Source organism: Catharus ustulatus, chromosome 40, assembly GCF_009819885.2.
Source record: "Catharus ustulatus isolate bCatUst1 chromosome 40, bCatUst1.pri.v2, whole genome shotgun sequence".
Lineage (NCBI taxonomy): Eukaryota > Metazoa > Chordata > Aves > Passeriformes > Turdidae > Catharus > Catharus ustulatus.
Genome location: NC_046260.1, coordinates 831,027 through 900,484, shown reverse-complemented (window position 1 = coordinate 900,484; position 69,458 = coordinate 831,027). Strand labels below are relative to the sequence as shown.

The window sequence follows — 69,458 nt, the reverse complement described above, 5'->3', positions numbered from 1 at the left end:
GGCGGCTGCGGGGGGGGGGAGGGGCGGGGTCAGCGCGGGGTGGGGGAGGGGCGGGGGGGAGCGGATCGCCCCTCCCCCACCTCAGAAAAAGCAGAAATGGGCTCAGGGTGGGGGAGGGGCGCTCACCGAACAGCGGCTGCGGCGGCTCCGGGGGTGGGGGAGGGGCGAAGGCGGCGGGGGGGGGTGGGGGAGGGGCGGGGGGCGCGGCCCCTCCCCCCCCCACCAGCGCTGCCGTGGGGGAGGGGTGGAGCCGGGGGCTGCCCGGGAGCAGCGGGGCGAACACGGGCTGGGGGGAGGGGCGGGGGAGGGTGGGGGGAGGGGCCAGGGCTGCAGAGCCCCTCCCCCACCCCTTCCCCATTTATTTACCCCCTCCCCCACTCATTGGAGCCCCTCCCCCACCCTATTTTTAGCTCCTCCCCCATTTGTTTCAAGCCCCGCCCCCACTCCTGACCCCTCCCCCATTCTCAGCCCCTCCCCCACCCTTTTAAAGCCCCTCCCCCACCCTCTAAACCCCTCCCCCACCCAATTTTTAGCCCCTCCCCCATTCATTTTAAGCCCCTCCCCCACTCATTTTAGGCCCCTCCCCCACCTCATTTAAGCCCCTCCCCCACTCCACTTTTAGCCCCTCCCCCATCCCCGCCCCTCCCCCACCCCATTTCTGCCCCTCCCCCCCCGTTTCCGGTACCTGCTGTCCGTAGTGGGGGAGGGGCGGCACCAGCGGGGGAGGGGGCGGAGCCTGCGCGGCCGCCCCGCCCCCCCCGAAGCCCTGCGGGGGTGGGGGAGGGGGAGGGGGAGGGGCGGGGTAGGGCAGGAAGGAGGAGAAGGGAGGGGGAGGGGCGGCGGCCACCAGGGGGGGAGGGGCGGGGGGAGGGGCGGGGGGAGGGGCGGAGCCGGGGGGGGGGGAGGGGGTCGGGCCTGGGGGGGGGCGTGGTGGGGGAGGGGCGAGCCTGGAAATAAAAAAAATTTTTAAAAATTTTTAAAAAGGTGAGGGAGGGGTTGAGAGGTGGGGGAGGGGCTGAGGGGTGGGGGAGGGGCTCAGGGGGTGGGGGAGGGGCCCGGACAGGGTGGGGGAGGGGCCCGGACTCACCTTTGGCCCCCCGGAATTTTCCGGAACCGGAAACGGGGAAAGGAAAAATCTGCGGGGCCTGGAGGGGGTGGGGGAGGGGCAGAGTGGTCAGAGCCGCCCCTCCCCCACCCCTCCCCCATCCCGCCCCTCCCCCCCCTCACCTGCACGTGCAGCTGGGGGATGTAGGAGATGTAGGGTGGGGGAGGGGCAGGGAACAGCCCCGCCCCCCCGGCCCCGCCCCCTCCTCCCGCCCCTGCCCCTCCCCCCGCCGGGAGCACCCCCAGGGTGGGGGAGGGGCGGGGGGTGGGGGAGGGGGCGGCGCTGGGCGGGGCCTTGGCCTGGGAAGGGGAAAAAAAATTTTAAAAATTAAAAAAAAAATTAAAAATAAAAAATTGGGGTGGGGGAGGGGCGGAGGAGGGGGAGGGGGTGCCCAAAAATTCGTGGCCACGCCCCCAAGTTGATAAACCCCTCCCCCACCCCCTCAGCCCCTCCCCCACTATTAAAATAAAATTTTTAAAATAAGAAAAATTAAAAAAATTTAAAAAACAGAAATACAAAAAATACTTTAAAATAAAATTTTAAAAAAGGAAAAATAATCTCAACCCCTCCCCCACACCTCAGCCCCTCCCCCATTATAAAAAAAAAAATTAAAAATAAAAATAATTTTTAAAATGTTTTAAAAAAGGAAAAAATTATTTTGGCCCCTCCCCCACCCCTCAGCCCCTCCCCCACTATTAAAAAATTTTTTTAAAAAACGAAAAACAAAATTTTAAAAATTTTACAAAATAAAAAATAATCGGGGTCCCTCCCCTATTATTTAAAATTTTTTTTAAAAAAGAAAATATTTTAATTAAGAAAAAATTATTTCAGCCCCTCCCTCACTACTAAAAAAATTTCTAAAAGAAGGAAAAATAAAATTAAGTAAAATTTAAAAAAACCAAAATAATCTCAGCCCCTCCTCCATTATTTAAAAAAAATTTTAAAAAATAAAAAATTTTAAATTAAGAAAAAATCATCTCAGCCCCTCCCCCACCCTTTAGCCCCTCCCCCACTACTAATAAAAATTTTTTAGAAAAGAAAAATAAAATTTAAAAAAAAATTTTAAAATGGAAAAATAATCTCGGCCCTTCCCCAATTATTTTAAAAATTTAAAAAATTAAAATTAAAAATTTTAATGAAGAAAAAATCATCTCAGCCCCTCCCCCAGTGTTAAAAAATTTAAAAAAAAAAGAAAAAATTTTTAAAGTTAAAATATGGAAAAATAACCTTGGGCCCTCCCCCACCTTTAAGCCCCTCCCCCATTATAAAAAAAATTTTTAAAAAATAAAAAAATTAAAAACAAAATTAAAATATTGACAAATAATCTCAGCCCCTCCCCCACCCCTGGGCCCCTCCCCATTATTAAAAAAAAATTCTAAAGAAAATTTTAAAAAAATTAAAAAAAAACAAAAAAAAAATCCCGGCCCCTCCCCCACCCCCTCAGCCCCTCCCCCATTATAAAAAAAATTAAAAAAAAAAAAGAAAAAATTAAAAACAAAAAATTAAAATATTGAAAAATAACCTCGGTCCCTCCCCCACCCCTGGGCCCCTCCCCCATTATTAAAAAAAAAATTCTAAAAAAATTAAAAAAAAAATAAAAAAAACAAAAAAAAAATTCCAGGCCCCTCCCCCACCCCCTTCAGCCCCTCCCCCACCCTGGGCCCCTCCCCCCGCCCCTCCCCCCTCACCAGGGGCCGCCCGGGGCTGAATTCCTTGGCGTGGGGGTTCAGGGTGGAGCGTTTCACCTGCCTGGGGTGGGGGAGGGGCGGGGAGGGGGAGGGGGAGGGGTCAGCGCGGGGGGGAGGGGCGGGGCGGGGCCGAGGCCACGCCCACAACAATCCCCAATTTTGGCGGGAAATTTTTTAGGGGATTTTTTTTTTTTTTTTTTGTGGCCCCTCCCCCACCCCCCGCCCCTCCCCCCGCCCCTCCCCCACCCCGCCCCTCCCCCACTCACTCGGCCAGCGGCTTCTCCTCCTTCCCCTCCCCCACCCCTGGGGGGGTCCCCGGGGGGGTCTCGGCTCCGGCCCCGCCCCCTCCCGGCCCCTCCCCCACCCCCGATCGGCTCTGGGGGGGCGGGGGGAGGGGCGGGGGCGGAGTCGGGGGGGAGGGGAGCTGGGGGGGGAGGGGAGGAAGAACAAAAAAAATTGGGAAAAAATAAAAAAATTTTAAAAAATTAATAAAGGATTTCAAAATTAGAGAAAATTATAAAAAATGTAGAAAATTGTAAAAAATCCCGAAAATGACCCAAAATGAACAAAAATTACTGAAAATAAACCAAATTTACCCAAATTTACCGAAATCCACCCAAAACGACCCAAAATAAACCAGAATCAGCCAAAATTACCCCAAAATAAACCAGAAATGACCCAGAAAAACTGAAAATCTTGAAATTACCCAAAATCACCCAAAATAAATCAAAATTGGTCAAAATTAGCTAAAACAACCCAAAACTACCCAAAACCACCCAAAAAATTGCAGAAGTGACCCAAAATAAACAAAAATCACCCCAAATTACCCCAAATCAGCCAAAATAGCCCAAAATAAACCAGAAATGACCCAAATCCACCAAATATGACCCAAAATGAGGCAAAACTGACCAAAAATGACCCAAAATGACCTAAAATGACCCAAAATGACCCAAAAATCATCCAAAATTACCCCAAAAATAAACCACAAATGACCCAAAATAACTGAAAAACTTAAAATGACCCAAACCCACCCAAAATGACCCAAAATAAACCAAAAATGACCCAAATCCACCCAAAAATAAACCAAAACCCACCCAGAATCACCCAAAATCACCCCAAATCCACTCAAAATTATCCAAAACAAACTAAAAATGACCCAGAAATCCTCACTCAAAGTCTTAAAATTACCCAAATCCACCCAAAACGACCCAAAATGACCCAAAATCACCCCAAAATAAAGCAGAAATGACCCAAAAACCACCCAAATTGACCCAAAACCGACCAAAATTACCCAAAAAATGTCCCCAAATTAACCAAAATAAACCAGAAATTACCCAAATCCACCCAAAACCGACCCAAAATTGATCGAAAATAAACAAAAACCACCCAAAATCAGCCAAAATCACCCCCAAAATAAACCAGAAATGACCCAGAATAACACAAAACCTTAAAATCACCCAAACCGACCCAAAATGACCCAAAACCACCCAAAATAAAGCAGAAATCACTCAAAACCACCCAAAAATAAACCAAACTCAACCAAAAATGACCCAAAAATAAACCAAAAATTACCCAGAAAACTCAAAATATTAAAATCACCCAAACCGACCCAAATCAAAATGACCCAAAATTACCCAAATCCACCCCAAACTAAAGCAGAAATTAACCAAAAAACACCAAAATTGACCCAAAATAAACAAAAACCACCCAAAATCAACCAAAAACACTAAAGAAATCCCCAAAAATGACCCAAAAAAATTTTAAAACTTTAAAATCAGCCAAAACCACCCAAATTGACCCAAAATCCACCAAAATAAACCAGAAATGACCCAAAATCACCAAAATTGACCCAAAATTTAACAAAAATCACCCAAAATCCCCCAGAAATGACCCAAAATTACCCAAAAAATTAAAAAATTTTCCAAAAATGACCCAAAACCCCCAAAAAAAACGACCCAAAATTACCCGAAAATTAAAAAACTACCCAAAAATCCCCCAAAATCCCCCCAAAATTTCACCCTGCCCCTCCCCCACCTTTCCGGGCTCTCGGCTTCGGGCTCCTCCTGTGGGGGAGGGGCGGGGTCAGACCTGGATGGGGGGAGGGGCAGCCCCGGCCCCTCCCCCTCCCCCCCCGCCCCTCCCCCCCCCATTTTTTACCTTTCCGGGGGGTCCCGGGCGGCTCCGGGGTGGGGGAGGGGCTGCCCAGGGGTGGGGGAGGGGCCTGGGGCGGCTCCTTGGGGCTCCTGGAGGCTGAGGGGGTGGGGGAGGGGCAGGGGGGGCTCGGCCCCTCCCCCCCCACCAGCGCTGGGTTCCGGTTTGGGGGAGGGGCGGGGCTGGAATTGGCCCCTCCCCCCCCGCAGGGGACGCTGGGACTTGGGGGACATCCGGGGGGGGCCTGGTGGGGGAGGGGGGGAGGGGCGGGGTCAGGAGACCCCTCCCCCACCATCAAACCCCCTCCCCCCACCCCTGAGCCCCTCCCCCACCCTGAAATCCCAAAAATCCCCTCCCCCACATTTTTAGCCCCTCCCCTTTTCCTTTTGCCCCTCCCCCACCTCTTTAGCCCCTCCCACTCTTTAAACCCCTCCCCCTTCCTTTAAGCCCCTCCCCCACACTTTTAGCCCCTCCCCCACCATCTCAGCCCCTCCCCCATGCTTTTAGCCCCTCCCCCTTTTCTTTAGCTCCTCCCCTCATTTAAGCCCCTCCCCCACAGTTTAAGCCCCTCCCCCAGTTTAAGCCCCTCCCCCACCTTTTTAGCCCCTCCCCCAAATTTTAAGCCACTCCCCCTTTTTCCTTTAGCCCCCCTCATTTTAAGCCCCTCCCCCACACTTTTAGCCCCTCCCCCACTCTTTAAACCCCTCCCCCTTTTCTTTAGCCCCTCCCCCACCCTTTAGGCCCCTCCCCCACCTTTTAGCCCCTCCCCCACTCTTTAAGCTCCCCCCTTTTCTTTAGCCCCTCCCCCCCACTTTTAAGCCCCTCCCACTTTTTATTTAGCCCCTCCCCCACCCTTTTAGCCCCTCCCCTAATTTTTAACCCCACCCCCTTTTCTTTAGCCCCTCCCCCACCATTTTAGCCCCTCCCCCACTCTTCCAGCCCCTCCCCCTTTCCTTTAGCCCCTCCCCACCCTTTAAGCCCCTCCCCCACCATTATACCCCTCCCCCACTCTTCCAGCCCCTCCCCCACCTTTTTAGCCCCTCCCCCAAATTTTAAGCCACTCCCCCTTTTCCCTTTAGCCCCTCCCCCTCATTTAAGCCCCTCCCCACCCTTTTAGCCCCTCCCCCACATTTCCAAGCCCCTCCCCACTCTTTAAGCCCCTCCCCCACCCTCTCAGCCCCTCCCCCACCGTTCCCAGCCCCTCCCCCATGTTTTTAGCCCCTCCCCCACCCTTTTAGCCCCTCCCCTTTTCTTTAGCCCCTCCCCCTCATTTTTAGCCCCTCCCCCACATTTTCAGCCCCTCCCCCTTTTATTTACCCCTCCCCACCCTCTCAGCCCCTCCCCCACTCTTTAAGCCCCTCCCCTTTTCCTTTAACCCCTCCCCCACCTTTTTAGCCACGCCTCCACAATTTTTAGCCCCTCCCCCACCCTTTTTAAACCCCTCCCCCACCGTTCCCAGCCCCTCCCCCACCCTTTAAGCCCGTCCCCCTTTTCTTCAGCCCCTCCCCCTTTTCTTCAGCCCCTCCCCCTTTTCTTTAGCCCCTCCCCCCCTCTCAGCCCCTCCTCCCCCCTTTTTTTTTTTGCCCCTCCCCCTCTCACCTCCGTCCAGGCCGGGCTCGGGGTGGGGGAGGGGCGGGGTCCCCCGGGCAGGGGGCGGGGCCAGTCCCGCCCCTCCCCCCCCTCTGGGCCCCCCCGCCCCTCCCCCACCCCGGGGGCAGCGCGGGGACCCCCCCAGGCCCCGCCCCCGCTGGGGGGGGAGGGGCGGCGGCTTCTCCCTGCGGGGGAGGGGAGAGGGGAGGTCGGGGGGGGAGGGGAAATTGGGGAAATTTGGGGAAATTTTGAATAAATTTTGGGTGAATTTTGGGTGAATTTTGGACAAACTTTATGTAAATTTTATGTAAATTTTATGTAAATTTTATGTAAATTTTGCGTAATTTTTATTTAAATTTTAGGTAAATTTTGGCTCAAGTTTGTGTCAATTTTGGCTGAATTTTATCTCAATTTTGTGTAAATTTTGGGAAATTTTTTGGTGAATTTTGTGTTGATTTTGTGTAAATTTTCCCTGAATTTTGTATAACTTTTGTGTTAACTTTGTGCAAATTTTGTGTAAATTCTTCGCAAACTTTATGTAAATATTGTGTAAATTTTGTGCAAATTTTGTAAAAATTTTGTGCAAACTTTAAATAAATTTTGTGAAAGTTTTGTGTCAATTTTTAGTAAGCTTTGTCTAAATTTTGTGAAAATCTTGTGTAAATTTTGTACAAATTTTATAGAAATTTTGTATAAATTTTGTGTCAAATTTGTATAAATTCTGTGTAAATTTTATGTAAGTTTTGGTCGAATTTTGTGTCAATTCTATGTAAGTTTTATGCAAATTTCATGCAAATTTTGTGTAAATTTTGTGTAAATTTTGCCTCAATCGTGTGTAAATTTTCTTTAAATCTTGTATAAATTTTGTGCACATTTGGGATGAATTTTAGAGAATTTTTTTTCAATTTTGTGTAAACTTTGCATAAATTTTTAGTACATTTTGTGTAAACTTTGTGAATATTTAGTTAAATTTTTGTATAAATTTCCTGTAAATTTTTAATAAATTTTGTGTAAATTCTACATAAATTTTAAATAAATTCTGTGTAAATTAGGTGTAAATTTTGTGTAATTTTTGTATAAATTTTATATATATTTTTAATAAATTTTGTGTAAATTTTCTGTAAATCTTCTGTAAATTTTTAATAAATTTTCTGTAAATTTTTAACAAATTTTGTGTAAATTTTGTGTAAATTTTATGTAAATTTTCTGTAAATTTTTAACAAATTTTCTGTAAATTTTTAATAAATTGTGTGTAAATTTTCTGTAAATTTTCTGTAAATTTTCTGTAAATTTTTAACAAATTTTCTGTAAATTTTTAATAAATTTTGTGTAAATTTTCTGTAAATTTTCTGTCAATTTTGTGTCAATTTTTTATAAATTTTATATAAATTTTAAATAAATTTTGTGTAAATTTTTGGCCTTCCCCGCCCCTCCCCCACCTGCTCGCCGCCGGGCTCTCCCCGCCCGAGGGGGCGTGGCCGGAAGGGGCGTGGCCGGAAGGGGCGTGTCCATTCCCGGAAGGGGCGTGTCCCGGGCTGGGCGTGGTCTCGGTGGGCGTGTCCAGCTCGGGGGGCGTGGCCAGCGCCGGCCCCTCCCCCTCGTGCTCCTCCAGCGCCGCCCGCAGGCGATGGCCGGGAAGGGCCTCGATCTCCCGCGCCAGAGCGGCCGCGCGCGCCAGGCGCTGACGCCACGAGGCCGAGTCCTCCCTGGTGAGAGGGACCCTGAAATAACCAAAATTTCATTAATTTAACCCAAAAAAATGCATTAAAATAATACAAAAAACCCTGGAAAAATCCGCTCGAAAAACGACCCAAAAATCGCTAAAAAATCCCAAAAAAATCCCAAAAAATCCCCAAAAAATAAAAACAAACCAGACCAAAAAATCACAAAATACCCACCCAGAAACAGCCAAAAATTCCTTTATTTAACCCAAAAATCCCCATTGAAATACTGAAAAAATTACTGGAAATAAACGTCAAAAATCAGCTGCAATAAACCCAAAATCAGCCAAAAAAATGCCCAAAAAACCAAAAAAAACCCACCCAGAAACAGCCAAAATCAGCCCCAAAAAAACCTGAAAAAATGGAGTAAAGAACCAGTAACAAACACCCAAAACCCCGTTAATTCAACCCAAAAAGCCCCAAAGAAATAGTGAAAAAAAAAATGGAAAAATCCGCTTGAAAAACGACCCAAAAATCCCAAAAAATCCCTAAAAAAACCTCAAAAATCCCCAAAAATCCCCAAACTCAGCAGGGTCCTGAGTCCTCCCGGGTCAGGGGGACACTGGAATAACCAAAATTTCATTAATTTAGCCCAAAAATCCCCAGAGAAATAACATAAAAAATAACGGAAAAATCCGCTTGAAAAACGACCCAAAAATAGCTAAAAAATCCCAAAAATCCTCAAAAAATAATAAAAAAAACCAACCCAAAAAAAATCACAAAATACCCACCCAGAAACAGCCAAAAATTCCTTAATTGAACCCAAAAATTCCCATAGAAATAGTGAAAAAAATACTGGAAATAGAGATCAAAAAATAGCCCCAAAAATGCCCAAAATTAGCCAAAAAAATTCCCAAAAACCCAAAAAAAACCCACCCAGAAACAGCCAAAATCAACCCCAAAAAAACCTGAAAAAATGGAGTAAAGAACCAGTAACAAACACCCAAAACCCCGTTAATTCAACCCAAAAAGCCCCAAAGAAATAGTGAAAAAAATACCGGAAATAGAGGTCAAAAAACAACCCAAAAATCCTAAGAAATGACCCAAAAATCCCCAAAAACTGCTCCAGGCGCTGCCACCACGAGGCCGAGTCCTCCCGGGTCAGGGGGACACTGAAATAACCAAAAAATCGTTAATTTAACCCAAAAATCCGCATAGAAATAGTGAAAAAAAATCCGGAAAAAAAGCTCCAAAAGCAACCCAAAAATCCCCAAAATCAGCCAAAAAAATCCCCAAAAACCAGAAAAAAATCCCCAAAAAATCCCAAAAAACCCTGAAAAACCAGGCCACAATATACCAAAAAATCCATCCAGAAACAGCCAAAATCAGCCCCAAAAAACCCCGAAAAACAGAGTAGAAAAACAGCCCCAAAAACCCAAAAAACCAACCCAAAAAACCAGCCCAAAAAATCCCAAAAAATCCACCCTGGAACTTCCAAAAACCCATTAATTCAACCCAAAAAAAACCCCCCAAAAAAATCTTAAAAAAAATCCAAAAAACCTCCTAAAGACTTTTTAAAAATTAGAAAAAAACTTCTAAAAAAATCCCCAAAAAATCCCTAATATTTTAAATTTTCCCAAAATCGCATTTTTTCACCCCAAACCCATGTGCAGGTCGCCTGACCCCAAATCCCCCCCTAAAAAAATTGAAAAAAAAATCGAAAAAAAATCAAAAAAATAAAAAAAAATTCCAAAAAAAATCATAAAAAATCCCAAAAAATCCTAGAAATAGTAATTTTTCCCAAAATTGTTGTTTTTCACCCCAAATCCACATGTAGCTCACCTGACTCCCTAAAAAACCCCCCAAAAAATCGAAAAAAAATCCAAAAAAAATGCAAAAAAAATCGAAAAAAATTCCAAAAAAATCGAAAAAAAATCGAAAAAAATCCCAAAAAAATCCCCAAAAATCCCCAATATTTTAAATTTTCCCAAAATCCCGTTTTTTCCCCCCAGACCCACGTGTAGGCGGCCATGGAGCTGTCCCAGGTGCTCTTGACCCCGTAATTCCCTCTAAAAAATCCCCCAAATATAAAAAAAAATCCAAAAAAAAATCCATAAAAAATCCCAAAAAATTAAAAAAAAATTAAAAAAAAAAATCCTAAAAATTCTCAGTATTATAGATTTACCCAAAATCCCCATTTTTCACCCCAAACCCACATGCAGGCTGCCTGACACCCTAAAAAACCCCCCCAAAAAATCGAAAAAAATTCCAAAAAAAATGCAAAAAAAATCGAAGAAAATTCCAAAAAAAATCCAAAAAAATCCCAAAAAAATCCCCAAAAATTCTCAATATTTTATATTTGCCCAAAATCTCATTTTTTTCTCCCCAAACCCACATGCAGGCTGCCTGACCTCCTAAAAAACTCCCCAAAAAATCAAAAAAAATCCAAAAAAAAAGCAAAAAAAATCGAAAAAAATTCCAAAAAAATCGAAAAAAATCCAAAAAAAATCCCAAAAAATCCCCAAAAAATCCCCAATATTTTAAATTTTCCCAAAATTGTTGTTTTTCCCCCCAGACCCACGTGTAGGCGGCCATGGAGCTGTCCCAGGTGCTCTTCACCCCGTAATTCTCCTCGTTGAAGCGAAACATCTCGGCCGGGTCCCACCCGTTGGACTGGAACAGGGGGGGAATTGGGGAGAAATCCAGGGAATTTGGGAAAATTGGGGAATTTTGGGGAAAATTGGGGGATTTTGGGGTGAAATTGGGGGGATTTTGGGGTGAAATTGGGGGAATTTGGGAAAAATTGGGGGGAATTTGGGGGATTTTTGGGGAAATTTTGGGGAATTTAGGGGGGGTTTTGGGGGGATTTGGGAAAAATTCAAGGAATTTTGGGAAATTTTAGGGGATTTTGAGGGGATTTTGAAGGAAATTTGGGGAATTTTGGGGTAAATTTGGGGGATTTTTGGGGGGAATTTGGGGAATTTTTGGGGCTTTTGGGGAAAATTCAGGAGATTTGAGGCTGAATTTGGGGGATTTTGGGCAATTTTGGGGTAAATTCTGGTGATTTTGGGTAAATTTGGGGGTTTTTTGGGGGGAATTCACGGAAATTTGGGGATTTGGGGGAAAATTCAGGGATTTTGGGGTGAATTTGGGGCATTTTTTAAATTTTGGGAAATTTTGGGGCTGAATTCAGGGAATTTTGGGAAATTTTTGGGGATTTGGGGGATTTTTGGGGTGAATTTGGGGGATTTTGGAGAAAATTTGAGGAATTTTGGGGTAAATTTGGTGGGTTTTGGGGAATTTTGGGAAATTTTGGGGTTGAATTCAGGGAATTTCGGGTAAATTTGGGGGATTTTGGGGTGAATTTGGGAGATTTTTGGAAAATATGGGCGATTTTGGGAAAACTTGGGGGATTTTGGGGGATTTTAGGGTGAATTCTGAAGATTTTGGGAAAATTTTGGGGATTTGGGGGATTTAGGGTGAATTTGGGGGATTTTTTGGAGATTTTGGGGAAAATTTGGGAGGTTTTGGGAAAATTTGGGGGATTTTTGGGGAAATTTGGGGAAATCTGGGGAATTTTGGGGCTGAATTCTGGAGAATTTGGGAAAGTTTGGTGGATTTGGGGTGAATTTGGGGGATTTTGGGGAAAATTTGGGGAATTTTGGGGTAAATTTCAGGGATTTCAGGAAATTTTAGGGGATTCTGGGGGGATTTTGGGGAAATTTGGGGGATTTTTGGGGGGAATTCGGAGAATTTTGTGGATTTTGGGGTAAAATTGGATGAATTTTGGGGTAAATTTGAGGGATTTTGGGGAATTTTGGGGGATTTTGGGGAATTTTAGGGTGAATTTGGGGGATTCTGGAGAAAATCTGGGGGATATTGGGGGAATTTGGGGGATTTTCAGGGAATTTTGGGGGATTTTGGGGGGATTTTGGGGTGAATTTGGGGGATTTTGGGAAATTTTGGGGATTTTTGGGGTGAATTCTGGAGATTTTGGAGAAAATTTGGGGGATTTTGGGGCGAATTTTTGTGATTTTTGGGAATTTTTAGAGATTTTGGGGTGAATTCTGGAGATTTTCGGTGAAATTTGGGAAATTTTGGGGTGAATTCAGGGGATTTTGGGGAATTTTAGGGTGAATTGTGAAGATTTTGGGAAAATTTGGGGGATTTTGGGGGGATTTAGGGCTGAATTTGGGGGATTTGAGGAAAATTTGGGGGATTTTGGGGAGAAATTCAAGGATTTTGGGAAATTTTGGGGTGAATTTGGGGAATTTTGGGAAAATTCAGGGGATTTTAGGGAGAAATTCTGGGATTTTGGGGGAATTTTTGGGGGAAATTCGGGGAATTTTGGGGAATTTTGAGTTGAATTTGGGAGATATTGGGGTAAATTTGGGGGATTTGGGGGAATTTTGGGGTGAATTTGGGAGATTCTGGAGAAAATCCGGGGGATTTGGGGAAAATTTGGGGGATTTTGGGATGATTTTGGGGAGAAATTCAAGGATTTTGGGAAAATTTGCAGGAATTTGGGAGATTTTGGGGAATTTGGGGGCATTTTGGGTGATTTTGGGATGAATTCTGGAGATTTTGGGTAAATTTGGGGGAATTTTGGGGAATTTTGGGGGATTTTTGGGGATTTTGGGGGGATTTTAGGGTGAAATCAGGAGATTTTGGGAAAACTCAGGGGATTTTGGGGAAAAATTCAGGGAATTGGGGAAAGTTTGGGAGATTTTGGGGAAAATTTGGGAGATTTCTGGGAATTTTGGGGGGATTTTGAGGTGAATTTGGGGTGAATTTGAGGGATTTTGGGAAAATTTTGGGGAATTGGGGGAATTTTGGGAGAATTTTGGGGAGATTTTGGGGGATTTGGAGACAATTTGGGAATTTGGGGTTGAATTTGGGGTGAATTCAGTGAATTTTGGGTTGTTTTTTGTGGATTTTGGTCATTTCTGGGCAGATTTTTTTGGGAATTTCACTGAATTTTGTTAAATTTTGTTAAATTTTGTGCAGATTTTGGGTTAAATTTGTAAAATTTTGGGATTTTTTGGTTACCAGGTCCTGCCCCAGCTCGAAGTCGTCGCTGGTCTCAGATTTGGGGAAGAATTTTGGGTTTATTTTTGTGGATTTTGGTCATTTCTGGGCGGATTTTTTTGCAGTTTTTTAAATTATTTTGTTAATTTTTGGGTGAAATTCTTTAAATTTTGTTAAATTTTGGTTACCAGGTCCTGCCCCAGCTCGAAGTCGCCGCCCTCTCCCCCGTCCCAACGTTCCAGAATTTTCTCTCTCCTGTCCCCGTTGGGCCGCGCCGGGAGCCGCTCTGGGATTGGGGAGAAAAACCCAAAAATTGGGAAAATTGGGAAATTTTAACCAAAATCTGGGATTTTCACCCCAGACTGACCAGGGCAGGGGTCCCCATGTCCCTCAGGCCCAGCTGCACTCCCCAAATCCCCGTTTTTCACCCCAAAATTCCTTTTTTTTTTTAACAAAAATCACCATTTTTTAACCAAAATCCTCATTTTTAACCCCAAATTTTTGCTGTTTTTTACCAAAATTTGGGTTTTTCACCCCAAACTGACCAGGGCAGGGGTCCCCACGCCCCTCAGTCCCAGCTGCACTCCCCAAATCCCCGTTTTTCACCCCAAAATCCCCGTTTTGTTAACAAAAATCACCATTTTTTAACCAAAATCCTCATTTTTCACCCCAAATTTTCGCTGTTTTTTACCAAAATCTGGGTTTTTAGCCCCAGACTGAGCAGGGCAGGGGTCCCCACGTCCCTCAGTCCCAGCTGCACTCCCCAAATCCCCATTTTTCACCCCAAAATTCCTATTTTTTTACACAAAAATCACCATTTTTTACCAAAATCCTCATTTTTAACCCCAAATTTTTGCTGTTTTTTTACCAAAATCCCCATTTTTCACCCCAAACTGACCAGGGCAGGGGTCCCCACGTCCCTCAGGCCCAGCTGCACTCCCCAAATCCCCGTTTTTCACCCCAAAATCTCCATTTTTATACAAAAATCACCATTTTTTTACCAAAATCCCCATTTTTAACCCCAAATTTTCGGGATTTTTTACCAAAATCCCCATTTTTCACCCCAGACTGAGCAGGGCAGGGGTCCCCACGCCCCTCAGTCCCAGCTGCACTCCCCAAATCCCCGTTTTTCACCCCAAAATCCCCGTTTTTTGTACAAAAAATCACCATTTTTTACCAAAATCCTCATTTTTAACCCCAAATTTTCGGGGTTTTTTTACCAAAAATTGGGTTTTTCACCCCAGACTGACCAGGGCAGGGGTCCCAGCCCAGCTCCACCTCCCTCAGTCCCAGCTGCACTCCCCAAATCCCCGTTTTTCACCCCAAAATCCCCGTTTTGTTAACAAAAATCACCATTTTTTTACCAAAATCCTCATTTTTAACCCCAAATTTTTGGGATTTTTTACCAAAATTTGGGTTTTTCACCCCAGACTGACCAGGGCAGGGGTCCCAGCCCAGCTCCACCTCCCTCAGTCCCAGCTGCACTCCCCAAATCCCCGTTTTTCACCCCAAAATCCCCGTTTTTTAACAAAAATCACCATTTTAAACCCAAATCCTCATTTTTAACCCCAAATTTTTGCTGTTTTTTACCAAAATTTGGGTTTTTAGCCCCAGACTGACCAGGGCAGGGGTCCCAGGCCAGTCCCATGTCCCTCAGTCCCCAAATCCCCGTTTTTCACCCCAAAATCCCCGTTTTGTTAACAAAAATCACCATTTTTTTACCAAAATCCTCATTTTTAACCCCAAATTTTTGGGATTTTTTACCAAAATTTGGGTTTTTCACCCCAGACTGACCAGGGCAGGGGTCCCAGGCCAGCTCCACGTCCCTCAGGGTCAGCTGCACGATGTCCAGTGGCCGGAACACCACCGTGTCCACGATGTCCTCGCGCCGGGGCGGGGCCGGGGGCGGGGCCGGGGGCGTGGTCAGGGCAGGGGGCGGGGCCTGGGGTGTGGGCGGGGTTTGGGTGGTGGGCGGGGTTTGTGCTGGGGGCGGGGTTAATGAGGAGGGGGCGGGGCCGGGGGCGGGGCCGGGGGCGGGGCGTCGGTGAACGGCGTCCAGGGCCAGCTCGAACTGCGGGGGTAATTAGCGTTAATTAGCGTTAATTAGCGCTAATTAGTGCTAATTAAGGGTTAATCAGCATTCTTTAGGATTTAATTAAGGGTCAATTAGTGTTAATTAGGGGTTAATTACTGTTATTTAGTGTGAGTTGGGGGTTAATTAGTGTGAGTTTGGGGTTAATTAGTGTTAATTAGTGTGCCTTTGGGGTTAATTAGCGTTAATTAGGGATAAATTAGTGTTAATTAGTGTGAGTTTGGGGTTAATTAGTGTGACTTTAGGGTTAATTAGCGTTAATTAGGGGTTAATTAGTGTTAATTAGTGTGAGTTGGGGGTTAATCAGTGTTAATTAGGGGTTAATTAGTGTTATTTAGTGGGAATTGGGGATTAATTAGTGTTAATTACGGGTTAATTAGTGTGACTTTGGGGTTAATTAGTATTAATTAGTGTCAATTAGTGTGAGTTGGGGGTCAATTAGTGTTAATTAGGGGTTAATTAGTGTTAATTAGTGTGAGTTGGGGGTTAATCAGTGTTAATTGGGGGTTAATTAGTGTGACTTTGGGGCTAATTAGCGTTATTTAGGGGTTAATTAGTGTTAATTAGTGTGAGTTGGGGGTTAATTAGTGCTAATTGGGGGTTAATTAGTGTGAGTTTGGTGTTAATTTGTGTTAATTAGGGGTTAATTAGTTTTAATTAGTGTGACTTTGGGGCTAATTAGCGTTATTTAGGGGTTAATTAGTGTTAATTAGTGTGAGTTTGGGGGTTAATTAGTGTGAGTTGGGGGTTAATTAGTGTGACTTTGGGGTTAATTTGCGTTAATTAGGGGTTAATTAGTGTTAATTAGCGTGAGTTTGGGGTTAATTAGCGTTAATTAGGGGTTAATTAGTGTTAATTAGTGTGAGTTGGAGACTAATTAGCGTTAATTAGGGGTTAATTAGTGTTAATTAGTGTTAGTTGGGGGTTAATTAGTGTTAATTGGGGGTTAATTAGTGTGAGTTTGGTGTTAATTTGTGTTAATTAGGGGTTAATTAGTGTTAATTAGTGTGAGTTGGGGATTAATCAGTGTTAATTGGGAATTAATTACTGTGACTTTGGGGTTAATTAGTGTTAATTAGGGGTTAATTAGTGTTGATTAGTGTGAGTTGGGGCTAATTAGTGTTAATTGGAGGTTAATTAGTGTTAATTAGTGTGAGTTGGGGGTTAATTAGTGTGAGTTTGGGGCTAATTAGTGTTAATTAGTGTGAATTGGAAGTAAATTAGTGTTAATTAGGGCTCAATTAGTGTGACTTTGGGGTTAATTAGTGTTAATTAAGGGTTAATTAGTGTCAATTAGTGTGAGTTAGGGGTTAATTAGTGTTAATTAGGGGTTAATTAGTGTGAGTTGGGGGTTAATTAAGGGTTAATTATGGGCTAATTTAGAATTAATTAACGTTAATTAGCATTAATTTGTGTTCATAAGCACCAAGGATTAATTAACATTAATTAAGGATTAAGTAGCATTAACAAAGAGTTAATAAAGGATTAATTAGGGGGTAATTAGTGCTAATTAGTGTTAATTATGGTTAATTGTCCCCACCTTGGCGCTGAGGGTGCGGAAAATGCCCTCGAAGGTTCGGCCGCTGCGAACTCTGACCTCGGCCGTGGAGCCCTGCGGACACAGAGTGACCAACTGACCAACTGACCAACTGACCACTGACCACTGACCAACTGACCAACTGACCAACTGACCACTGAGTGACCACTGACCTACTGACCACAGTGACCTCTGAGTGACCAGTGACCAACTGACCTACTGAGCACTGTGAACTCTGACCTCGGCCGTGGAGCCCTGGGGACACAGAGTGACCACTGAGTGACCAACTGACCAACTGACCAACTGACCACTGAGTGACCAACTGACCAACTGACCACTGAGTGACCAACTGACCACTGAGTGACCAACTGACCAACTGACCACTGACCACTGTGACCTCTGACCTCGGCCGTGGAGCCCTGGGGACACAGAGTGACCAGAGTGACCACTGAGTGACCAACTGACCACTGAGTGACCAACTGACCACTGAGTGACCACTGACCAGTGAGTGACCAACTGACCAACTGACCACTGACCAACTGATCACTGTGACCTCTGAGTGACCAGTGACCACTGACCACTGACCACTGTGACCTCTGACCTCGGCCGTGGAGCCCTGGGGACACAGAGTGACCAACTGACCAACTGAGCCCTGAGTGACCAACTGACCAAATGAGCACTGAGGGACAGAGAGGGACAGAGAGTGACCAGAGTGACCAGAGTGACCAACTGACCACTGACCAACTGACCACTGAGTGACCACTGAGTGACCACAGACTGACCAACTGACCAACTGACCAACTGAGTGACCACAGAGTGACCACAAAGTGACCAGAGTGACCAACTGATCACTGACTGACCCCGAGTGACCCCTGAATGACCCCCAATGACCATTAGTGACCCCGACTGATCACGAGTGACCCCAAGTGACCAGTAATGACCCCTGATGACCATTAACGATCATTAGTGACCCTGAGTGACCCCTAATGACCAAAAATGACCATAAATGACCATTAGTGACCCCTAATGACCATTAGTGCCCATTAATGACCCTGAGTGACCCCAGAGTGACCACTAATGACCCCTCAGTGACCCCTAATGACCATTAATGACCATTAATGACCACTAGTGACTCCTAATGACCATGAGTGACCCTTAATGACCATTAATGACCCCAGAGTGACCTCTAGTGACCCCTCAATGACCCCTAATGACCATTAGTGACCCCTAATGACCAATAACAACCTCTAAATGACCCCTAATGACCATAAATGACCCCAAATGACCCCTAAGGACCATGAGTGACCCCAGAGTGACCATAGTGACCATTCTCTCACCACGCCGGCGGTCAGCACGTGCAGCATCCGCGAGTTCCCGTACACGCCCTCGGGAGCCTGCGGGGAGGGGAGAGAACGGGGCAGTTTGGGAAAATTTGGGGAATTTGGGGAAATTTGGGGAATTTTGGGAATTTTTGGGAATTTTTGGGAATTTTTTTGGGGGATTTTTGGGGGAATTTTGGGGATTTTTGGGGTTTTTTTGGTGGATTTTCGGATTTTTTTTTATTTTTTTGGGGTGGATTTTTGGGGAAATTTTGGGATTTTTGGGGGAATTTTGGGGATTTTGGGGAATTTTGGGGACTTTGGGGGATTTTTGGGAATTTTTTGGGGGGATTTTGGGGGAATTTTTGGGGGAATTTTTGGGGATTTTGGGGTTTTTTGGGGGATTTTCGGATTTTTTTAAAATTTTTTTTGCGTGGATTTTAAGGGAAAATTTTGGGATTTTTTAGGAGATTTTGGGGGGATTTAGGGAAATTTGGGGATTATGGGGAATTTTTTGGGGGAATTTTTTGGGATTTTTGGGGGAATTTTGGGTTTTTTTTGATTTTTGGGGGATTTTTTGTGGGACGATTTTTTGGGGGAATTTTGGGTGGATTTTCAGATTTTTTTGGGATTTTTTTGGGGTGGATTTTTGGGGAACTTTTGGGATTTTTTTGGTGAATTTTTGGTGGATTTTTCAGGAAATTTGGGAGGATTTTTTGGGAGGATTTTGGGTTTTTTTGGGGGGATTTTTTTTTAATTTTTTGGGTGGATTTTTAGTGGATTTTTTTGTGGGTTTTTGGGAGGATTTTTGGGGGGATTTGGGGAGATTTTTTGGGGGGATTTTGTGACTTTTTTTGCGGATTTTTTAAGGAAATTTGGGAGGAATTTTGAGGGGATTTTTTGGGGGGATTTCGGGATTTTTTTAGGATTTTTTTTCAGTGGATTTTTATGGATTTTTGGGTGGATTTTTTGGGGATTTTTGGGAGGATTTTGGGTTTTTTCAGGGGATTTTAGGAGGGAATTTTTGGGGGGAATTTGAGATTTTTTGGGGAGGATTTTTTTGGGGAATTTTGGGGGTTTTTTGTGAGGATTTTTTGTGAGGATTTTAGGAGGAATTTTTTGGGATTTTTTTTTATTTTTGGGTGCATTTTTAGTTGATTTTTTGTGGATTTTTGGGAGGACTTTGGGAGGATTTTTGAGAGGTTTTTTTTGGTTTTTTTTCAGGGGATTTTGAGGGGATTTTAGGAGAGAATTTTGGGTGCATCTTTGGGTGAATTTTGGGATTTTTTGGGAGGGATTTTGGGGACCATTTGGGGAGGATTTTGAGGGGATTTTTGGGGGGAATTTTGGGACATTTCTGGTGGATTTTTTGTGAATTTTTAGGAGGATTTTGGGGGTTTTTTGGGGGATTTTTTGGAAGGATTTTGGGAGGATTTTTTGGGGTAATTTTGGGTTTTTTTGGGGTTTCTCACCAGGGATTTTCCCGCCGGGTGGGGCCTGCGGAGGAATCGGGGGGGAAGGGGTTAAAAATAAAAAAAAAATCCAAAAAAATCCCCAAAAATCCCAAAAAATCCAAAAAATCCCACCCAGGACCCCCAGAATGACCCAAATTGAAACAAAAATCACCCAAAATTAACCAAAATATCCAAAACTGACCCCAAAATAAACCACGTATCACCCAAAATGAACCAAAATCCCCCAAAATTGAAAGAAAATCACCCAAACTGTCCCCAAAATTCCGTAAATTGAAACAAAAACACCCAAAATGAACCCGAAATAACCCAGAACTGACCCCAAATCACCCAAAATTGAACCAAAATCACCCAAACTGACCCCAAAATTCCCCAAATTGAACCAAAATCCCCCAGAATTGAAAGAAAATCACCCAAATTAAACCCAAAATCCCCCAAAATTGAACATGAAATCCCCCAAAACGAATCAAAATCACCCAAATTGAGCCCAAAACCCCCCCAAAATTGACCCAAAACTCCCCCAAATTCCCGCCCCCCACCCAAATTCCCTCCCCAAAATTCCCGAATTTCCCCAAATTTCCCAGATTCGCCCCTCCCCCACTCACCTGCCGCCCGCCCCTCCCCCCCCCGCCGGCCCTGCCCCCTCCCCCGCCCCTCCCCCACCCCCGCCGAGGGGGGGAGGGGGCGACGCCGGGGCCTGGCGGGGGGGGGGAGGGGGCGGCAGCGGCTTCAGCATGGCCGGGCCGGGATTTTGGGGGGAATTCGGGGGATTTTGGGGAATTTTTTTTAGGGGGGGAGGGGGGGGCCGGGGCCGCTCCGGAGCCCTGAGGGGGGCGCGGAGGGATCCCGACCTCACCACCGCGGATCCTTCCGCCGGCAGCTCCCGCCGCGCTCCCCACCGCGATTTCCCCCCTCAAACCCCCCGGAGCCGCTTCCCCGCCCCCGATTTCCCCTCAGAGCTCGCGCCTCGCCCCCAAAATCGCGACTTTTCACCCCAAAATCCGCCCCTCCGCCGCGTTAAATAGTCCCTTCCCTCAGCGCGCCGCGCATGCGCACACAGCGCAGCGAGCCGCCCGTCCGCAAGGCGGCGCCGTCGCGGAGGACGAAACCGGAAGCGGAGCGCCCAAAGCAGGAAGCGGAAATTGTGTTTATACCGGAAGCGGAAGTTGCTCCCCCAACCCGGAAGCGGAAGCGGCGCTCGGGGGGCGCTGAGGAGGGAGGAGGAGGAGGAGGAGGAGAGGGAGGAAGAGCTCGGGGGTCCCGGGGGGCTCGGTCGGGAGCGGCGGGGGCGGCGCGGGAGCAGCCGAGGAGAGGCGGGGCCGCCATGGTGAGGGGCGGGGCCTGGGGGGGGTTTGGGGGCGGGGCCCGGGGGGTTTGGGGCGGAATTTGGGAATTTTGGGGGGAATTTTGGAGATTTTGGGGATTTTTGAGGGGGATTGATGGGTCTGGGTGGGGATTTTGGGGTGAATTCGGGAGATTTGGGGTTAATTTTGTGGATTTTGGGAGGGGATCGATGGCTCTGGGTGGGATTTTGGGGTGAATTTGGGGGAATTTTGTGAATTTTGGGGGTCTCGGGGGGAGTCCCGGTTGGGTTTTGGGTCAATTTGGGGCGATTTGATGAATTCTGGGGGGGGCTTTCCCCAATTCTTGGGGTTCCCCCCTCACTTTATTTTTTTCCTATTTTTCCTCTCTTTTCTCCATTCTTCTTCCTTTTTATTTTCATTTATTTTGTTTTTCCTTCTGTTTTCCTCTCCCTTTTCTCCCCCATTTTTCCCCATTTCCCCCCTTTTTTCTCATTTTTTTTCACTTTTCTCCCCATTTTTCCCCTTTTTTCCTGTTTTTTCCCCATTTCTCCCATTTTTCCCCCATTTTTCTCCCCATTTCCTCCAATTTTCCCGTTTTCCCCCCGTTTTTCCCCATTTTCCTGATTTTTCCCATTTTCCTGGGGATTTTCCCCATTTTCCTGATTTTTCCTGTTTTCCCTGAATTTTCCCCATTTTCTCAATATTTCCCCATTTTTCCTGTTTTTTTTCCCCCCACATTTCCATATGTTTTTTCCCATTTTCCCCGTTTTTCTCCCCATTATTTTCCCCAATTTTTCTCGTTTTTTTCTGGATTTTTCGCCAATTTTTCCCCACTTTTCCCAATTTTCCCGTTTTTTTTCCCCATTTTTTTCTGGATTTCCCCCCATTTTTCCCCATTTTTTTCTGGATTTTTCCCCATTTTCCCCCAATTTTCCCCATTTTTCCCAATTTCCCGTTTTTTCTCCCCATTTTTTCCGGATTTTTCCCCATTTTTTACAATTTTTCCCAATTTTCCCGTTTTTTCCCCCATTTTTTTCTGGATTTTCCCCATTTTTTACAATTTTTTCCCATTTTTCCCAATTTTCCCGTTTTTTTCCCCATTTTTTCCCGTTTTTTTTCCCCAATTTTTCCCAATTTTCCCGTTTTTTCTCCCCATTTTTTCCGGATTTTTTCCCATTTTTTACAATTTTTTCCCCATTTTTCCCAATTTCCCGTTTTTTCTCCCCATTTTCCCCCCCTTTTTTCCCATTTTTTTCTGGATTTTTTCCCCAATTTTCCCAATTTTCCCGTTTTTTCTCCCCATTTTTTCCGGATTTTTCCCCATTTTTCTCCAATTTTTTCCCCAATTTTCCCAATTTTTCCGTTTTTTCCCCCATTTTTCCCCCCCCAGCCCCTCCCCCGCCCCCCCCCATTGCCATGAGCGGCCCCTCGGGGGGGGGGGTCGGGATCGCCCCAAAATCCCCAAAATTCGCCCCAAAACCTCCCCAAAATTCCCCAAAATCCCCAAAATTCCCCCCAGAATCCCCAGCCCCAAAATCCCCAAAATTCACCCCAAAATTTCACCCAAAACCCCCCAAATTCACCCCAAAATTTCACCCAAAACCCCCAAAATTTCACCCCAAAATCCCCAAATCTCCCCCAGAACCTCCCGAATTCCGCTCAGGATCCCCAAAATTTTTCCAAAAATTCCCCAAATTCTTCTCAGAACAGCCAAAACTCCCCAAATTTGTCCCAAAATCCCCCAAATTTTTCCAAAAATCCCCAAAATTTCACCCAAAATCCCCCAGATTTTAATCAGGATCCTCCAAATTTTGCTCAACTCCCCCCAAATTTCGCTCGGGATCCCCCGAATTTCAAACAGGACTCGCCAAATTTTTTCCCAAAATCCCCAAAATTTCACTCCAAACCCCCAAAATCCCCCAAATTTCACCTCAAACCCCCCAAATTTTGCTCAAAACCCCCCAAATTCCACCCAAAATTCCCTAAATCTCGCCCAAAAACCCCCAAATTTCACTCGGGATCCCAAAAATCCCCCAAATCTCCCCCAAAATCCCCAAAATTTTTCCCAAAATCCCCCAAATTTTGCTCAAAACCCCCCAAATTTAAACCAGGACCCTCCAAATTTTCCCCCAAATCCCCAAAATTTCACCCAAAATCCCCCAAATCTGACTCGAGATCCCCAAAATCCCCAAAATTTCACTCGGGATCTCCCAAATTTCACCCAAAATCCCCCAAATTTGAAGCAAAACCCCCCAAATTTTAATCAAAATCCTCCAAATTTTTCCCAAAACTTCTCAAATCTCCCCCAAAATCCCCCAAATTTCAACCAAGACTCTCCAAATCTTTCACAAAATCCTCAAAATCTCACCCAAAAATCCCAAAATTTTGCTCAAAATCTCACCCAAAATCCCCAAAATCTCCCCCAAAATCCCCCAAATTTCAACCAGGACTCTCCAAATTTTAATCAAAATCCCCCAAATCTCCCCCAAAATCCCCAAAATTTCACCCAAAAATCCCAAAATTTTACTCAAAATCCCCAAAATTTCACCCAAAATCCCCCAAATTTGAACCAGGACCCTCCAAATCTCCGCCAAAATCCCCCAAATTTCGACCAAGACTCTCCAATTTTTTCCCAAAATCCTCAAAACTTCACCCAAAATCGCTCAAATTTCACCCAAAAATCCCAAAATTTTGCTCAAAACCCCCCAAATTTTAATCAAAATCCCCCAAATCTCACCCAAAATCCTCCAAATATCACCCAAAAATCCCAAAATTTCACCCAAAAATCCCAAAATTTCACCCAAAAATCCCAAAATTTTGCTCAAAATCCCCAAAATCTCACCCAAAATCCCCCAAATTTCAACCAGGATCCTCCAAATTTTCCTCAAAATCTCAACCAAAACCCCCCAAATTTTGCTCAAAATCCCCAAAATTTCACCCAAAATCCCTCGAATTTCACCCAAAAATCCCAAGATTTTGCTCAAAATCCCCCAAATCTCACCCAAAAATCCCAGAATTTTGCTCAAAAACCCCAAAATTTTGCTCAAAACCCCCCAAATTTTAATCAAAATCCCCAAAATTTTCCCCCAAATGCCCAAAATCTCCCCCAAAATCCCCAGAATTTCGCCCAAAATCCCCAAAATTTCACTCAAAACCCCCCAAATTTTGCTCAAACCCCCCCAAACCCCCCGGGCTGGCGGGATTTCTGCCGCCTGCAGGCGCGCGCGGCCGCCCGCGACTTCGCCCGGCGCTATCGCGATTTTGTCGCGACGCAGCCGCAGCTGGGGGGGCCCGGCGCCGCCGCCGCCTTCTCGCGCCGCTTCGCCCGGAACTTTCTGGAACATTTCCAGGCCGAGGTGACGCGCGCGGCCGCCCGCGGGGGGGGCGGGGCCTCGATATCGCCGACAATATCGCGATATCCCGCCGTGTCCCCGCCCCTATCGCGATATCCCGGCTCCGAGCCGCCGCCCCTGTCGCGATATTCGGGGTCGGGCGACGGGGAGGGGGAGATGTGGGAGGGGAATGAACCAAAATTGGGGAAATTTGACCCAAAATCGGCAAAAATTGACCCAAAATTGGTCGGAAATGATCCAAAAATGGGAGAATTTGACCCAAAATTGGCAAAATTTGACCCAAAATTGGGGGAAATTGAACCAAAATCGACAAAAATTGACCCAAAATTGTCAAAAATTGACCCAAAAATGATTGGAAATGACCCAAAATTTGGAGGAATTGACCCAAAATCAGCAAAATTTGACCCAAAATTGGCAAAAATTGACCCAAAATTGATGGGAAATGACCCAAAATTGGGAAGTTTTGACCCAAAATCAGCAAAATTTGACCCAAAATTGGGAGGAAATGACCCAAAATTGAGTGGAAATGAATTAAAATTGAGAGAATTTGACCCAAAATTGAGAGAATTCGACACAAAATTGGGAGGATTTGACCCAAAATCGGCAAAAATTGACCCAAAATTGGTTGGAAATGACCCAAAAATGGGAGAATTTGACCCAAAATTGATGGGAAATGATCCAAAATTGGGAAGTTTTGATCCAAAATTGGGAGGTTTTGACCCAAAATCAGCAAAATTTCACCCAGAATTGATGGGAAATGAATTAAAACTGGGAGGATTTGACCCAAAATTTGGGGAAATTGACCCAAAATCAACAAAATTTCACCCAAAATTGATGGGAAATGAGTTAAGATTGGGAGGAAATGACCCAAAATTTGGGGAATTTGACCCAAAATCCTCTGAATTCTCCCCAAATTCCCCAGGGTTTGCCCCAGAATTTTCAGAATTCGCCCCAAAATTTTCAGAAATGTCGAAATCTTCTGAAATTTCCCCAAAATCTTCGGAATTCTCCCCAAATTCTTCAGAATTTCCTCCAAAATTTTCGGAATTCGCCCAAAAATTTTCAGATTTTTCTCCAAAATCTTCAGAATTCACCCTGAAATTTTCAGAATTTTCAAAATCTTCAGAATTCTCCCCAAAATCCTCAGATTTTTCCCTAAATTCTTCCAAATTCCCTACGAAATTTTCAGAATTTTCGAAATCCTCGGAATTCTCCCCAAAATCTTCAGAATTCGCTTCAAAATTTTCAGAATCTTCAAAATCTTCAGAATTCTCCCAAAACTTTTCAGAAATTTCCCCAAAATCCTCAGAATTCTCCCCGAAATTTCCAGAATCCTCCCCAAAACCCGTGAAAATTTGCCCAAAATCCTCAGAATTCTCCCAAAAATCTTCAGAATTCTCCCAAAATTTTTCAGAAATTTCCCCAAAATCCTCAGATTTCTCCCCAAAATTTCCAGAAATTTGCCCAAAACCCTCAAAAATTTCCTCAAAACCTTCAGATTTCTCCCAAAAATCTTCAGAATTCACCCGAAATTTTTCAGAACTCTCCCAAAAATCCTCAGAAATTTGCCCAAAACCCTCAGAAATCTCCCCGAAATTTCTGGAAATTTGCTCAAAACCCTCAGAATTCTCCCCAAAATCCTCAGAGACGGCCCCGAAATTTTCGGATTTTGCCCCAAAATCCTCAGAATCCTCTCAAAATTTTTCAGAATTTTGCCCGAAACCGCCAGATTTAACCCCAAAACTGCTGGAAATTTCCCCAAAAATTCCCGAAATTTGCCCAAAACCCGCGGATTTGACCCCGAAAATTCCCGAAATTTGCCCAAAACCCGCGGATTTAACCCCAAAACCGCCGGATTTAGCCCCAAAACCCTCAGAAATTTGCCCAAAAATTCCCGAAATTTGCCCAAAACCCGCGGATTTGACCCCAAAAATTCCCGAAATTTGCCCAAAACCCGCGGATTTGACCCCGAAAATTCCCGAAATTTGCCCAAAATCCCCGGATTTCCCCCCGAAGCCGAAGCCCCGGCGCCGGTTCTCGCTGCGCAGCGTCGGCCGCAGCGTCCGGGGGATGCTCCAGTGGCGCTCGGGGGAGCCCCAAAATCGCCACAATTCGCCCCAAAATCAACAAAATCAACAAAATTCACAAATTTCCCAAAATTCCCAAAATTCAGCCCAAAATTCAGCCCAGAATCCGGAGCCCGCCCCCCCCTGGGGCCGCCTGGAGCGGCTGCGGCTCGGCCCGGGGGGCGGGGGAGGGGCGGGGGGGTGGGGGAGGGGCAGGGAGGGGGGAGGGGCGGGCGGGGGGAGGGGCAGGGAGGGGCTGCTCCGGATTCTGGGGGGGTTGGGGCTCCCCTCCCCCACCCCTGGGGCCGCCCCTCCCCCACACACGGAGAGGGGGGAGGGGCACGGGGTGGGGGAGGGGCAGCACAGGGTGGGGGAGGGGCCAAAGGTGGGGGAGGGGCCGGCGCTGGAGCTGCTGGAGACCCCCCAGGTGAGGAAAAATTTATTTTTATTTTTGGGGGAAAAAATGGGAATTTTGGGAAAAAAAATTGGGAATTTGGGAAAATTTATTTTGGGGGAAAAAATGGGAATTTTGGGCAAAGAAATTGGGAATTTGGGAATATTTAATTTGGGGGGAAAAATGGGAATTTTGGGAAAATATGGGTGGAAAAAATGAGAATTTTTGGAGAAAATTTGGGTGGAAAAAATGGGAATTTGGGAAAAAAATAATAAATTTTTGGGGTGGGAAATGGGAATTTTGGGGACTGAAAAAAAAAGGAATTTTGGGGGAGATGTTCGGGAGAAAAAATGGGAATTTTGGGGAAAAAACATAAATAGTAAATTTTTGGGGAAAATAAATAAATTTTTGGGGAGGGAAATGGGAATTTTGGGAAAATTTGGGGAGAAAAAAATGAGAATTTTTGGAGAAAATTTGGGGGAGAGAAAATGAAAATTTGGGGGAAAAAATAATTAAATTTTTGGGGAGGGAAAATGGGAATTTTGGGGAAATTTGGGTGGAAAAAATGGGAATTTGGGAAAAAAATAATAAATTTTTGGGGTGGGAAATGGGAATTTTGGGGAGGGAAAAAAAAGGGAATTTTGGGGTAAAGGTTTGGGAGAAAAAATGGGAATTTTGGGGAAAAAACATAAATAATAAATTTTTGGGGAGGGAAAATGGGAATTTTGGGAAAATTTGGGTGGAAAAAACGAGAATTTTTCGAGAAAATTTGGGGGAGAGAAAATGAAAATTTGGGGGAAAAAAATTAAATTTTTGGGGAGGGAAAATGGGAATTTTGGGGAGAAAAAATAAAGGGAATTTTGGGGGAAATGTTTGGGAGAAAAAAATGAGAATTCTGGAGAAAAAGTAATAATAAATTTTTGGGGAGGAAAATGGGAGTTTTGGGAAAATTTGGGGGGAAAAATTAGAATTTTGGGGAGAAAAAAAAAAGGAATTTTGGGAAAATTTGGGTGGGAAAAAAATGAGAAATTTTGGAAAATTGGGGAAGAAAAACGGGAATTTGGGAAAATTTGAGGGAAAAAAAGAATTTGGGGAAAAAATAAGCTTGGGGAGAAAAATGGGATTTTGGGGAGGAAAAATAAAGGGAATTTTGGGAAAACTTGGGGGGTAAATGGGGAGTTTGGGAAAAAATATTTGGGAGAAAAAATGGAAATTTGGGTTTTGGGTTTTTTTGGGATTTTTGGGGGGAATTTTGGGGGGAATTTTGGACATTTTGGGTTAGTTTTTGGGTTTATTTCGGGTTCATTTTGGGTCTATTTTTGGATATTTTGGGTTCATTTTGGGATGGATTTTGGGGTGAATTTTGGGTTGTTTTTTTGGGTTGATTTTGGGGTGAATTTTGCACATTTTGGGTTTATTTTGGATTTATTTTTGATATTTTTCCTCCCCCCAGGCTGCCCCAGAGCCGCTCCCGGAGCTGAGGCCGCCGGAGCCGGGGGAGAGCCCCAGCCCCCCGTGAGCCCCTCCCCCACTCCCCTCCCCCACTCCCCTTTTCCCCTTTTATTCCCCCTTTTTTTTCTCCTTTTTTCCCTTTTTTTCTGTTTTTTTTCCCCTTTTTTCCCATTTTTTTCCCCATTTTTTTCTCATTTTTTCCCATTTTTTCCCCATTTTTTTCAGTCTTTAATTTTTATTTTCCCTCCATTTTTCCATATTTTTTTGTATATTTAATTTTTAATTTTTCCCCACATCTCCCTCCATTTTTTCACATTTTTTTCTATTTTTAGGAGTTTTTTTCACCCCGTTTTTCCACTTTATTTTCTATTTTTAATTGTTTTTTTTTAGCACTTCTAGAGTTGATAAATTCCTGAATTTTGTTCATTGTATAAGGCGCGCTGGACTATAAGGCGCACCTTTTTATTTGGGTTTTTTTTGAGTTTTTTTGGGACTTTTTTTGGGTTTTTTTGTTTTTTTTGGGGGTTTTTTGGGGGTATTTTTGAGGGGTTTTTTGGGGTTTTTTTTGGGGATTTTTTGGGGGTTTTTTTGGGATTTTTTTGGGGGTTTTTTTTGGGTTTTTTTGGGATTTTTTGGGGATTTTTTTGGGGATTTTTTGGGGGTTTTTTGGGGTTTTTTGGGGGGTTTTTTTTCAGGTTTTTTGGTGGTTTTTTGGGGTTTTTTTTGGGTGCATTTCCAGGGTTGATAAATTCCTGAACTTTGTTCAGTGTATAAGGCACACTGGACTATAAGGCGCGCTTTTATTTTTGTTTGTTTTTTTGGGGTTTTTTTGGGCTTTTTTGGGGGTGTTTTTGGGGTTTTTTTCAGGTTTTTGGGTGGTTTTTTTGGGTTTTTTGGGGGATTTTTTCGGGTTTTTTGGGGGTTTTTTGAGGTTGTTTTTGGAGTTTTTTTTGAGGGTTTTTTTTGGGATTTTGGGGGGTTTTTTTGGGATTTTTTTGGGGTTTTTTTTTTGGGTTTTTTTGGGATTCTTTTGAGGGTTTTTCTGGGTTTTTTGGGGTTTTTTTTTCAGGTTTTTGGGTGTTTTTTTGGGGTTTTTTTGGGTGCATTTCCAGGGTTGGTAAATTCCTGAACTTTGTTCACCATATGAGGCGCGCTGGACTATAAGGCGCACTCTTTTTTTTGGATTTTTTGGGAGATTTTTGGGATTTTTTGGGAGGTTTTTTGGGTTTTTTTGGGGGAATTTTTGGGGGATTTTTTGGGGTTTTTTTGGGTTTTTTGAGAGTTTTTTTGGGATTTTTTTGGGGTTTTTTTGGGGTTTTTTTTGGGGGTTTTTTTTTGGGTTTTTTTGGGATTCTTTTGAGGGTTTTTCTGGGGGGTTTTTTTGGATGTTTTTGGGGTTTTTTTTCAGGTTTTTGGGGTTTTTTTGGGTGCATTTCCAGGGTTGATAAATTCCTAAACTTTGTTCGTTGTATAAGGCGCACTGGACTATAAGGCGCGCTTTTTTTGGGCGGATTTTTTTTTGTTTTTTGGGGGTTTTTTTGGGGGGTTTTTTGGGGTTTTGGGTTTTTTTGTTGTTTTTTTCAGTGCACTTCTGGGGTCGGTAAATTCCTGAACTTTGTTCATTGTATAAGGCGCGCTGGACTATAAGGCGCACCTCTTTTTTGGGGGATTTTTTGGGGATTTTTGGGTTATTTTTGGGGTTTTTTTGGGGTTTTTTTGGGGTTTTTTGGTGCATTTCCAGGATTGGTAAATGTCACAACTTTGTCCATATAAGGACAAAATTTTTATTTAAAAGGGTGCAGCTTTTAGTCATGAAATTACTGTAATTTTAAATTTTTCTCTCCGTTTTTCCAGTTCTATTCTGTTTTAATTTGTTTCTTCTTTTTTCCCTCTGTTTTTTCACATTTTTTTCTATTTTTAATTTTTCTTTTCGCTCCATTTTTCAACATTTTTCTGCATTTTTAATTTCCCCCCCTCCCCCCGTTTTTCCACTTTTTTTTTTTTAATTTTTTTTTGCTTTTTTCCCTTAGTTTTTCTACATTTTTTTCTGGTTCTATTTTTTTTAACCTCTGTTTTTCCACAATTTTTTCTATTTTAGTTTTTTTTTCCCCTTTTTTTCCACCATTTTTCTACTTTTTTTCTGTTTCTAATTTTTGTTTTTTACCCTTTTTTCGCCTCATTTTTCCACATTTTTTTCTATGTTAAACTTTATTTTCACCCCATTTTTCCACATTTGGTTTTAATTTTTATTTTCCTTTTTTCCCTCATTTTTCCACGTTTGTTTTAATTTTTATTTTCCTTTTTTCTCTCCATTTTTCCAATTTTTTTTCTCTCTTTCCCCCCCAGGGACGACCCCGACCCCCCCTCGGACTCGGAGCTGCTGAGGGGGGAGAGCAGCGAACACCTGAGCTCAGGTGAGCCCCAAAAAACCCCAAATTCACCCCAAAAATAAACCCAAAAATCACAAAAATCAAAAAAACCACCCCAAAAATACCCAAAATCCACAAAAACTGCACCAAAATTATCCCCAAAATCACCTGAAATCACCCCAAAATTATCCCAGAATCACCAAAATTTATCCCAAAATTCTCCCCAAAATATCCAAAAATATCCAGAGACCAAAAATCCCCAAAAATCCCCCAAAATCCCCCCCAAAAAACCAAAATTTCACCAAATTTTCCCCGAATTTACCTGAATTTTCCCCAAATCTCACAGAATTTTCCCCAAAAATCCCCAAAATTTATTTTAAAAAATCCCAAATTTCCCAAATTTCCCAGAGTTTTTCCCAAATCTCACAGAATTTTCCCCAAATTCACCCCAAAATTTATTTTAAAAATCCCAAATTTCCCATATCTCATGGATTCTTCCCCAAAAATCCCCGAAATTTATTTTAAAAACCCCAAATCTCACAGAATTTCCCCCAAATCTCACAGCTTTTTACCTAAAAAAACCCAAAATTTATATTAAAAAATCCCAAATTCTCCCAAATTTCCCAAATCTCCCCGAATTTTCCTCAGATTTCACGGATTTTTCCCCAAATCTCACAGATTTTTCTCCAAAAACCCCCAAAATTTATTTTAGAAACTCCAAATCTCATGGATTTCACCCCAAATCTCACCAGATTTTCCCCAAAAATCCCCAAAATTTATTTTTAAAAAACCCAAATCCCCCCAAGTTTCCCAAATCTCCCCAAATTCCACCCAAATCTCTCGGATTTTTTCCCAAAAGCCCCAAAATTTATTTTAAAAAATCCCAAATTTCCCAAATTTCCCAGAATTTTTCCCAAATCTCACAGAATTTTCCCCAAAAATCCCCAAAATTTATTTTAAAAAACCCCCAAATTTCCCAAATCTCACCTGAGTTTCCCCAAATTCACCCCAAAATTTATTTTAAAAACCCCAAATCTCACGGATTTTTTTTCCCCTCCCCCCCCCAGGTGTCCCCGCCCCTCCCCCCCCGGAGCTGCCGCCCCGAGCGCCCCTGGAGGAGCCCGGAGCCCCTCCCCCACCGCCCCCCCCTGCGCCCCTCCCCCACCCCCAGCTCGGAGCAGGTGAGGGGGGAGGGGAGGGAGGGGGAGGGGCCAAAAATTCGGGAAAATTTGGGAATTTTTTGGGAATTTTTGGGATTTTTTTGAGGATTTTTTTTGGGATTTATTGTGAATTTTTGGGGAAATTTGGGCAAATTTTGGGGATTTTTTTGTTGTTTTTTTTTTCTAATTTCTTGAAAATTTTGGGGGCAAATTTGGGGATTTTGGGGAATTTTTTTTTATTTTTTAATTTTAATTTATTGCAAATTTTGGGGGGAATTTGGGGAAAATTTTGGGGAATTTTTTGGGGGGATTTTTTTGGGAATTGAGAATTTTTTGGGATTTATTGGAAATTTTGGGGGAAATTTGGGGATTTTTTTTGGTTATTTTTTTGGGTTTATTGGGAATTTTGGGGATCTTGGGGGAAATTTGGGAAATTTTGGGAATTTTTGGGATTTTTTTGGGGTTTTTTTTTTATTTTATTGTGAATTTTTTGGGGAAATTTGGGGATTTTTTGGGGATTTTTTTGGGAATTTATTGGGAATTTTGGGAGGAATTAATTTGGGGATTTTTGGGGGGATTTTGGGGAATTTTTTTGGATTTTTTTTTGGATTTTATTGCGAATTTTTGGGGGGAATTTGGAGGAAATTTGGGATTTTTTGGGAATTTTTGGAATTTTTTTGGGTGGTTTTTGGGGATTTATTGGGAATTTTGGGGGAGATTTGGGGATTTTTTTTTTAATTTATTGGGAATTTTGGGGGGAATTAATTTGGGGTTTTTTGGGGGGAATTTGGGGAATTGTTTTGGATTTTTTTTAGGTTTTATTGCGAATTTTTGGGGGGAGTTTGGGGGAGATTTGGGAATTTTGGGGATTTTTTTGGTTGTTTTTAGGAATGTATTGGGAATTTTGGGGGGAAATTTGGGGGATTTTGGGGTCTTTTTGTTTTGTTTTTTGGAGGGATTAATTGTAAATTTGGGGGGAAATTTTGGGATTTTGGGGGGTTGAGGGTTTTGGGGTTTTTTTGGTTTTTTTTGGGAGGGAAACGAAATTTTTCTCCGCAGGTTCCTGCCCTGATTCCACCCCAAAAATAAATAAATAAAAAAAAAAAAGTCCAAAAAAATTCTGTAAAAAAATCCCTGAAAAGTCTCTAAAATATCCCTAAAAATAAAAAAAAATCTTAATTTTTTTTTTTTTAAAATCTACAAAAAATTCCTAAAAAATCTCTAAAAAACGCAAAAAAATCCGAAAAAAATCTGAAAAAAATCCCAAAAGTTCCTCCTTAAAATCCCCAAAAACTCTCCAAAAAACCCCAAAAAAATCACTAAAAAATCCCAAAAAAACCCTAAAAAATCCCTAAAAAATCTGATTTTTGCCCAATTTTTTTTTCCCAGGCCCCTTCCCCTTCCTCCCCCCGACCCAGGAGGATTCCCAGAATTTGGGGAGGGGGTCCCCGAGCACCCGCTGGCGCCGTTCCCCTGGTTCCACGGGACCCTCCCCCACTGAGCTCCCAGAACCCCCAAAAAATCCCAAAAATATCCCCAAAAAATCACCAAAAAATCCCCAAAAAATACAAAAAAAAATACAAAAAAAATCCCCTAAAAATCCGAAAAAAACCACCAAAGAAATCTCTCAAAATCCTAAAAAAATCTTGAAAAAATCCTGAAAAAAAAAAAAATAATCCTTAAAAACATAAGAAAAAACCCTAAAAATCTTCAAAAAAATCCCTAATAAATCCCCAAAAAACCCCAAAAAAAATCCAAAAAAATCCCCAAAATATCTGAAAAAATCTCAAAAAAATTTCAAAAAAATCCTCTAAAAATTCTTAAAAATTCTCTAAAAAATCCACCACAAAATACAAAAAATATCTCAAAGAAATCTTTTAAAAATCCCAAAAAAATGTCAAAAAATGTCTAAAAAATCTCTAAAAATCCCCATAAATTCCTAAAAAAATCCAAAAAAAATCCTAAAAAATGACAAAAAATTCCCAAAAAATTCTCAAAAAAATCCCCCAAAAAACTCTAAAAATCCTTTAAAAATCCTGAAAAAATCCTTTAAAAATCCCCAAAAAATCTCTAAAAAATCTCTAAAAAATCACAAAAAATCTCAATTTTCACCGATTTTTCCCAATTTTTTTTCCCAGGCCCCTTCCCCTTCCCTCCCCCTGACCCAGGAGGATTCCCTGAGGCTCCAGAATTTGGGGAGGGGGTCCCCGAGCACCCGCTGGCGCCGTTCCCCTGGTTCCACGGGACCCTCCCCCGGCTCCGCGCGGCGCAGTTGGTGCTGCAGGGGGGGAGGGGCGGCCACGGCGCCTTCCTGGTGCGGCAGAGCGAGACCAGGAGGGGCGAGTACGTGCTGACCTTCAACTTCCAGGGCAAGGCCAAGGTGGGTTTGGGGAGAAAACGGGGGAAAATGGGAAAAAAGAAAAAAAAAATGATGAAAATCGGTGAAAAAATGGCAAAAATCGGTTAAAAAATGGGGATTTTATGTCAAAAAATGGGGATTTTGGGTGGAAAAATGGGGATTTTGGGTTGAGCTTCGACTTCCAGGGCAAGGCCAAGGTGGGTTTGGGGTGAGAAAAGGAGATTTTGGGAAAAAACAAAAAAAAAATGGTGAAAATCGGTGAAAAAATGGCGAAAATCGGTGAAAAAATGACGATTTTATGTCAAAAATTGGGGATTTTGGGTGGAAAAATTGAATTTTTGGGGTGAGTTTCGACTTCCAGGGCAAGGCCAAGGTGGGTTTGGGGTGAGAAAGGGGAAAATGGAAAAAAACAAAAAAAAAATGGTGAAAATCGGTGAAAAAATGATGATTTTATGTCAAAAAATGGGGATTTTATACCCAAAAAATGGGATTTTGGGTGGAAAAATTGAATTTTTGGGGTGAGCTTCAAGTTCCAGGGCAAGGCCAAGGTGGGTTTGGGGGAAAAACACGGGATTTTGGGAAAAAACAAAAAAAAAATGGTGAAAATCGGTGAAAAAATGACAATGTTATGGCAAAAAATGGGGATTTTATAGCAAAAATTGGGGATTTTGGGTGGAAAATTCGGGATTTTGGGGTGAGGTTCAAGTTCCAGGGCAAGGCCAAGGTGGGTCTGGGGTGAGAAAGGGGGAAATTGGGAAAAAAACAAAAAAAAATGGTGAAAATCGGTGAAAAAATGGGGATTTTATAGCAAAAATTGGGGAATTTATAGCAAAAATTGGGGATTTTTGGTGGAAAAATTGAAATTTTGGGGTGAGGTTCAACTTCCAGGGCAAGACCAAGCTGGGTTTGGGGTGAGAAATGGGGATTTTGGGGAAAAACAAAAAAAAAATGGTGAAAATCGGTGAAAAAATAGGGATTTTATGGCAAAAATTGGGGGGTTTTGGGTGGAAAAATGGAGATTTTGGGGTGAGCTTCGACTTCCAGGGCAAGGCCAAGGTGGGTCTGGGGTGAGAAATGGGGAAATTGGGAAAAAACAAAAAAAAAATGGTGAAAATTGGTACAAAAACGGCAAAAATTGGTGAAAAAATGGCGAAAATCAGTGAAAAAATGGGGATTTTATAGCAAAAAATGGGGATTTTGGGTGGAAAAATTGAATTTTTGGGGTGAGTTTCAACTTCCAGGGCAAGGCCAAGGTGGGTTTGGGGTGAGAAAGGGGGAAATTGGGAAAAAAACAAAAAAAAATGGTGAAAATTGGTGAAAAAATGGGGATTTTATACCAAAAAATGGGAATTTTGGGTTAAAAAATTGAATTTTTGGGTGAAAAATCCTCGGGTTCCTTTTCCCAATTTTGGGATTTTTCTCCTCAATTTTTTTGGGATTTTTGTCTCAATTTTTTGGGATGAATTTTTCAATTTTTTGGGGTTTTTTTGGGGGTAATTTTGGGTGGTTTTCGGGCTCCAGTATTTCCATTCATTCTCTTTGTTTCTGCGATTTTTATTCACTTTTTTTTTTTTTTTTCCCAATTTTTTTTTAATTTTTTTCCCAATTTTTTGGATTTCTGATTCTGGGTTTTTCGGGTCAGATTTTTTTGGGTTTTTTTTCTATAATTTAATTAATTTTGGGGTTTTTTGGGGGTTTCAGTATTTCCATTTATTTTCTCTATTTTTAAGATTTTTATCCTTTTTTTTAAAATTTTATTTCCCAATTTTGGGGTTTTTTCCCTATTTTTGGTGTCTCTGATTCCAGGGGTTTTTGGGGTCAATTTTTTTGGGGTGAATCTTCTAATTTTTGGGTTTTTTTGAGGGTTTCCAGTGTCTCTGTTTGTTTTGCCTATTTTTAGGGTTTTTATTCACATTTTTGGGAATATTTTTCTGAATTTTTTGGGTTTTTTCCCCATTTTTGGGATTTTTTACCCCAGGATTTTTCAGGGTGGATTTTTTTGGGGTTTTTTTGGGTGATTTCGGGCCTCCAGTATTTCCATTTATTTTTTCTGGTTTTAGGATTTTTATTCACATTTTTGGGTGGTTTTCTTCCCAATTTTTTTGATTTCTTTCTCCATTTTTGGGGTTTTTTTCTCCATTTTTGGGATTTCTGATTTTGGGAATTTTCAGGGTGGATTTTTTGGGGTGAATATTTTAATTTTTGGGTTTTTTTGAGGGGTTCCAGTATCTCTGGTTATTCTCTCTATTTTTAGGATTTTTATTCACTTTTTTTTTAAATTTTTTGAGGGTTTTTTTCCCAATTTTGGGATTTCTGATTCTGGGTTTTTTGGGTCGGAATTTTTTTGGTTTCTTTTTCTGTAATTTAATTAATTTTGGGTTTTTTCGGGGGGTTCCAATATTTCTATTTATTCTTTCTTATTTTAGGATTTTTATTCACATTTTTAGGATTTTTTTCCCATTTTTTTGATTTTTCTCCCCAATTTTTGGATTTTAATTCCGGGGTTTCTCAGGTCGGATTTTTTCGGGGTTTTTTGCTATAATTTAATTAATTTTGGATATTTTTTTTATTCCAGCACCTCCGTTTATCTCTCAATGACTCAGCCCAGTGCCGGGTGCAGCACCTCTGGTTCCAGAGCCCAATTTTGGGTTTTTTTCCTCATTTTTGGGATTTGTGATTCTGAGATTTTTTGGGTTGGATTTTTGGGGTGAATTTTTCAATATTTTGGGATTTTTTTGGGGTAATTTTGGGTGGTTTTGATGCTCTAATATTTCCATTTATTCTCTTTGTTTCTGGGATTTTTATTCAGATTTTTTGGGGTTTTTTTTCCCCATTTTTGGAATTTCTGACTCCAGGGTTTTTCAGGGTGGGTTTTTTGGGGTTTTTCTCGATAATTTAATTAATTTTGGGATTTTTTTGGAGGTTCCTGTATTTCCATTTATTCTCTCCGTTTTTAGGATTTTTATTCACTTTTTTTTGTAATTTTTTGTCCCAATTTTCGGGTTTTTTTCCCCATTTTTGGGATTTTTGATCTTGGGATTTTTTTGGGGCGAATCTTTTAATTTTTGGGGTTTTTTGAGGGTTCCAGTGTCTCTGTTTATTCTCTCTATTTTTAGAATTTTTATTTACATTTTTTTCACATTTTTTGAGGGTTTTTTTCCCAATTTTGGGATTTTTGACCCCAGGATTTTTCAGGGTGGATTTTTTTTGGGGTTTTTTTGGGTGATTTTGGGCCTCCAATATTTCCATTTATTTTTTCTGATTTTAGGATTTTTATTCACATTTTTGGGTGGTTTTTTTCCCAATTTTAGGGGTTTTTTCTCCATTTTTTGGGGTTTTTTTTTCTGATTTTTGGGATTTTTGATTCCGGCCTTTTTCAGGTCGGATTTTTTTGGGTTTTTTTTTAATAAATTAATTAAATTTTGATATTTTTTCCACCCCAGCACCTCCGTTTATCTCTCAATGACTCAGCCCAGTGCCGGGTGCAGCACCTCTGGTTCCAGAGCATCTCTGGGGATTTTTTCCCAATTTTTAAATTTTTCTCCCCATTTTTGGTGTCTCTGATTCTGGGATTTTTCAGGGCTGGTTTTTTAGGGTGAATCTCTCAATTTTTGGGGTAATTTTGGCTGTTTTTAAGGCTCCAATATTTCTATTTGTTCTCTTTGTTTTCGGGATTTTTATTCATGTTTTTTTGGGTTTTTTTCCCAATTTCTGCATTTTTTTCCTCATTTTTGATGTCTCTGATCCCGGAGTTTTTCAGGGTGGATTTTTTGGGTTGAATTTCTCAAATTTTGAATTTTTTGGGGTGATTTTGGGTGGTTTTGAGGCTCTAATATTTCCACTTATTTTCTTTGTTTCTGGGATTTTTATTCAGATTTTTGTGGGTTTTTTTCCTAATTTTTGGGGTTTTTTTCGCCATTTTTGTGATTTCTGATTCTGGGAATTTTCAGGGTGGATTTTTTGGGGTGAATCTCTCAAATTTTGGTTTTTTTAAGGGGTTCCAGTGTGTTTATTTATTCTCTCAATTTTTAAGATTTTTATTCAGATTTTTTGGATTTTTTTCCCCAATTTTTTAAATTTTTTCCCCGTTTTTTGTGTCTCTGACCCCGGGGTTTTTTGGGGTGGATTTTTTTGGGTGAATTTCTCAAATTTTTATCTTTTTTCAGGGTTTCAGTATCTCTGGTTATTCTCTCTATTTTTAGGATTTTTATTCACATTTTTTTCACATTTTTTGAGGGTTTTTTTTCCCAATTTTGGGGTTTTTTTTCTCCATTTTTTGGGTTTTTCTCCCCAATTTTTGGATTTTTAATTCCAGGGTTTCTCAGGTCGGATTTTTTTGGGGTTTTTTGCTATAATTTAATTAATTTTGGATATTTTTGGGTTCCAGCACCTCCGTCTGTCCCTGAATGACTCGGCCCAGTGCCGAGTGCAGCACCTCTGGTTCCAGAGCATCTTCGACATGCTCGAGCACTTCCGGGTCCATCCCATCCCCCTCGAGTCGGGGGGGCCCAGCGACGTCACCCTGCTCAGCTACGTGGTGGCCTCTCACAGGATCTACGGTAATTAACGTTAATTGGGGTTAATTAGCATTAATTGGGATTTTTGGGGATTTTTGGGGATTTTTTGAGATTTTTTTCAGGGTTTTTTTGGGTTTTTTCGGGAATTTTTGGGTTTATTTTGGATTTTTTGGGGGGTTTTTTTGTGGTCTGGGGTGACCTTACACAGGATTTATGGTAATCACCATTAATTAATGTTAATTAGAATTTTTTGGGGGATTTTTTGGGTTTAATTTGGGGTTTTTTTTAAGGCCTTTTTGGGGCCCAGGTGATTTTTTTTTTTTTTTTTATTATTTATTTATCTATTTATGTTTTAGGATGGGTAGGAGCTGGGTGATTTATTATTATTATTTGTATTATTATTAGTTTTAATTTCTTACTTAATTTTTTTGAGGGTGGGGGACGGACCACGACACTTTTAAAATTTTTTTTTTATATTTTAGATTTTTTTTTTAATTTTTTTTGGGGGTGGGGGAGAGGCTGGGTGATTTTTTATTATTATTAATATTATTATTATTATTATTATTATTATTATTATTATTATTATTATTAGTTTTAATTTCTTATTTTATTTTATTGAGGGTGGGGGAGGGGCCACGTGATTGATTCATTGATTGATTAAAATTTAATTTTTAATTATTATTATTAATTTTTAAATTTTTTTTTTATTTTTTGGGGTGGGGGAGGGACTGCATGAATGTTTTAATTTTTTCTTTAAACATTTTTAATTTTTTAGATTTTTTTTGTGGGAGTGGGGGAGGGACTGGGTGGTTTATTATTATTATATTATAATTATTATTATTATTATTATTATTTTTATTTAATTTTTTTAACGGTGGGGAAGGGGCTGCATGAATTTTTAGATTTTTTTTTATATTTTTAAAATTTTTTTAGGTTTTTTTTTGGGTGGGGGAGGGGCTGTATGACTTATTATTATTATTATTATTATTATTATTATTATATTATTTTAAATTTCTTATTTAATTTTTTTAAGGGTGGGGGAGGGGCCGGGTGATTTTTTATTATTATTATTTTATTTTAAAATTTTTTTAATTATTTTTTTAGGTGGGGGAGGGGCTGGGTAGTTTTTTAAATTTTTTTAAAAATATTTTTAATTTATTTTAAAATTTTTTTTGGGTGGGGGAGGGGCTGCATGAATTTTTAAATTTTTTATTTTTATATTTTTAATTTTTTTAAATTTTTTTTGGGTGGGGGAGGGGCTGCATGAATTTTTAAATATTTTATTTTTATATTTTTAATTTCTTTTAAATTTTTTTTTTGGGTAGGGGAGGGACCACGTGAATTTTAAAATTTTATTTTTAATATTTGTAATTTTTTTAGATTTTTTTGGGGGTGGGGGAGGGGCTGGGTAATTTTTAAAATTTTTTATTTTTATATTTTTAATTTTTTTAAATTTTTTTTGGGTGGGGGAGGGACCACATGAATTTTAAAATTTTATTTTTAATATTTTTAATTTTTTTAGATTTTTTTTTGGGTGGGGGAGGGGCTTTCCCCCCTCCCCTCCCCCCCTGACCGCCCCTCCCCCCCCCCAGGTCGCTCCGGGAGCCGCTCGATCCTCGCCGACCCCTCCCCCACCCCCCCGGACCCCCCCGAGCCTCCCCCCCCTCCCCCCCGCCCCTCCCCCACCCCCGGACTGACCCCCCCGCCCCTCCCCCACCCCCAATTCGGGGACGTTTTGGAAAAAAAAATTAAAAATAAATTTTAAAAAAAATTTAAAATGTAATAAATTGTGGTGGTGACGTCATTGGGGGCGTGTCCGAGGGTGGGGGAGGGGCCGAGGGGGCGGGGCTACTTCCAGCCCCTCCCCCACCCCAATTCGGGGACACATTTTGGAAAAAAAATTTAAAATAAATTTATTAAAGTATAGATTTTTTATTATGACGTCATTGGGGGCGTGGCTACGGGTGGGGGAGGGGCTGAGGGTGGGGGAGGGGAGGGGGAGTCACACCCTGCCCCTCCCCCACCCCAAATTGGGGAAAATTTGGGAAAAAAAATTAAAAATAAAAATTTAAAATCATAATTTTGTGGTGGTGACGTCATTGGGGGCGGGGCTGAGGGTGGGGGCGTGGCCAAAGGGGCGGGGCTGTCACTTCCGGCCCCTCCCCCACCCCCAATTTGGGGAAATTTTGGGAAAAAAATTAAAAATAAATTTTTAAAATTACTATTTTTGTTATGACGTCATTGGGGGCGTGGCCGTGGGTGGGGGAGGGGCCGAGGGTGGGGGAGGGGCCACATCCCGCCCCTCCCCCACCCCAAATTTGGGCAAATTTTGGAAAAAAAATTAAAAATAAAAAATTAAAATGATAATTTTGTGGTGGTGACGTCATTGGGGGGCGTGGTCTGGGAGGGGGCGTGGCCAAGGGTGGGGACGTGGCCAAAGGGGGCGGGGCTACTTCCAGCCCCTCCCCCACCCCAAATTTGGGGAAATTTGGATTTAAAAAATTAGAAATAAATTAAAATTATAATTTTGTGGTGGTGATGTCATTGGGGGCGGGGCCGGGGATGGGGGCGTGGCCAAGGGTGGGGGCGGGGCCAATGGGGGCGGGGCTGTCACTTCCGGCCCCTCCCCCACCCCCCTCAGTGTCCCCGGACGGCCCCGAGATGGTGAGGGGGGGGACGGGGGGGGAGGGGAAATTTGGGGAAAATTTGGGGGAATTTGGGAAAAAAATCAGAAAATTTGGGGAGAAATTCGGGAAATTTGGAGGAAATTTGAGGAAAATTTGGGGAAAATTTGGGAAATCTGGGAAATTTGGGGGAATTTTCAGAAAAAATTTGGTAAATTTGGGGAGGTTTTGGGACATTTTGAGGAAATTTTGGGGAAATTTGGAGGAAATTTGGGGGGAATTTGGGAAAATTTTGATACAAATTTGGAAAATTTGGGAAATTTGGGGGGTTTGGGGGAAATTTTGGGGGGAATTTGGGAAATTTTGGGGATAAATTTGGGAAATTTTGGGGGGTTGAGGTAAATTTTGGGGAAATTTTGGGACATTTTGAGGAAATTCGGGGATAAATTTGAGAAATTTGGGGATAAATTTGGGGAAAACTGGGAAATTTTGGGGAAATTTCAGGAAATCTTGGGACATTTTGGGGGAAATTTGGGGAAATTTGGGGAAACTTTGGGACATTTTGAGGAAATTTTGGGGGAGTTTGGAAAATTTGGGGGATTTGGGGACAAATTTGGGGAAATTGAGAAAATTTTTGAAGATTTTGGGGATAGTTGAGGGAAAATTGGGGAAATTTTGGGGATTTTTGGGACATTTTGGGGGATTTGGAGTCGGGAAAATTTGAGGAAATTTTGGAAAAATTTTGGGACTTTGTGGGATTGAGGTGGGAAAATTTGGGGACAATTAAAGGAAATTTTGGGGGAATTTTGGGGTTTTTTTTTTTATATTTTGGGGATATTTTTTTTACATTTTTTGGGATTTTTTTGGGGCCATTTCGGGACATTTTGGGGTCGGGGGAACCTTGGGGACACTGAGGAATTTTCGGGATTTTTTTTGGAGCCATTTTGGGATTTTTTTGGGGTCGTTTTTTGTCATTTCGGGGCCGGTTTTTTAAATTTATTTTTCGGGATTTTTTTTAGGGACATTTTCGGATTTTTCTGGGATTTTTTTGGGATTTTTTTTTTTATTTTTTGGGTTCAATTTTGGCCATTTCGGGGCCGTTTTTTTTATATTTTTTGGGATTTTTTTTAGGGACATTTTTTGATTTTTTTTTTTAATTTTTGGGGCCATTTTTGGGTTAATTTTTGGCCATTTTTGGGTCGGTTTTTTGTCACTCTCAGGATGTGGCCGCGGGAGGTGACACAGGAAGGGGGGAGGGGAGGTGACAAAAACGGGGGGGAGGGGCCCAAAAGGTGACAAAAAGAAACCCCAAAATGTCCCCAAAATGTCACCAGAATGTGACAAAAAATCCTAATAAATGTCACCAAAAAAATCCTAAAAAATGTGACAAAAAATGGCCCCAAATTAACCCAAAAAAATAAAAAAAAAATCCCCAAAATGTCCTAAAAAAATAAATTTATAAAAATTCCGAAAATTCCTCAGTGTCCTGCACGACCCCTGACCCCAAAATGTCCCCGAATGTCCCCAAAATGGCCCCAAAAAATCCCCAAAAATTTTTAAAAAATTCCTCAAAATGTCACCAACATCCCCAGGCCCCAAAATGTCCCCAAATAAATAAAAAAAAAACCCAAAAATTTCTTAAAATGTCACCAATGTCCCCTGACCCCAAAATGTCCCAAAATGTCCCCAAATTGAGCCAAAAAATGCTGAATTCTCCCAAAAATTCCCCAAAACTTCCCCAAATTTTTCCAAAAATCCCCAAAATTAAAAAAAAAAATCGCCAAACTCCCAAAAATCCCCCCAAGATCCCCCCAAAATTTCCTCAAACCTCCCAAAATTTCCCCAAAATTTCCAAAAATTTCCCCAAAACTCCCCAAATTTCCCAAAAATCTCAAAAATTCCCCAAAATCCCCCCAAAAAAAATCCCCAGAAATCCCCAAAATTCCCCAAATTTCCCCCAAATTTCCCAAAAATCCCCCCCAAAATCCCCCAAAACTCCCAAAAATTGCCCAAATTACCCCAAAATTCCCCAATTTTTCCCAAAACTCCCAAAAAAATCCCAAAAAATCCCCCAAAAATCCCCAAATTCCCCCAAAATCCAAAAATTTCCCCAAAACTCCCCAAAATTTCCAAAAAAATTCCCCAAAAAATCCCCAAAAAATCCCAAAAATTCCCCAAAAAATCCCAAAAAATCCCCAAAAAATCCCTCAAAAATAAAAAAAATTCCCCAATAATCCCCAAAAATCTCCAAATTTCCCCAAAAAAATCCCCAAAATTCTCCAAAAAATAAAAAAAATCCCAAATTTCCCCCCCCAGCTCCCCCTCCTCCTCCTCCTCCTGGTGGCCCCGGTCGCCCCCCGGGCCCCTCCCCCCGGTTGCCGCTGGGCCAGCGGCGCCGCCTGCGCCCAAAACCCGGCGCTGCCCGGGGTCACCGCGCTGGGACACGGCCTGGACGTGACCACCATGGCCCTGGCGGCCGGCAGGGTGCTGGACATCGACCCTGGACACGGCTGGGACAGTGCTAGCCACAGCAGGTATGGCACTAGCCATGGTTGGGAGGGCACTAGCCACAGCTGGGAGAGCGCTAGCCACAGCAGGTACGGGACTAGCCACTCTTGGGATGTCACTAGCCATGGTTGGGAGGGTGTTAGCCACGGCCTGGACGTGACAACGATGGCGCTGGCGGCCGGCAGGGTGCTGGACATCGACGGTGGACACGGCTGGGGCACTAGCCACAGCAGGTATGTCACTAGCCATGGTCAGGAGGGCACTAGCCACAGCTGGGAGGGCACTAGCCATGATTTGGTAAGCACTAGCCGCAGCTGGATTGGTGCTAGCCATGTTGAGATGGTGCTAGCCATGGTTGGATGTCACTAGCCACAGCAGGTATGACACTAGCCATGGTTGGGACAGTGGTAGCCATGGCCCTGGTGGCTGGCAGGGTGCTGGACATCGACACTGGACACGGCTGGGACACTAGCCACAGCAGGTATGGCACTAGCCACAATAGGTATGGCACTAGCCATGATTGGGGGGATGCTAGCCACGGCCTGGACATGACCACCATGGGGCTGGCGGCCGGCAGGGTGCTGGACATCGACCCTGGACACCAATGGGACACTAGCCACAGCAGGTACGGCACTAGCCACAGCTGGGAGAGTGCTAGCCACAGCAGGTATGGCACTAGCCATGGTTGGGAGGGTGCTAGCCATGGTTGGGGGGGTGCTAGCCACGGCCTGGACGTGGCCACCATGGCCCTGGCGGCCGGCAGGGTGCTGGACATCGATGGTGGACATGGATGGGACACTAGCCACAGCAGGTATGGCACTAGCCACAGTTGGGATGGTGCTAGCCATGATTTGGAGGGCACTAGCCACAGCTGAGATGTCACTAGCCATGGTTGGGATGGAGTAGCCACGGCTGGGACGGCACTAGCCATAATTGGAGGGCACTAGCCATGGCTGGGAGGGTGCTAGCCACAGCAGGTATGTCACTAACCATAGTTGGGATGGTGCTAGCCACGGTTAGGAGGGCACTAGCCACTCTTGGGATGTCACTAGCCATGGTTAGGATGTCACTAGCCACTCTTGAGATGTCACTAGCCATGATTAGGATGTCACTAGCCACCCTGCTGCTATCACTAGCCATGGCAGGGATGTCACTAGCCACGGCAGGTATGGTACTAGCCATGGTTAGGATGTCACTAGCCATGGCTGGATGTCACTAGCCACTCTTGGGATGTCACTAGCCACTCTTAGAATGTCACTAGCCACAGCTGGATGTCACTAGCCATGGCTAGGATGTCACTAGCCACCCTGCTGCTATCACTAGCCACACCCACCCCACCACTCCCCACTCTGATCTCTCCACAGGCGCGGCCGAGACGTCGCTGGCCACGACGACCACACCACTAGCCCACCCGAATCCACCACTAGCCCACCCCCTGACGCCACTAGCCCACCGGATTCCATCACTAGCCCACCCGCCGACGTCACCACCCCGCTGAATGACGTTACTAGCCCACTGAATGACGTCACTAGCCCACCCCCCAGCCCCTCCCCCACCTGCCTGCTGTGCCCGGACCCCTGGTCGCCCACGGGCTCTCGCCGCTTGCCCGCCGCGGTGGCCGCGTGGCTCGCCCAGCGCCGGTGCCACCGGCGGGCCCGGGCGGCCGCGGGGGGAGGGGCGGTGGCCGCGGCGGTGTCCCGGGTGGTCACGGCCGGGTGGGGGCTGGGCCTGCGGTGGGGGAGGGGCGGTGGCCGCGGCGGGGCCGTGGTGGCCGCGTCGCAGTCGGAGCTGGCCCGGGCGGGGCTGCGCTGGCAGCGCGAGGACAGGACGGCGCTGGCCTGGATGGAGATGGGGTGTCGGTTCTACGGGTGAGCCTTCGGCCTCGGGACATCTTCATCCTCATCTTCATCTTCGTCTTCATCCTCATTCTCATCTTCATCTTCATCATCTTCTTCATCTTCATCTTCATCTTCGTCTTCATCGTCATCGTCATCTTTATCTTCATCTTCATCTTCATCTTCATCTTCATCTTCACCTTCTTCATCTTCATCCTCATCTTCCTCATCAGCTTCATCTTCCTCATCTTCATCCTCACCTTCATCCTCATCTTCATCCTCATCTTCATCTTCATCTTCATCTTCGTCTTCTTCTTCATCTTCATCATCTTCATCTTCCTCGTCTTCTTCTTCATCCTCATCTTCGTTTTCATCCACCTACATCTTCATCATCCTCATCTTCATCTTCGTCTTCATCTTCATTGTCTTCTTCATCTTTATCTTTGTCGTCTTCTTCATCCTCATCTTCCTCATCAGCTTCATCTTCCTCATCTTCATCTTCATCCTCATCTTCATCGTCATCTTTATCTTCTTCTTCTTCATCCTCATCCTCATCCTCATCTTCACCTTCTTCATCCTCATCTTCATCTTCTTCTTCATCTTCATCGTCATCGTCATCGTTATCTTCATCCTCATCTTCATCTACATCTTTATCTTTTTCATCTTCATCTTCATCGTCTTCTTCTTCCTCATCTTCCTCATCAGCTTCATCTTCATCTTCTTCATCTTCATCGTCATCTTTATCTTCTTCTTCTTCCTCATCCTCATCCTCATCTTCATCTTCACCTTCATCTTCATCTTCATCTTCATCCTCATGTTCATCTTCTTCATCTTCATCTTCGTCTTCATCATCTTCTTCTTCTTCTTCTTCATCCTCATCTTCGTTTTCATCCACCTACATCTTCATCATCCTCATCTTCATCTTCATCACCTTCATTTTCATCTTCTTCTTCGTCCTCATCTTCCTCTTTCTCATCATCTTCATCCTCATCTCCATCTTCATCTTCATCGTCATCCTCATCTTCCTCATCCTCTTCATCACCTTTTTCTTCTTCTTCATCCTCATCCTCTTCCTCATCTTCATCTTCTTCCTCTTCATTTTCATCTTCATTTTCTTCATCCTCTTCATCTTCATCCTCATCTTCATCCTGATCTTCATCCTCTTCATCCTCATCTTCATCTTCTTCTTCATCTTCTTCTTCATCTTCTTTCTTTGTTTTGGGGCTTTTGGGGATTTTTGGGGGGGGGTTTTGGGGATATTTTAGAGGGATTTTGGGGGATTTTTTAGGGATTTTTGGGGGGATTTTTGGCGGGAATTTTGGAGATTTTTGGGGATTTTTTTGGGATTTTTGGGGGAATTTTTGGGGATTTTTTTTAATTTTTGGGGGGGGGATTTTTTTTTATTTTTTTGGATTTTTAGGGGAATTTTTGGGGATTTTTGGGGACTTTTGGGGGGATTTTTGGGGATATTTTAGAGGGATTTGGGGGGATTTTTGGGGATTTTTGGGGACTTTTGGGGGATTTTTGGGGATATTTTAGAGGGATTTTGGGGGGATTTTTTGGGGTATTTTTGGGATTTTTTTGGGAATTATTTTGGGATTTTTTTAACGGATTTTTGGGCACATTCTGTGAAATTTTTTTAATAATTTTTTTTTAATATTTTTTTGATTATTTTCTCTCCCCTCCCCCCTCAGGATCGCTCTGGACCCCACCATCGCCCGCCCCTCCCCCCACTTCCTCCGCGCCGTCCGCTCCCTCCCTGCGGCCTTCACTCCGGCCACGGCCACCGAGTTCGCCGAGCTGCTGTCCACCTTCGGCACCCACGCCGTGCGGTCAGCCCGGCTGGGCGGTCACCTCCGGACGCTGACCGCCGTCCGCCTCTGCCGCGCCGCCATGGCCGGAGTGGGCGTCCAGCAGGCGGCCGCGTGCCTGGAGGCCGAGGCCACCTTCGGAGCGGTCAGCGCGACCGCGGCCGCCTGCCGGGGACGGCGAGTGGTCAGCGAGGGCAACCTGAGCTTCAGCGAGTTCTTCTCCGAGCGCGTCCTGGACGTGGCCGGAGGCGCTGACCGCGGCGGCGACCTGGCCTTCGGGCGGCCGGAGGATTTCTCGCGGTGGCTGCGGAGCGTCCCCGAGGCTCCGGCCATGGTCCAGGCCGACCTTTGGCCGCTCTATGAGCTGGTGGACAAGAGTGACCCCAGGCGGAAGGCGATCCGCGCGGCCATCAAGAGCTACGTGATGGCCAAAGCGCTGACCGTCAACTGCTCCTGTGCTGGACGGAGTGGACAGAGGAGGGGGCAGTGGGATGGTGAGTGGGCAGTGGTCAGTGGTCATTGGGATGGTCAGTGGTCAGTGGGATGGTAACTGTCAGTGGTCAGTGGTCATTGGGATGGTCAGTGGTCAGTGGGATGGTCATTGGGATGGTCAGTGGTCATTGGGATGGTCAGCGGGATGGTCAGTGGTCATTGGGATGGTAACTGTCAGTGGTCAGTGATCAGTGGTGGCCATCAGGAGCTACGTGATGGCCAAAGCGCTGACCGTCAACTGCTCGTGTGCTGGACGGAGTGGACAGAGGAGGGGGCAGTGGGATGGTGAGTGGTCAGTGGTCAGTGGTCAGTGGGATGGTCATTGGTCATTGGGATGGTCAGTGGGATGGTAACTGTCAGTGGTCAGTGGTGATTGGGATGGTCAGTGGTCAGTGGGATGGTAACTGTCAGTGGTCAGTGGTCATTGGGATGGTCATTGGGCAGTGGGATGGTCATTGGGATGGTCAGTGGTCATTGGGATGGTAACTGTCAGTGGTCAGTGGTCAGTGGTGGCCATCAAGAGCTACGTGATGGCCAAAGCGCTGACCGTTAACTGCTCGTGTGCTGGACGGAGTGGACAGAGGAGGGGGCAGTGGGATGGTGAGTTGGGATGGTCAGTGGGATGGTCAGCGGTCATTGGACAGTGATCAGAGGTCATTGGGATGGTCAGTGGGCAGTGGGATGGTCATTGGGATGGTCAGTGGGATGGTCATTGGCATGGTCAGTGGTCATTGGGATGGTAACTGTCAGTGGTCAGTGGTCAGTGGTGGCCATCAGGAGCTACGTGATGGCCAAAGCGCTGACCGTCAACTGCTCCTGTGCTGGACGGAGTGGACAGAGGAGGGGGCAGTGGGATGGTGAGTGGGATGGTCAGCGGGATGGTCAGTGGGCAGTGGGATGGTCATTGGGCAGTGGGATGGTCAGTGGCATGGTCAGTGGGCAGTGGGATGGTCATTGGGCAGTGGGATGGTCAGTGGGATGGTCAGTGGTCATTGGGATGGTCATTGGGATGGTCAGTGGTCATTGGGATGGTAACTGTCAGTGGTCAGTGGTCAGTGGTCAGTGGTGGCCATCAAGAGCTACGTGATGGCCAAAGCGCTGACCGTTAACTGCTCGTGTGCTGGACGGAGTGGACAGAGGAGGGGGCAGTGGGATGGTGAGTTGGGAGGTCAGTGGGATGGCCAGTGGTCATTGGGATGGTCAGTGGTCATTGGGATGGTCAGTGGGATGGTCAGAGCAGTGGTCGGTGGTCAGCAGGATGGTCAGTGGTCAGTGGGATGGTCATTGGGATGGTCAGTGGTCATTGGGATGGTCATTGGGCAGTGGGATGGTCATTGGGATGGTAACTGTCAGTGGTCAGTGGTCATTGGGATGGTAACTGTCAGTGGTCAGTGGTCAGTGGTGGCCATCAAGAGCTACGTGATGGCCAAAGCGCTGACCGTTAACTGCTCGTGTGCTGGACGGAGTGGACAGAGGAGGGGGCAGTGGGATGGTGAGTGGGATGGTCAGTGGGATGGTCAGTGTTCATTGGACAGTGATCAGAGGTCATTGGGATGGTCAGTGGTCATTGGGATGGTCAGTGGGATGGTCAGTGGGATGGCCAGTGGGCAGTGGTCAGTGGTCAGTGGTCAGTGGGATGGTCAGTGGTCATTGGGATGGTCATTGGGATGGTCAGTGGTCATTGGGATGGTCATTGGGCATTGGGATGGTCATTGGGATGGTCACTGGTCATTGGGATGGTCAGTGGTCATTGGGATGGTCATTGGGATGGTCAGTGGTCATTGGGATGGTCACTGGTCATTGAGATGGTCATTGGGATGGTCAGTGGGATGGTCAGTGGTCATTGGGATGGTAACTGTCAGTGGTCAGTGGTCAGTGGTGGCCATCAGGAGCTACGTGATGGCCAAAGCGCTGACCGTTAACTGCTCCTGTGCTGGACGGAGTGGACAGAGGAGGGGGCAGTGGGATGGTGAGTGGGCAGTGGTCAGTGGTCATTGGGATGGTCAGTGGTCATCGGGATGGTCAGTGGGATGGTAACTGTCAGTGGTCAGTGGTCATTGGGATGGTCAGTGGTCATTGGACAGTGATCAGAGGTCATTGGGATGGTCATTGGTCATTGGGATGGTCAGTGGGATGGTCATTGGGCAGTGGGATGGTCATTGGGATAGTCAGTGGTCATTGGGATGGTAACTGTCAGTGGTCAGTGGTCAGTGGTGGCCATCAGGAGCTACGTGATGGCCAAAGCGCTGACCGTTAACTGCTCGTGTGCTGGACGGAGTGGACAGAGGAGGGGGCAGTGGGATGGTGAGTGGGATGGTCAGTGGTCATTGGACAGTGATCAGAGGTCAGTGGGATGGTCAATGGTCATTGAGATGGTCATTGGGATGGTCATTGGAATGGTAACTGTCAGTGGTCAGTGGTCAGTAGTGGCCATCAAGAGCTACGTGATGGCCAAAGCGCTGACCGTCAACTGCTCGTGTGCTGGACGGAGTGGACAGAGGAGGGGGCAGTGGGATGGTGAGTGGGATGGTCAGTGGGATGGTCAGTGGTCATTGGATAGTGATCAGAGGTCATTGGGATGGTCAATGGGCATTGGGATGGTCAGTGGGATGGTCATTGGGCAGTGGGATGGTCATTGGTCAATGGGATGGTCAGTGGGATGGCCAGTGGTCATTGGACAGTGATCAGAGGTCATTGGGATGGTCAGTGGGATGGTCAGTGGGATGTTCATTGGGATGGTCAGTGGTCAGCAGAGCGGTCAGTGGCAGCCATCAGGATGACTGTGATGACCACCATGATGACCTCAGCAATGACCACTCCACTGACCTCCCAATGACCACTCAATGACCTCCCAATGACCACCACGATGACCATCACTGCCCTGCTGACCACCATGGTGACCTCAGCAATGACCTCCCAATAACCTCCCGTTGACCGCTACCATGACCACCATCACTGTCCTGATGTCCACTGTGATGACCACAGCAGTGACCACGCTCCTGACCTCCCACTGACCACCCCAATGACCACCATCACTGCCAGCTGACCACTGTGGTGACCACCCTGATGACCTCAGCAATGACCATTCCCCTGACTTCCCACTGACCTTCCAATGACCTCCCACTGACCACCACGATGACCACTGTCACTGCTCCGATGACCACCATGATGACCACTGTGATAACCTCAGCAATGACCTCAGCAGTGACCTTGCAATGACCTCTCAATGACCTCCCAATGACCACCATGATGACCACCATCACTGCCCTGATGACCACTCTGCTGACCACCCAATGACCTCCCCACTGACCACCACGATGACCACCGTCATTGCCCCGATGACCTCCCTGCTGACCACTGTGATAACCTCAGCAATGACCACCCCGATGACCATCACTGCCCTGCTGACCACCGTGATGACCTCAGCAATGACCTCCCTGCTGACCACCATGATGACCTCAGCAATAACCACTCTGATGACCTCTCAGTGACCCCTCAATGACCTCCTGTTGACCACCATGATGACCATCACTGACCACTCCTCTTACCTCCTAGATGACCGCTCTGTTGACCTCTCTGAAGACCCTGAAGAACCTGATGACCTCAATGACCCTGATGACCCCCACGACCGCGATGACCGCTATGACCCCGATGACCTCTCCAATGACCGCGCTGACCTCTCCGACCTCTCCCCCCGCCCCCTCCCCCCACCCCCCCACCCCTGCCACTGCCCCTGCAGCCCCTCCCCCACCCCCATCAGCCCCTCCCCCTGCTGCCCCGCCCACCGAGGCTCCGCCCACCTCTCCGTCCACGTCCGCTCCGGCCGCGGATGGCGCGGCGACACCTTGACCGCCACCGACGCCTTCGTCTGGGTCATCTACGGCCACGTCCGAGCCCGCACGGCCACGGCCTGGAACACTGACCGCCCGCGCTGGGGGCAGCGCCTGGACCTCGGCCAGGTCCGGCTGCGGCCGGGCGGTCACTTGGAGCTGCAGGTGTGGGACGAGGACCACGGCTGGGACGATGACCGCTTGGGGACGTGCGAGGTCCCGGTGGTCAGCGGGCGGTGGCCGGAGCGGTCGTGCTTCCCCGGGGGCGGTCAGTTGGATTTCGGCCTGGCGGTCACTTGCGGGCCGGCGCTGGCGGGGGAGGGGTGTGAGGATTATGTGGGCGTGGCTCCAGAAGGGGGGGCGGGGCTAAAGGAAGGGGGGGCGTGGCCGCCGGAGGGGGAGGGGTGGGTGGTGGAGGGGGAGGATGAGGATGAAGATGAGGAGGAGGAGGATGAGGAGACGCGGAATTTCCATCGGTTCTGGAAGGTTCCGGAAGGTTCCGGGGGGGAGCGGGGGTTTGGGATGGAAAATTCAGAATTTGAGACCAAAAATTCAGAATTTGAGCCCAAAAATCAAAAATCTGAACCCGAAAATTCAAAATCTGAACCCGAAAATTCAGAATTTGAGGCCAAAAATCAAAATTTTGAGCCCAAAAATTCAGAATCTGAGGCCAAAAATTCCAAAATTGAGACCAAAAATCAAAATTCAGAGCCCAAAAATTCAAAATCTGAACACAAAAATCCCGAAATTGAGACTGAAAATCAAAATTTTGAGCCCGAAAATTCAAAATTTGAGACCAAAAATTCAAAATTTGAGCCCAAAAATCCCGGATCTAACCCCAAAAATTCCAGATCTGAGCCCAAAAATTCAAACTTTGAGCCAAAAAATTTGGAATTTGAGACCGAAAATCAAAATTCTGAGACCAAAAATTCAAACTCTGAGCCCAAAAATTCGGAACCCAAAAACCAAAAATCTGAGTCCAAAAATTCAGAATTTGAGCCCAAAACCAAAAAATCTGAACCCGAAAATTCAGAATTTGAGCCCAAAAATTCCAAATTTGAGACCAAAAATCCCCAAATTGAGACCAAAAATTCAAAATCCGAGCCCAAAAATTCAGAACCCAAAAATTTGAAATCTGAACCCAAAAATTCAAAATCTGAGCCCAAGAATTCCAGATCTGAACCCGAAAATTCAAAATTTGAGACCAAAATTCAAAAATCTGAGCCCAAAAATCCCAAAATTGAGACCAAAAATGCCAAAATTGACACCAAAAATCAAAATTCTGAGCCCAAAAATCAAAAATTCGACCCCAAAAATCCCAAATTTTACCCCAAAAACCCCAAATTTTTGCCCAAAAATCCCGATTTTGACCCCGATTCGGCCCCTCCCCAAATCCCCAATTTCCCCCCAATTTCGGGACCCCCCAGAACTCCCCAGAAACGCTCCCAGTTTGCCCCAGTTCAGTCCCAGTTTGCCCCAGTTCAGCCCCAGTTTGACGATGACGATGATGATGATGAAGAGTTGAGCGATGAAGAATTTTGGCGCCTTTGGAACCTTCCGGAAAACCCAAAAAATCCCGAATTCCACCCGAATTTCGGGCCCCAAAAATCCCCAAAAAATCCCCAGAAACGCTCCCAGTTTGGCCCAGTTCAGTCCCAGTTTGCCCCAGTTCAGCCCCAGTTTGATGATGATGATGAAGAGCTGAGCGATGAAGAATTTTGGCGCCTTTGGAACCTTCCGGAAAACCCAAAAAATCCCGAATTCCACCCGAATTTCGGGCCCCAAAAATCGCCAAAAAATCCCCAAAAAACCTCCCAGTTTGGCCCAGTTCGCTCCCAGTTTGCCCCAGTTCAGTCCCAGTTTGACGATGACGATGATGATGATGAAGAGTTGAGCGATGAAGAATTTTGGCGCCTTTGGAACCTTCCGGAAAACCCAAAAAATCCCCAAATCTGAGCCCAAAATTTTGGGAAAATAATAAAAATAAATTTCTGCAGCAGAGCTGGAGTCGGACTGGGATGGACTGGGAGGGACTGGGATGGACTGGGAGGGACTGGGATGAACTGGGAGGGACTGGGAGGGACTGGGATGGACTGGGAGGGACTGGGATAAACTGGGAGGGACTGGGAGGGGGAATTTGGGACCCCAAAGATTTTGGGGATGGAATTTTGGGATTTTTGGTTTTTTTTGGGGGGAGATTTGGGGAATTTTTTTGATTTTTTTTTTATTTTATTGGGATTTTTTTAAATTTTTTTGGGAGATTTTGGGTTGATTTTTAAATTATTTTTTAAGGGTTTTTTTCGGATTTTTTTTGGGATCTTTTAGGGGATTTTTAGGAATTTTTTGGGGTTTTTTTTGCGATTTTTAAAAAATTTTTATATTATTTTTTTATTATTAGGGGATTTTTTTGAGGATTTTTTTGGAGATTTTTTGGGAGATTTTTTTGGGGATTTTTTTGGGATTTTTTTTGGTTTTTCTTAATTTTTGGGATTTTTAAAATTTTTCTCTTTATTATTATTTTTAGGGATTTTTTCAGGGATTGTTTTGCCATTTTTTAGGGATTTAAAAATTTTTTTTAAATGATTTTTTGGGGATTATTTTTGATTTTTTCAAAATAATTTTTGAAGATTTGGGAGATTTTTAAATAATTTTTGGGGGAATTTTTTTGTGCCACTCCCCCCCCTCCTCAGGATCCGTTTTTTGGGATTTTTTTTTTTGGAATTTATTTTATTTTATTTTTAGCGAATTTTTTTTTGATTTTTTGGGACTTTTTTTTATTTTTTGGGGGGGATTTTAAAAAAATTTTGGGGAATTTTTCGGGATTTTTTTGGGGTTCGGGGCATTTTGGGGCGCTCTGCAAATTTTGCGATTTTTAAAAATTTTTTTTGGCCCTTCCGGACCCATTTTTTGGGTTTTTTTGGGGCGTTTCTTTCCCATTTCGGGGTTTTTTGGGACTTTTTTTACCCATTTTGATTTTTTTCGGGTTTTTTTGGGGCGTTTTTTACCGATTTTGGATTTTTTGGTGACCTTTTTTACCCATTTTTGGGGTTTTTTTTTAGGTTTTTTTGGGGCTTTTTTTCCGATTTCGGGTTTTTTTGGGTGTTTTTACCCATTTTGATTTTTTGGGGATTTTTTTTGGACTTTTTTTACCCATTTTGATTTTTTTCGGGTTATTTGGGGGCCGATTTTCTCCCATTTCGGGGTTTTTTGGGACTTTTTTTCCTCACTTTGATTTTTTTGGGTTATTTTTTGGACATTTCTGCCCATTTCGGGTTTTTTTTTAAATTTTTTTGAGACTTTTTTTTCCCAATTTCGGTTTTTTTTGGAGACTTTCTTTGCCGATTTTGATATTTTAAATTTTTTTGGGGACTTTTTTTTACCTATTTTAATTTTTTTGGTGTTTTTTTTGGAACTTTTTTTGCCCATTTTAGGTTTTTTTCGGGTTTTTTGGGGCTTTTTTTGCCCATTTCGGGTTTTTTTTGGAGACTTTCTTTGCCGATTTTGATATTTTAAATTTTTTTTGGGACTTTTTTTGCCTATTTTAATTTTTTTGGGAGTTTTTTTGGAACTTTTTCTGCCCATTTTTTGTTTTATTTTCGGGCGTTTTTCACCAATTTCGTTTTTTTTTTCAGGTTCCCGCCCCTCCCCCCCCGGGGCGGAGTTTTTGGGGTTTTTATTTTTATTTTTTTTTGGTTTTTTGGGGCCCCTGCGGATTTTGGGGGGCCCCGCCCCGGCCTCGCTTCCGGCGCCGCCCCCGAGCCCGGCAGAGCAGGTGGGGAAATCTGGGGGGAATTCGGGGGAAATTGGGCAAATTTGGGTGGAATTTGAATTTATTTTAATTTTTGGGGATTTTTTGGGGAATTTTTGGGGGATTTTTGGCTTTTTTTGGGATTTTTTTTGGGATTTTAGGGCGATTTTTGGAGATTTTTGGGGTGGTTTTGGGTGGATTTGGGGGTGCTGGGGGGAAATTTGGGGGGAATTCGGGGGGATTTGAATTTATTTTAATTTTTTTGGGATTTTTGGGGATTTTTTGGGGATTTTTAGGGATTTTTTTGGATTTTTTTGAGGGATTTTTTGGGGTTTTTGGGGCGATTTTTGGGGTTTTTTTTGGGGTTTCTTGGGTGGATTTGGGGGTGCTGGGGGAAAATTTGGAGGGAATTTGGGGGATTTTGGGGAAATTTGGGGGATATGGATTTTTTTTTTAATTTTTGGGGATTTTTTTGGGGATTTTTTTGGGATTTTTTTGGATTTTTTCAGGGATTTTTTGGGTTTTTTTGGGGCGATTTTGGGTGGATTTGGGGTGTCCGGGGGGGAAATTTTGGGTGGGTTTGGGGAAATTTGGGGGGAATTTGGGGGATTTTGGGCAAATCGGGGAGAATTTGAATTTATTTTAATTTTTGGGGATTTTTTGGGGAATTTTTGGGGATTTTTTGGGGATTTTTCGCTTTTTTTGGGATTTTTTTTGGGATTTTAGGGCGATTTTTGGAGATTTTTGGGGGGTTTTGGGTGGATTTGGGGGTGCTGGGGGGAAATTTGGGGGGAATTGGGGGGAATTTAAATTTATTTTAATTTTTGGGGATTTTTTTTGGGATTTTTAGGGATTTTTTTGGATTTTTTTGGGATTTTTTAGGGATTTTGGGGCGATTTTTGGGGTTTTTTTGGGGTTTCTTGGGTGGATTTGGGGGTGTTGGGGGAAAATTTGGGAGGAATTCGGGGGATTTGGGGCAAATTTTGGGGATTTGAATTTTTTTTTAATTTTTTGGGGATTTTTTGGGGATTTTTTTGGGGATTTTTTGGCTTTTTTTGGGATTTTTTTTGGGGATTTTAGGGCGATTTTTGGAGATTTTTGGGGGGGTTTTGGGTGGATTTTGGGGTGTTGGGGGGAAATTTGGGGGGAATTTGGGGGGAATTTGAATTTATTTTAATTTTTGGGGATTTTTTGGGGGGTTTTTTGGATTTTTTTGGGATTTTTTTTGGTTTTTTTTTGGGATTTTTGGGCGATTTTTGGAGATTTTTGGGGGGGTTTTGGGTGGATTTGGGGGTGCTGGGGGGAAATTTGGGGGGAATTTGAATTTATTTTAATTTTTTTGGGATTTTTGGGGAATTTTGGGGATTTTTTTGGATTTTTTGAGGGATTTTTTGGGTTTTTTTGGGATTTTTTGGGGGATTTTGGGGCGATTTTTGGGTTTTTTTTGGGGTTTCTTGGGAGGATTTGGGGGCGTTGGGGGGAAATCTGGGGGGAATTCGGGGGAAATTGGGCAAATTCGGGGGGAATTTGAATTTATTTTAATTTTTGGGGATTTTTTGGGGATTTTTTGGGGATTTTTTGGGGGATTTTTGGCTTTTTTTGGGATTTTTTTTGGGATTTTAGGGCGATTTTTGGAGATTTTTGGGGGGGTTTGGTGGATTTGGGGGTGCTGGGGGGAAATTTGGGGGGAATTCGGGGGAATTTAAATTTATTTTAATTTTTGGGGATTTTTGGGGATTTTTGGGGGATTTTTTTGGATTTTTTTTGGATTTTTTGAGGGATTTTTGGGGTTTTTTGGGGCGATTTTGGGAGGATTTGGGGTGTCCGGGGGGAAATTTTGGGTGGGTTGGAGGAAATTTGGGGGGAATTCGGGGGGTTTGGGGCAAATTTGGGGGGATTTGGATTTTTTAAAATTTTTTGGGGATTTTTTTTGGGATTTTTTTTAATTTTTGGGGGTTTTTTGGGTTTTTTTTTCGCTTTTTTTGGGATTTTTTGGGGGATTTTAGGGCGATTTTTGGGGTTTTTTTGGGGTTTCTTGGGAGGATTTGGGGGTGCTGGGGGGAAATTTGGGGGGAATTCGGGGGGTTTTGGGCAAATTTGGGAGAATTTGAATTTTTTTAATTTTTTGGGATTTTTTTGGAGCTTTTTTGGGTTTTTTTTGGGATTTTTGGGGGGATTTTTATGGGATTTTTTGGGTTTTTTGGGGGGAATTTTGGCGATTTTTTTGGGGTTTTTTTTGTGGATTTGGGGGGTCCGGGGGGGGAATTTTGGGTTGGTTTGGGGAAATTTGGGGATTTTGGGTTTTTTTCGGATTTTTGGGGATTTTTTTTGGAAGTTTTTTGGGGTTTTTTGGGATTTTTTTTGGATTTTGGGGGGATTGGGCGGGGCTTGTGAATTCTGGCGGGAAATTGGGGGATTTTGGCGGGAATTTGGGGATTTTGGCGGGAATTCGGGGGGAATTTGGGGATTTTTGGGGGTTCTGGGGGGGATTTTGGGGGGAATTTCTCAGTTTTGGGGGCATTGAGGGGAGTTTTGGTTTTGATGATTTTTTTGGGGGGATTTTGGGCCAAATTTTGGGGGATTTGGGGACTTTGGGTGAAAATTTGAGGTTGTGGAAAATTTTTTGGGGGGGATTTGGAGAAATTTGGGGGATTTGGGGGGGAGATTTTGGGATTATTTGTTTATTTATTTATTTTATGTTTTTAAATTTTTAATTTTGTTAATTTTTTATTTTTCATTTAAAAATATTATATTTAATTTTATTTTTTATTTTTAATTTTATTTTTTGTATTCTTATATTTTTATTTTCAATTTAAAAGATACTTTTTATTTATTTTATTTTATTTATTTATTTATCTATTTTTCATTTTTTTAAATCGATTTTTTACTTTTTATTTTATATTTTAAAATTTTTAATGTCTTTTCTTTTTCATTTAAAAGATTTTATTTATTTATTTGTTCATTTATTTATTTTAAAAATTTGTTTTTTATTTTTTATTTTATGTTTCATATTTTAAATTTTTTTAGTTTTTTTATTTTTTATTTTTCATTTAAGAGATATTTTTTATTTATTTCATTTATTTTATTTATTTTTTATTTGTTGTTTTTTTTAAATTTATTTACTTATTTATTTTTTATTTTTCCTTTATAAAATATTTATTTTATTTTTATTTTTATTTATTTATTTTTTATGTTAAAATATTTTAAAAATTTAATTTTTAATTTTAATTTTATTTTTTAAATTTTTTATTTCCCCTCCCCCCCCCTGCAGCCGCCCCTCCCCCACCATGGGGCCCCTCCCCCCCCTGCCCGGGGCTCTCTGGATCCTCCTGGTGGCCACCGGGGCCACCGAGCCCCCTGTGGGCCACCAAGTGACCACTGAGGGCTACCAAGAGACCTCCATGGGCTACCAAGAGACCTCTGTGGCTACCAACGGAATCCTGGGCTACCAAAGCAGCCCTGTGGGCCACCAACCCCTGGAGACCACCCTGGGCTACCAAGAGACCACCGTGGGCTACCAACCCCCTGAGACCACCCTGGGCCACCAAGAGACCACCGTGGGCTACCAAGTGACCAGAGTGGGCTACCAGAGCCTGGGGACGTCCCTGGGCCACCAAGAGACCCCTGTGGCCACTGTGGGCTACCAAGAGACCTCTGTGGGCTACCAAGTGACCACAAGGGGCTACCACAGCCCTGAGACCACCGAGGGCCACCGAGTGACCAGAGTGGGCCACCAACCCTCAGGGACCACCGTGGGCTACCAAGAGACCACCCTGGGCTACCAAGAGACCACAAGGGGCTACCAAAGCCCTGAGACCACCGAGGGCCACCGAGTGACCACAAGGGGCTACCAAGTGACCACTGAGGGCCACCAACCCTCAGGGACCACCCTGGGCTACCAAGTGACCACTGGTGGCCACCGAGTGACCACTGAGGGCCACCAACCCGCTGAGACCACCCTGGGCCACCGAGTGACCACTGGTGGCCACCGAGTGACCACAAGGGACCACCAAGCCCCCGTGACCACTGGTGGCCACCGAGTGACCACTGGTGGCTACCAGAGCTCGGGTTTGGGCCAGCAGGGCGGGGCCGTGGCCGCGGTGGCCGCAGGGGCCGGGTTGGTGGCCCTGGTGGCCCTGGTGGCCCTGGGGGTGCGGTGGGGGAGGGGCAGGAGGGGGGAGGGGCGGCTGGGGGAGTGGGCGGGGCCAGTTCCGGCCTTGGGGGAGGGGCCTGGGGAGGGGGAGGGGCTGCTGGGGGCCGCGGGGGTTGTTGGGAAGGGGGCGGGGTTAAAGGAGGGGGCGGGGTTAAATAAAGGGGCGGGGTTAAATAAAGGGGCGGGGCTTGCGGAGGGGGCGGGGCTTCCTTTGGTAGCCACGGTGGCCACCGGGCAGGTGGGGGAGGGGCTGAGAACGTTCCGGGGGGCGGTGGGGGAGGGGCGGGAGGGGGAGGGGGAGCCCCCGGGGATGTGAAAAAATAAAAATTTAAATAAAAATAAAAAAAATTTTGGGGGGAATTTTGGGGGTTTTTGGGAGCGAGAAAATTTTTATTTTTGGGAGGGGAAATAAAATAAAAATAAGATAAAAATGAAAATAAAAATTAAAATAAAAAATGTTAAAATAAAATGAAAATAAAAAATTAAAAAAAATAAAATAAAAATAAAACAAAACCATAAAAATAAAAAAAATGAAAATAAAATGAAAATAAAAATAAAAATAAAATAAAAAAAATAAAAATAAAAATAAAAATGAAAATAAAAAAAAAGAAAATAAAACTAAAATTAAAAAAAAATTAAATAAAAAATTTAAAAAGACCAAAAAAAAAAGAAAAAACAAACGGGAAAATTTCGGGAGATTTCGGAACTTTTTTGGGGGATTTTTGTGGGGTGAAATTTGGGGGATTTTGGGATTTGGGGATTTTGGGAGAGAGCCCCGACCCGCTTTCATTTTTTTGAATTTTAAAAATTTTAAAAAAATTTTTTTTTGGGACATTTTGGGGCAATTTTGGGCGATTTTGGGATTTTGGGAGGGGGTTCTGACCCGTTTCATTTTTAGTGATTTTTTAATGATTTTTTTGGGACATTTTTTGACAATTTCGGATCATTTCCGTATTTCACGAGGGAGCCCTGACCCGTTCCCATTTTTTAAATTATGTTTTTATTTTTTGTAATTTTTTTTTAATTTTTTTTGTGTTTTTTTTGCGCGATTTCGGAGCCGCGCCCGCGTGCAAAGTGCTTTAATGAGTGACGTCGCCGCCAGCCAATAGGAACCGTCGTGGGCGGTGCTTACATTGATCGACAGCACAACCGCCCAATGAGAACCGCGCTGGGCGGGGCTGCGTGACCAACGCGGTGACATCACCCCAACCAATAGGAAACCCCCGTTACAGTGATTGACAGCACAACCCGACCAATAGGAACCGCGTGGGCGGGCGCGGCCGGATTCCAGCCAATAGGAGGCGGCGGAGGGCGGGGTCAGCGCTGATTGACAGCTGCCGCAGCCAATGGGGAGCGCGCGGCTCAGCCCGCGGCCACCGAGCCGGCCACGATGGCGACCAGGACGAGAAGGGCGAGCGAGACACAGGCGGCGAGGGCCAGGCGCTTCTGCGGACCAGTACAAACCAGTATAAACCAGTATGGACCGATATAGACCGGTACAAACCAGTATGGACCGGTATAAACCAGTACAAACCAGTATGGACCAGTACAAACCAGTACGGACCGGTATAAACCAGTATGGACTGATACAAACCAGTATAAACCAGTATGGACGGAGCAGTATGAACCAGTATAAACCAGTATGGACCAGTACAGACCAGTATAAACCAGTATGGACCAGTCTAGGGATGCCAAAATCCCAGGGGCCACCTCCCAGTTGATCCCAGTCCCCTCCCAGTCCATCCCAGTCCCTCCCAGTTCCCTCCCAGTCCCTCCCAGTTCCCTCCCAGTCCCTCCCAGTCCATCCCAGTCTCTCCCAGTCCCTCCCAGTTCCCTCCCAGTCCCTCCCAGTCCATCCCAGTCCCTCCCAGTCCATCCCAGTCCCTCCCAGTTCCCTCCCAGTCGCTCCCAGTCCCCTCCCAGTCCATCCCAGTTCCCTCCCAGTCCCCCCCAATTCCCTCCCAGTCCCTCCCAGTCCATCCCAGTCCCTCCCAGTTTGTCCCAGTCCTTCCCAATCCCCTCCCAGTCCCTCCCAGTCCCTCCCAGTCCATCCCAGTTCCCTCCCAGTTTATTCCAGTCCCCTCCCAGTCCCTCCCAGTTTGATCCCAGTCCCTCCCAGTCCATCCCAGTCCCTCCCAATCCCCTCCCAGTCCCTCCCAGTTTGATCCCAGTCCATCCCAGTCCCTCCCAGTCCCTCCCAGTCCCTCCCAGTCGCTCCCAGTCGCTCCCAGTTTGCCCAGTTTGCCCAGTTCTCACCTTCCTCGCCCCCCTCTGGCTCCTCTGCGCCTCCCCCAGGTGCTCCCGGCCCTTCCCCAGCTGCGCCCCCGAGTCCTGCACGTGGCGCTCCACGCGGTCCAGCAGCTCCCCCTGCACCAGTACGGACCAGTATAAACCAGTATGGACCAGTATGGACCAGTATGGATCGGTATGGATCGGTATGGGCCCAAAAAACCCCATAAAAATACATGGAAATCCATAAAAACCAGTATGGACCAGTACGGACCAGTATGGATTGGTATGGACTGGTATGGACCAGTATAAACCAGTATGGACCAGTATAAAGCAATATGAACCAGTATAAACCAGTACAGACCAGTATGGACCCAAAAGACCCCACAGAAATCCATACAAACTAGTATAAACCAGTATAAACCAGTATGGACTGGTATGAACCAGTATGGACCAGTATAAACCGGTATGGACCAGTATGGGCCAGTATGGACTAGTATGGACCAGTATAAACCAATATAAACCAGTATGGACCAGTATAAGCCAATATAGACCAGTATGGATCCGTATGGACCAGTATGCACCAGTATAAACCAGTATAAACCAGTATAAACCAGTATGGACTGGTATGAACCAGTATGGACCAGTATAAACCAGTATGGACCAGTATAAACCAGTACAAACCAGTATATACCAGTATGGACCAGTATGGACCAGTATAGACTGAGACAGACCAGTACAAACCAGTATAAACCAGTACGGACTGGTATGGGCCCAAAAAACCCCATAGAAACCAGTATAAACCAGTACAGACCAGTATAAACCAGTACAGACCAGTATAAACCAGTATAGACCAGTATGCACCAGTACAGACTGGTACAGACCAGTACAAACGAGTACAAACCAGTATAAACCAGTTTGTCCCAGTCCATCCCAGTCCCATTTTTCTCCCCAAATTCTCCATTTTTCACCCCAAAATCCCCATTTTTTTCCCATTCCCAGTACAAACCAGTACAAACCAGTATAAACCAGTACAAACCAGTATAAACCAGTACAGACCAGTCCATCCCAGTCCCTCCCAGTCCATCCCAGTCCCATTTTTCACCCCAATTTCTCCATTTTTTTACCCAAATTCTCCATTTTTCACCCCAAAATCCCCGTTTTTCCCCATTCCCAGTACAAACCAGTACAAACCAGTACAAACCAGTCCCTCCCAGTCCCTCCCAGTCCATCCCAGTCCCATTTTTCTCCCCAAATTCTCCATTTTTCACCCCAATTTCTCCATTTTTTTGCCCAAATTCCCCATTTTTCACCCCAAAATCCCCGTTTTTTCCCATTCCCAGTACAAACCAGTACAAACCAGTACAAACCAGTACAAACCAGTCCCTCCCAGTCCATCCCAGTTTGTCCCAGTCCATCCCAGTCCCATTTTTCACCCCAAATTCTCCATTTTTTTGCCCAATTTCTCCATTTTTCACCCCAAAATCGCCGTTTTTTCCCATTCCCAGTACAAACCAGTACAAACCAGTTAATCCCAGTACAAACCAGTACAAACCTGGTGCCCTCCAGTCCCTCCCAGTCCAATCCCAGTCCCTCCCAGTCCCATTTTTCTCCCCAAATTCTCCATTTTTTACCCCAAATTCTCCATTTTTTTACCCAATTTTGCCATTTTTCACCCCAAAATCCCCGTTTTTTCCCATTCCCAGTACAAACCAGTACAAACCAGTACAAACCAGTACAAACCAGTCCCTCCCAGTCCATCCCAGTCCCATTTTTTACCCCAAAATCTCCATTTTTTTGCCCAAATTCGCCATTTTTCACCCCAAAATCCCCGGTTTTTCCCATTCCCAGTACAAACCAGTACAAACCAGTACAAACCAGTCCCTCCCAGTCCCATTTTTCTCCCCAATTTTTCAATTTTTTACTCAAATTCTCCATTTTTTACCCCAAAATCTCCATTTTTTTACCCAATTTCCCCATTTTTCACCCCAAAATCGCCGTTTTTTCCCATTCCCAGTACAAACCAGTACAAACCAGTACAAACCAGTAAATCTCAGTCCCTCCCAGTCCCTCCCAGTCCCATTTTTCACCCCAAAATCTCCATTTTTCACCCCAAAATCTCCATTTTTTTACCCAAATTCTCCATTTTTCACCCCCAAAATCCCCGTTTTTTTCCCATTCCCAGTACAAACCAGTACAAACCAGTACAAACCAGTACAAACCAGTACGGACCTGCCCCTCCACGGCGCTCCCCAGCACCTGGAACAGCTCCCCCAGTCCATCCCAGTCCCATTTTTTACCCCAAAATCTCCATTTTTCACCCCAAAATCCCCGTTTTTTCCCATTCCCAGTACAAACCAGTACAAACCAGTACAAACCAGTACAAACCAGTCCCTCCCAGTCCCTCCCAGTTTGTCCCAGTTCCCTCCCAGTCCATCCCAGTCCCATTTTTTACCCCAAATTCTCCATTTTTCACCCCAAAATCCCCATTTTTTCTCATTCCCAGTACAAACCAGTACAAACCAGTACAAACCAGTCCATCCCAGTCCCTCCCAGTCCCTCCCAGTCCCATTTTTCTCCCCAAATTCTCCATTTTTTTACCCAAATTCCCCATTTTTCACCCCAAAATCGCCGTTTTTTCCCATTCCCAGTACAAACCAGTAAATCCCAGTACAAACCAGTACAAACCAGTACAAACCAGTAAATCCCAGTACAGACCTGCCCCTCCACGGCGCTCCCCAGGATCTGGAACAGCTCCCCCAGTCCCCTTTTTTACCCCAATTTTCTCATTTTTTTACCCAAAATCTCCATTTTTCACCCCAAAATCGCCGTTTTTTCCCATTCCCAGTACAAACCAGTACAAACCAGTCCATCCCAGTCCCTCCCAGTCCCATTTTTCACCCCAAATTCTCCATTTTTTTGCCCAATTTTGCCATTTTTCACCCCAAGATCCCCGTTTTTTCCCATTCCCAGTACAAACCAGTACAAACCAGTACAAACCAGTACAAACCAGTACAAACCAGTACAAACCAGTACGGACCTGCCCCTCCACGGCGCTGCCCAGCACCTGGAACAGCTCCCCCAGCTCCCTCAGGCCCCGCTCCAGTTTCTGCAGCTCCCGGTGCCGCTCCCCGACCTCGTCCAGGGCGGCGCGGGCGGCGCGGGCCGAGAGCAGAACCTGGGAAAAAAATTAAATTTGACTGAAAATGGGAGAATTTGACCCAAAAAAATCCCAAATTTGGGGGAGAATTGTAAAAAAATGGGAGTTTAAAAAAAAAAAATCCGGTGAAAAAATTGCTAAAAACGGTGAAAATACAAAAAAAACCTCCCCAAGAAACATATAAAAATCCACCAAAAATTGCCCCAAATTTACCCAAAAATGCCCAAAATTGACCCAAAAATTGAAATTCTAAAAAGCAAAATTGAACCAAGAACAGTGAAAAAAAAATCTCCAAAAAATCCACCCAAAAAATAAAAAAATCACAAAAAATCCTAATAAAAAATCACCAAAAAACCCCCCAAAAATAAAATTAAAAAATCGCCAAAAATCCAAAAAAATTTCTAAAAAATTTCCCAAAAATCCCAAAATGAACCCAAAAAGTAAAAGTCTAAAAAAAGAACCAAGCCAAAAATGGTGAAAATATAAAAACATTAGAAAAAATAAATGTCAAAACCCCCCCCAAAAATCCCAAAAATTAAAAAAAAAAAAAATCCTAAAAAAATCCCCAACAAAATTCCCCCAAAAAACCCTAAAACATCATCCAAAAAAATCCCAAAAATGGAAAAAAAATCCTAAAAAAAATCCCTCCAAAAATCCCAAAAAATCCACAACAAAATTTCCCCAAAAATAAAAAAAAAATCCCCCCAAAAATCTCCAAAATCCTAAAATAAAAATCACAAAAAATCCCCAAAAATCCCCCAAAAAATCCTCCCAAAAATCCCCAAAAATTCCAAATTAAAATCCTTAAAAAAACCCCAAAAAATCCCCAAAAAAATCCTAAAAAAAATTAAAAAAAATCCCCAAAAAATCCCCAAAAAATCCACAAAAATTTTAAAAAATCCCAAATTTCCCAAATTCCCGTTTTTTGCCCCCAAACCCACGTTGGACACGAAGATCTCGCTCTGTCCTGATTCCAAATCCCCCAAAAATCCCCAAAAAATCCAAAAAAAATTAAAAAAAATTCCCAAAAAATCCCAAAAAAATCCCAAAAAAATCCCAAAAAAATCCTAAAAAATCCCAATTTCCCCCCAATTTTCCCAAATTCCCGTTTTTTGCCCCCAGACCCACGTTGGACACGAAGATCTCGCTCTGTCCTGATTCCAAATCCCCCCAAAAAACCCAAAAAAATCCAAAAAAAATCCCAAAAAATCCCAAAAAAATCCACAAAAATTCCCCAAAAAATCCTAAAAAGTTCAAATTTTCCCCCAAATTTCCCAAATTCCCGTTTTTCCCCCCAAACCCACGTTGGACACGAAGATCTCGCTCTGCCCCGACTCCAAATCCCCCAAAAAACCCAAAAAAAATCCAAAAAAAATCCCAAAAAATCCCAAAAAACCCCAAAAAAATCCCCAAAAAAATCCAAAAAAAATCCCCAAAAATTCTAAAAAAAATCCCCCAAAAATCCCCAAAATTTTAAAAAATCCCAAATTTCCCAAAATTCCGTTTTTTGCCCCCAAACCCACGTTGGACACGAAGATCTCGCTCTGCCCTGATTCCAAATCCCCCAAAAAACCCAAAAAAAATCCCAAAAAATCCCAAAAAAAATCCCAAAAAATCCCAAAAAATCCCAAAAAAATCCCCAAAAATTCCCCAAAAAATTCTAAAAAATTCGAATTTTCCCCCAAATTTCCCAAAATCCCGTTTTTCCCCCCAAACCCACGTTGGACACGAAGATCTCGCTCTGTCCCGACTCCAAATCCCCCAAAAAACCCAAAAAAAATAAAAAAAAATCCCAAAAAAATCCCAAAAAAATCCCCAAAACTTCTAAAAAAATCTCCAAAAAATACCAAAAAATTTTAAAAAAATCCCGATTTTCCCAAATTTACATTTTTTCATCCCAAACCCACGTTGGACACGAAGATCTCGCTCTGTCCCGACTCCAAATCCCCCAAAAAACCCAAAAAAAATCAAAAAAAAATCCAAAAAAAACCCCCAAAAAACCCCAAAAAATCCTAAAAAAATTTCCAAAAATTCTAAAAAAATCCCCCAAAAAATCCCCAAATTTTAAAAAAATCCCAAATTTGCCCAAAATCCCAGAATTTCCCCCCAAACCCACGTTGGACACGAAGATCTCGCTCTGTCCCGACTCCAAATCCCCCAAAAACCCAAAAAAATCCCAAAAAATCCCAAAAAATCCCCAAAAAATCCCAAAAAAATGCAAAAAAATTCCAAAAAAATCCCAATTTTCCCCAAATTTCCCAAAATCCCGTTTTTTCCCCCCAAACCCACGTTGGACACGAAGATCTCGCTCTGCCCCGACTCCAAATCCCCAAAAAAACCCAAAAAAAATCCAAAAAAAATCCAAAAAAATCCCAAAAAAATCCCAAAAAATCCCAAAAAATCCCCAAAAATTCTAAAAAAATCCCAAAAAAATCCCCAAAAAATCCCAAAAAAACCCCAAAAAATCCCCAAAAAATCCCAAAAAAAATCCCCAAAAAATCCCGAAAAATCACAAAAAAATCACAAAAAATCCCCAAAAAATCAAAAAAAATCCCCAAAAAATCCCCAAAAAATCCCCAAAAAAATCCCAAAAAAATGCAAAAAAATTCCAAAAAAATCCCAATTTTCCCCAAATTTCCCCAATTCCCGTTTTTTCCCCCCAAACCCACGTTGGACACGAAGATCTCGCTCTGCCCCGACTCCAAATCCTCCAAAAAAACCCAAAAAAAATCCCAAAAAAATCCAAAAAATCCAAAAAAAATCCCCAAAAAATTCCCAAAAAATCCAAAAAAATCCCCAAAAATCCCAAAAAAATCCCCAAAAAAATCCTAAAAAATTCGAATTTTCCCCCAGATTTCCCCAATTCCCATTTTTTCCCCCCAAACTCACGTTGGACACGAAGATCTCGCTCTGCCCTGACTCCAAATCCCCCAAAAAACCCAAAAAAAATCCCAAAAAATCCCCAAAAAATCCACAAAAATTCTAAAAAAATCCCCAAAAAAATCCTAAAAAATCCCAATTTCCCCCAAATTTCCCAAATTCCCGTTTTTTCCCCCCAAACCCACGTTGGACACGAAGATCTCACTCTGTCCTGACTCCAAATCCCCCAAAAAAATCCCCAAAAATCCCAAAAAATCCAAAAAAATCCCAAAAAAATCCCAAAAAATTCTAAAAAAATCCCAAAAAAATCCCCAAAAAATCCTAAAAAATTCGAATTTCCCCCCAAATTTCCCCAATTCCCGTTTTTTGCCCCAAACCCACGTTGGACACGAAGATCTCGCTCTGTCCCGACTCCAAATCCCCCAAAAAACCCCCAAAAAATCCCCAAAAAACCCAAAAAAATCCCAAAAAAATCCCAAAAAATCCCCAAAAAATCCTAAAAAAATCCTTAAAAATTCGAATTTTCCCCAAATTTCCCAAAATCCCGTTTTTTTCCCCCAAACCCACGTTGGACACGAAGATCTCGCTCTGCCCCGACTCCAAATCCCCCAAAAAAACCCAAAAAAAATCCCAAAAAATCCCAAAAAAATCCCCAAAAATTCTAAAAAATTCCCAAAAAATTAAAAAAAATCCCAAATTTCCCAAGTTTACATTTTTTCCCCCCAAACCCACGTTGGACACGAAGATCTCGCTCTGTCCCGACTCCAGCATCTGCTCCAGCTCCTCCTCCGACACCGGGGGGCTCCCGGCTGGGACCGAATTGGGGAGAAAAACAAAAAATTTGGGTTAGAGAATCCAAAATTGGGGAAAAAAACCAAAAATTGGAATTAGGGACCCAAAAATTGGGAAAAAACCCAAAAAAATTCGGAATTAGGGAACCAAAATTGGAGAAAAAAAACCCAAAAATTGGGATTTTTGAGACCCCCTCCCTCCAATATTTTGGACCCCTCCCCAATTTTTGGGACCCCCCAAAAATTTTTTTTGTCCCCCCAAAATTTTAATTTTTCCCCCCAATATTTTAATTTTTCCCCCCAAAAATTTAATTTTTGTCTCCCCAAAATACAATTTTTTTCTCCAAAAAATTTCATTTTTCCCCTGCAAATTTTAATTTTTTCCCCCCAAAATTTTTTTAACGCCCCTAATTTTTTTTTGACCCTCCCAAATTATTTTTTTTCCCCCCAAATTCTAATTTTTCCCCCCAAAATTTAATTACGTCCCCCCAAATTTTTATTTTTCCCCTAACATTTAATTTGTGTCCCCACAAATTTAGTTTTTCACCCCAAATTTTTATTTTTCCTCCCAAATTATTTTTCCCCCAAAAAATTTAATTTTTGTCCCTAAAACTTAATTTTTCCCCCCCAAAAATTTAACTTTTTTCTTAAAAATTTCATTTTTTCCCCGTAAATTTTAATTTTTGCCCCCCTAAATTTTAATTTTCATCCCCAAAATTTAATTTTTGTCCCCCAAAATTTAATTTTTCCCCCCAAATTACTTTTGTCTCCCAAAATTTT

The 69,458-nt window shown here is 43.8% G+C and overlaps 3 protein-coding genes and 3 long non-coding RNA genes across 8 annotated transcripts in view; 2 read left to right on the top strand and 4 right to left on the bottom strand.

The window, feature by feature from the left end:
• Positions 1 to 908: 908 nt before the first annotated feature.
• On the bottom strand, positions 909 to 1,317 carry LOC117010271. Its single transcript, XR_004420601.1, has 3 exons — positions 1,228 to 1,317; positions 1,088 to 1,145; positions 909 to 947 (listed from the first exon to the last, which is right to left on the bottom strand). It is a non-coding gene; the product is annotated as an uncharacterized LOC117010271 (long non-coding RNA).
• Positions 1,318 to 1,363: 46 nt separating this feature from the next.
• On the bottom strand, positions 1,364 to 3,099 carry LOC117010218. Its single transcript, XR_004420590.1, has 3 exons — positions 3,060 to 3,099; positions 2,794 to 2,854; positions 1,364 to 1,404 (listed from the first exon to the last, which is right to left on the bottom strand). It is a non-coding gene; the product is annotated as an uncharacterized LOC117010218 (long non-coding RNA).
• Positions 3,100 to 15,210: 12,111 nt separating this feature from the next.
• Positions 15,211 to 20,655, bottom strand: LOC117010258. 3 transcript variants are annotated; one of them, XR_004420597.1, is made up of 5 exons: positions 20,637 to 20,655; positions 19,644 to 19,668; positions 18,190 to 18,246; positions 16,856 to 16,927; positions 15,211 to 15,294 (listed from the first exon to the last, which is right to left on the bottom strand). It is a non-coding gene; the product is annotated as an uncharacterized LOC117010258 (long non-coding RNA). The 3 variants fall into 3 exon arrangements; XR_004420596.1 differs by lacking the exon at positions 20,637 to 20,655 and adding an exon at positions 20,249 to 20,277; XR_004420595.1 differs by lacking the exon at positions 20,637 to 20,655 and having other exon boundaries at positions 19,644 to 19,725.
• A 36-nt stretch (positions 20,656 to 20,691) lies between these two features.
• Positions 20,692 to 22,456, top strand: LOC117010257 (H/ACA ribonucleoprotein complex subunit GAR1-like). The gene is made up of 2 exons (XM_033084550.1): positions 20,692 to 20,970; positions 22,338 to 22,456. Exons 1-2 carry the CDS (start codon positions 20,692 to 20,694, stop codon positions 22,365 to 22,367), a joined length of 309 nt encoding a protein of 102 aa, XP_032940441.1. The 3' UTR covers positions 22,368 to 22,456.
• A 1,624-nt stretch (positions 22,457 to 24,080) lies between these two features.
• On the top strand, positions 24,081 to 44,118 carry LOC117010242 (cyclin-dependent kinase 12-like). Its single transcript, XM_033084535.1, has 12 exons — positions 24,081 to 24,343; positions 24,374 to 24,670; positions 25,007 to 26,043; positions 26,296 to 26,559; positions 26,752 to 26,793; positions 28,214 to 28,275; positions 30,559 to 30,626; positions 33,880 to 34,121; positions 38,488 to 38,659; positions 40,210 to 40,270; positions 43,632 to 43,775; positions 43,872 to 44,118. Coding segments are annotated over exons 1-12 (2,637 nt in total). The 5' UTR covers positions 24,081 to 24,342.
• A 16,476-nt stretch (positions 44,119 to 60,594) lies between these two features.
• The window catches only part of LOC117010241, a 32,351-nt gene continuing 23,487 nt past the window's right edge, over positions 60,595 to 69,458 (bottom strand). The window contains exons 12-15 of the mRNA XM_033084534.2: positions 68,620 to 68,696; positions 64,888 to 65,025; positions 61,875 to 61,985; positions 60,595 to 61,064 (exon numbers count right to left, since the gene is read on the bottom strand). Of these exons, the coding sequence (XP_032940425.1) occupies positions 60,981 to 61,064; positions 61,875 to 61,985; positions 64,888 to 65,025; positions 68,620 to 68,696 (410 nt within the window). The 3' untranslated portion in view covers positions 60,595 to 60,980. The remainder of the gene's footprint in view (positions 61,065 to 61,874; positions 61,986 to 64,887; positions 65,026 to 68,619; positions 68,697 to 69,458) is intronic.

Coding starts and splice junctions, on each gene's coding strand:
- LOC117010242 (XM_033084535.1), top strand. Junction 26,794..28,213: donor AGCTGCTGGAGACCCCCCAG/GTGAGGAAAAAT, acceptor TCCTCCCCCCAG/GCTGCCCCAGAGCCGCTCCC. Junction 28,276..30,558: donor GGGGAGAGCCCCAGCCCCCC/GTGAGCCCCTCC, acceptor TTTCCCCCCCAG/GGACGACCCCGACCCCCCCT.
- LOC117010257 (XM_033084550.1), top strand. CDS start 20,692: ATGCGCACACAGCGCAGCGAGCCGCCCGTCCGCAAGGCGGCGCCGTCG. Junction 20,971..22,337: donor GGAGAGGCGGGGCCGCCATG/GTGAGGGGCGGG, acceptor TTCCCCCCCCAG/CCCCTCCCCCGCCCCCCCCC.